This window comes from Gambusia affinis, linkage group LG03, assembly GCF_019740435.1.
Source record: "Gambusia affinis linkage group LG03, SWU_Gaff_1.0, whole genome shotgun sequence".
Lineage (NCBI taxonomy): Eukaryota > Metazoa > Chordata > Actinopteri > Cyprinodontiformes > Poeciliidae > Gambusia > Gambusia affinis.
The window spans coordinates 31,570,050-31,640,985 of record NC_057870.1 but is presented as its reverse complement, the minus strand read 5'-3'; the positions used below and the strand labels follow the sequence as shown (position 1 = coordinate 31,640,985).

The following is a 70,936-nucleotide window of genomic DNA, read 5'->3' as shown; positions in this document are numbered from 1 at the left end:
CACTCACCTGTTCCCAATGACTAGTGAGTCAGCAAAATCTCCCGTTACCATGACAACAGCACCCATCAGTACAACGAGGAGCAGCCAGAAACATGAGGCGGTCATTGAGCGCAGAGACGCTGCGTTAAAGGTGGACACACACAAACACACACGCACACACACATGCAGTAAGCACTGACTGTGTGTGTGTGTGTGTGTGTGTGTGTGCGCGCCAGGGGTTTGAGCAGCTGATCCACTCGGAGGTGTCGCGTTCTGAAGCCGACAGACGGAACCAGCTGAGCGAGCAGCAGAACTGGACCTCCTACTGGGCCCAGCAGGTCTTCGCTCTGAGACAGACCCAGATGAAGCAGCGCTGAGCTGCAGCAGCTGATTGGCTGCTGAGCTCCTGTAGTTACAGTTTCCATCCAGCAGGTGGACGACAATCCTCTGAACCCTCACATGGTTTGGTTGCCATGGCGTCGAGCTGATGTAATAAAACATTTGATGTTGCAGTGGTTGGTTCTGGTTCTGTAGGTTCAGACCTTCACAAAACCCTGTTGGAGCTTAGCCCCGCCCTCTGACACATTTAGACCAATTCCACCAAAGTGGGCGGAGCCAAGAGACACAGGGGCGTGGCCACAGGATGAGGATGAGTGGACTTATGGACTTTGTTGCCATAGTTACAGAGTTTTTCTGTGTTATTGGAGCCTTTTATGAGGAAACTGTTCCACTGAATGAATCACATGAGTAACGCTGAGGAACTGCAGGTGTGAATTAGCTGCTTTGATCTGTTTATGATTGAGCTTCACTTTGTCTCTTTTTAAATAAAGTTTATTGTTATTCCCATTGATCAATACTCGCTATTCTACCTCCTGACTCGCCACCAGGGGGCGTGTTTGAGTGAGACGGTTTTATACCTGAACCGGGGCTGAGTGACATGAACCAAGCTGGACCGCTGGAACCAACAGAAATCCACCTGCAGTACCACCGTTCAGCCCAGAGGGCAGCACTGAGAGTCCAGGACAAATTTACACAAAATGTCACAATTAGCACAAAAAACAAAGATGGCTGCTTTAAAGATCAATTTAAGTTTATCTGTAAAACAATCGTTAAACATCTGCTTGTTTTTCTAACTGATTTAGTTTTATTAAGACAGAAACTAAAACTGCAAACCAGGTGAAAACCTGAAGGTTCTGGTCTGGAGGTCGGGTCCAATACTTAAATAAATCGGTTCTTCTCAGAAATAAAACATTTATTTAATCTGAAGAGAAACAGAAAATGTTTCAGAAGTTGTAAAAGAAGCGGCACAACAGAAGTTTATTTTGGTGAATCGTCGTCAGAACCGAACCGGACCCTCATCAGAACTGAGTCTGCTGCTGGGTCAGAACCAGCGGACCGTCCTCAGTCCGACTCGCTGCCGGTGCTGTCCCCCACGTTACAGGCCACCGACTCTCCGCTGGGGAACTTTGACCTCAGGGCTCGCTTCCTGTTGTCATGGAAACCAGACGTGCGTCAGAGGTTCTGCGGGTCGGGTGAGCGTGGAGAACAAGGCGGCGCTCACCTGAAGTTGGGTCGACTCAACGTGAAGAAACTGCCGTCCTGCTGCTCGTCCTGCACAGAGGAGGCAAGAGTTCGGCTGAGACCCGGTCCGTTTCCACCGCACTCCGGTTCCGGTGTTACAGCAACGTTACCCATGATGCAACATTGTTGGGCCTGCGCTCCGACTCTCTGGGGCCCCCTGCTGGGGAGCCGGGTTCCTGCGGCGGAGCGGCCGGCTCCTCGTTCTCCCCCGACGTCCCGCTGGGAACCTCCTCACTGCTGCCTGGACCACCAGAACCAGAACCGGACAGTTAGAACAGCAGAATGGATCATTTCTCTTAACCTAAAATAGCTAAAAATGTACGGTAATTTATACCAGGTGAGTCTTTCTCCCCTAAGAATATGGACCGGTACCGGTACCGGACTGATTCTGAGCCTTCAAATGATTTTAACAGAAGTTTCTCATAAATTAGAAGTTGATGTAAAAATAATGTTTGTTTTATCCACTAAATGATTTTGTTCAGCAGCAAACAAGAAATCCCAACTGCAGCCTAGAGCAGCTAATCATGTAGCAGCTCGTCATGTAGCAGCTAATTATGTAGCAGCTCGTCATGTAGCAGCTAATCATGTAGCAGCTAATTATGTAGCAGCTAATCATGTAGCAGCTAATTATGTAGCAGCTCGTCATGTAGCAGCTAATCATGTAGCAGCTAATTATGTAGCAGCTCGTCATGTAGCAGCTAATCATGTAGCAGCTAATCATGTAGCAGCTAATTATGTAGCAGCTAATCATGTAGCAGCTAATCATGTAGCAGCTAATTATGTAGCAGCTAATCATGTAGCAGCTAATTATGTAGCAGCTCGTCATGTAGCATAGGATGACCAGACGTCCTCTTTTTCCCGGACATGTCCTACTTTACTATAAAATACCCCCCCCAAAAAAAAAAAAAGTGTCCTCCTTTTCAGAAACCCAAATCTGGTCACCCTAATGTAGCAGCTCGTCATGTAGCAACTCGTCATGTAGCAGCTAGTCATGTAGCAGCTAGTCATGTAGCAGCTCGTCATGTAGCAACTCGTCATGTAGCAGCTAGTCATGTAGCAGCTCGTCATGTAGCAGCTAGTCATGTAGCAACTCGTCATGTAGCAACTCATCATGTAGCAACTCGTCATGTAGCAGCTAGTCATGTAGCAGCTCGTCATGTAGCAACTCGTCATGTAGCAGCTAGTCATGTAGCAGCTAGTCATGTAGCAGCTCGTCATGTAGCAACTCGTCATGTAGCAGCTAGTCATGTAGCAGCTCGTCATGTAGCAGCTCATCATGTAGCAACTCGTCATGTAGCAGCATGTAGCAGCTAGTCATGTAGCAGCTCATCATGTAGCAACTCGTCATGTAGCAGCTCGTCATGTAGCAACTCGTCATGTAGCAGCTAGTCATGTAGCAGCTGGTCATGTAGCAGCTCGTCATGTAGCAGCTAGTCATGTAGCAGCTCGTCATGTAGCAACTCGTTATGTAGCAGCTAGTCATGTAGCAGCTCGTCATGTAGCAACTCGTTATGTAGCAGCTAGTCATGTAGCAGCTAGTCATGTAGCAGCTCGGTGTCCTGACGGAAAATCATTTTACTAGACGATGTCAAACATCGACAGGTTTTAATTATTCTTATTAAACATGGTTTGAAGCCAAAATACTTCAGAAATATCCAGAAAATCAACTCATTTAAAGTTTAAACTCAGCCCTTTAGTGGCCCTGGGGCCCATGAGCGGCTGCTTAGTTTGCTTTGCCTCGGGCCGGCCCTGCCAGGAATAAACGATCACCGATGTTATACGGCCATGATGGCGCCTCAACGTGTGACATGGACATGTGACATCACATCAGACAAAATGAAACATCGTTAAAAGTTTCTGACCTTTAGCGGCGCTCTCGTCTTCCTCGCTGCTCACGTTCCTCTCAAACTGTTGAAGAAAGCGCCGTCATTGTGTCATCATTACATCATCATTACATCATCAACCTGCCCCCGCCCCCACCTGCTGGGAGTTGAAGGTCATCTTGCGGAGGCGTGTCCTCAGCTGGAGCTCCTCCCCCTGTGACCTCAGCAGCAGCAGCTCCAGCTTGTCCGTTTTCTCGGCCAGCTGCCGGACGCGCTCCCTGTACCGGTCCTTCTCCTGCAGGTGGAGCCGCGCCTCCTCCTGCTGCTGCGCCTGCGCCACCAGAGCCTGGACACCACCCACAGTCAGTGACATCACCGTCCTACTCTTCGTCTTCCTCCCCTCCTCCTCCTCACCTTGTCCCGCTCTCGGATCACCTCCTCCAGCTGCCGGACCGTCTGCTTGGTCTGCTGCCGGTACATCTTGGTGTCTCCTTTCAGCTGAGCGCAGCGGAGGCTCAGCTCCTCCTTCTCCTCCACGCTCTGAAACAAACACAGGCTTCTGTCTGGGCCCTGAATGCATCACAGCTGGAAAAAACTGAACTTGCATGTGTCCATGAATGCACCATGCACAAACACCTCATTGTTCAACATGAACCATTTTAGGATTAATCCTGGAGAGAAATGCACCTGAACGCATCACCAAAGCTTCCCTGAATGCATCAGATGTTTCCCAGGTTCAGTAAATCTTTACTTTACTAATTATTATTATTATTATTATTCTGATGAGAAAATGATCACATTCTGCATTTAAACCTCTTTATACCAGTTTAGAAATACATTAAAAACTGAATAAACAATCTGAACATCAACATGTGAAAAGTTCACTGAACATCCGAACTTCCAGCTCTGACCTGATCAGGTCACATCAGGACAGGAAAAGTTTCTCCATCTTTACAGAAGCTGAAGCTAAACAGCTTTTTAAACTAATTTTATCTGAAATACAAAATTTAATATAAAAAAAGAGCCTATCAGTTAATTAATCAATTGATAATTTGTCAATAATGATTTCAATAATTGCTTCAGTTGTAAACTGAACAGATTTAATATGAAGGAAATTAATTTAAATGCATCAAAGTTAAAGTAACGATGAACCTGAATGCATCAAAGCTGATCCTTCCTACAGCAGCTCATGTCCCTGAACACATCGCTGCCTGCAGAAACAACCCGGTCCGGTCCAGGCCAGTCCAGTGCAGTCCACTCTGGTCCGGTCCGGTCCAGTCCAGTGCAGTCCGGTTCGGTCCAGTCCATTCTGGTCCGGTCCGGTCTAGTCCAGTCCGCTCTGGTCCGGTCCGGTCAAGTCCAGTCCAGGCCAGTCCAGTCCAGTCCAGTCCGCTCCGGTCCAGTCCGCTCTGATCTGGTCCACTCCACTCTGGTCCAGTCCAGTCCAGTCCAGTCCACTCCAGTCCAGTCCGCTCTGATCTGGTCCACTCCACTCTGGTCCACTCCAGTCCAGTCCGCTCTGATCCGGTCCAGTCCACTCCAGTCCAGTCCAGTCCAGTCTAGTCCGGTCCGGTCCTGCCTCTCACCTTTGCCCTCTGCTCCTCGACCTTGTGCAGTTCCCTCCTCAGCCTGAACACGGTGGTCAGGAGGTTCATCTGTGGAGACGCGCGGCCGATCCGCTGGCCCTCCTTCAGCTCCTCCCTCCTGTCCGGCTTCTTCTCCTCCTGCAGCTCCTCCTGCTGCTTCCCCTGAGGCGGCGCCTCCTGCTGCGCCTCCTGCTGCGCCTCCTGCTGCGCCTCCTGCTGCTCCTCCTGGTCGTTGAGTTGAAGAAAGGCGTCAGAGGGCGGAGTCAGGATTCTGCTCTGGAAGATCAACTCACAGTTAATCTGAGCTGCAGCTTGAGGGGAAAATCAGCAAAATGAAAACAGAAACAGTGACGTCATCAAACCAAAATTAGTCACATGTTTTCTGTTATCTGTGAACTCTGACCCTCAACGCATCACACTATGGCCCAGCACGGTGGCGGCAGCATCATGGGACGCTGGACGGAGCGAAGTCAGGAGGAAACGAGTTGGAGGGAAAAACTGAAGGAGTTCACGACCCGCCGGGAAATGATGAAATATTTCAATATCTATGAGAGAAATATTTCTAAACTGCCTCATTCTGACCCGTTACCTGAGGACAGGTGACGGGTCAGAACAGCTTCTTCTTCATTTTCTTCTTCTATGGTGAAGGACGGAGTCCGGCTGCGTCTGGTCCAGTCAAAGTAACAGGTTCAGAGGTGGATGTACGGTTAGTGTCCTACAGACTGAACTTCATTATTTAACCATAAAAATGTAACTGAGAACATTTGGTGGAAAATTAGAAATTATTTAAACACAAACAGGAAGTGAGCAGCTGCTGGTCACATGACCAAACTTCCTGTTTGGTGTGGAAACAGAAACAGACAAGACTCGTCTGGAGACGGACCGAACCGGACCATATGTACCGAACCGGGTCAGACGGACCGAACCGGACCATATGGTCCGAACCGGGTCAGACAGATGGATCTGGGCCAGACGGACCAAACCGGGTCAAACGGACCGAACCGGGTCAGACGGACCGAACCGGACCATATGAACCGAACCGGGTCAGACGGACCGAACCGGACCATATGGACCAAACCGGACCATATGGACCGAACCGGGTCAGACAGATGGATCTGGGCCAGACGGACCGAACCGGACCATATGAACCAAACCGGGTCAAACGGACCGAACCGGACCATATGTACCGAACCGGGTCAGACAGATGGATCTGGGCCAGACGGACCGAACCGGACCATATGTACCGAACCGGGTCAGACGGACCGAACCGGACCATATGTACCGAACCGGGTCAGACGGACCGAACCGGGTCAGACGAACCGAACCGGGTCAGACGAACCGAACCGGGTCAGATGGACCGAACCGGGTCAGACGGACCGAACCGGGTCAGACAGATGGATCTGGGTCAGACGGACCGAACCGGGCCATTGCCGTCCAGGATTTATACATCCAGAGTTTCTCTGATTGCGGGGAGGAAAACGTTTCCTTCCATCAGAACCAGATTTTTCCAGAACCGAACCGGTCCGGCTGATGGAGCTGTGAGTTTGGACCCTCCAGCAGCGGGTCGGTACCTGCTGCAGCGGCCTCACGGTCCTCCGTTTCAGCAGCCGTGTCTCGCTCTCCGCCCGCAGCACCGTGTGCTTCAGACGCTCCACCTGCACACAGAGGTCAGAGGTCAGCGGGGCGCGTGTGGGCCGGGGTTAGAGGGTCAAAGGTCAGCCGACCTCTATCTGCAGGTCCCTGTTGGCCAGCAGGGCGTTGCTCTTGTCCTTCGTCAGGCTGGTGACGTCGGCCATCAGGTTGTAGTTGTGGAGGCGGAGCCTCTTCAGCTCCTCGGTCAGCTGCTCGCGCTCCTCACGCAGCTTCTGCACGCGCTCAGTCAGCTTCTTCAGCTCCCGCTCCTTCAGCTTCTGCTGCCGGGACCACGCCTCCTGCACCGCACACACCCGGTTCAGCCACACGCACACACACACCTGGCCGCGGGCCAGCGGTCGCCATGCCAACCTGTTCCTGGGCCACGGAGCAGGCCTCCTGGCGCCGCCTCCGCTCGTCCTGCAGCACCCTCTGCAGGCGGCTCAGCTCCGACATCAGGAACTGGGTCAGGCCCGATTCTCCCGCCGTGTCTGGACCAACAGAACAGAAGGGGTCAGAGCAGGCGGGTCCAAACGGGCCGGCTCAGGAACCGGACCGACCGATCAGGATGCTGAAGGTCTTGTTGGGCTCCTTCCCCGTGATCCGGCTGTACAGCTGCGGGTAGTCCAGCTCCAGGCTCTCCAGGAACGCCGTGTAGCCCTTCATCCCGGTCCGCTGCAGCATGTCCAGCAGCGCTCCTGCACACACCGGTCAGACCAGTCAGAGCTACTGGAAACACACCGGTCAGACCAGTCAGAGCTACTGGAAACACACCAGTCAGACCAGTCAGAGCTACTGGAAACACACCAGTCAGACCAGTCAGAGCTACTGGAAACACACCAGTCAGACCAGTCAGCCAAATTTACTAATTAAAACATATTTTAATGAATCAAAGTAGAAAATCTAATTTCTGCCTGAATCACAGATCCAGAGTTTCTAGATGTTTACAGTTGAATGTTTTCTATTAACAGTTTTCTATGAATTCATTTTTCAATCTAAATAGGATTTCCATCTTTTTTAGTTCGGTCCTGTAGTTCAGTATAATTCATTTGATATCTGATGATATATAATATAATATGAGTAATAAACATCATATCGGTAAATATCGGTTCAATATCGGCTCACATTTTCATATTGGTGCATCTCTAATCTGTTCTGTTCCTGAACTGCACTAGCAGCCACACAAAGATCATTTCCAGAGTCGCAAATGTCCACCGCAACATTAATTAATGAAACTTAATTAGTTAAGCTGAACCAAGTTCCAGAATACAATTTAATCTGAATACATTATTCTAGGAACATGCTGTAGGTAACTGCAGTAGTTGATCAGAGTCTGGTAGTTTGTCTGAATGAGAAAAGTCTCGTTTCTTCAGGCTGGACGGCGGCCGGTCCGACTCTTCTGTCACTGTAACGACAAGAAGAAACAAACCAGATCCTGGAGCTCTGGATCCGTTTCTGTTTGAAACGAGAAACTAAGGAAAAGAAGTGAAAGTGAAGCAGGAAGCAGCTTCTGCAGCGTTTCACCAGATCGGTAAATTATATTCCAACAACTTCCACATTCATGATCACCTGATGTGATGCTTCAGTATGACCGACTCACAGGACCATCCTGAAACCCAAACTGTTCCCCTCCATAATAATCCCACAGATTATTCATTCTGCTCAGCATAATCTGCCTCAGACTGTCGGGTTTCAGGGGTTCTGCTGCAGATTAGATTTGATAAAACATATAATCACTGATCAATAAGGTGAAACATCTTTTCACCCAGTTAACATCTGAACTAAATCTTTAAAAGTCCAAACGATGAATCATGAGGAATCGATTACTGGAAAATAGTTACCTAATTTAGTAATCGATTATTAGTTATAGAGTGGCTGAAAGAACAGAGCAGGAATGAAACCAAACCTGAACAAAACAAATCTACGTTTTTAAGATAATAAAATCTTTTCTGTAAATCTGTTCAAAACTCCTCGATGTTTTTAACATTAAATAATCAAAAATAAAAGAATCTGCAGAATCCACCAAGACTCTAATTCGACTGATTAATAATCAGATCAATAGATTCATTGATAGCTTTGATAACTGTAGCTGCAGCCATGTTTGAAAAGTTCTGACTCAGGTTCTGGTCTTACTGGACCTGGACTGTGAGAACGTACCGACTTTCCTCCGGCGGATGACCAGGGCGGGGTCGTTGAAGAGCTGCTCCTCATCCTCAGCGCTGATCACCTGCCAGCAACCAGAACAACGTCCAATCAGGACCGAGGACCGCAAGGAGCCCAGAGCAGCTCAGGAGGAAGAGGAGGAGGAGGAAGAGTACCTGGCACTGGCGGAGGTAAGGAGTGATTCTGGACGGGTCGATGGTTTTAATCAGCAGCATCCTGAAGTCATCCAGCTGCAGCCAGCAGAGGTCATCCTCACTCACTCCCTCCATCCTGCTGTCCTAGTCAAAGTATTAAGATCATGATCAGAGTACAGAGAGGAGGAGGAGGAGGAGGAAGGCCACCGGTTACCCGCTGAGCTCCAGCGCTGCTCTCCGTCTCTGTGATGCTTTGGGCTTCTGGGAAGATGTTGGTGGAACTTCTTGTTTCTTTGAAAGGCTCCGCCCATTTCTGACTGAGAGCGATGTGATTGGTTCAAGTTCCTCCAATCACATCACAGAGAAGCCTGAAGCTGTAGAGACTCTGAGAGTCACTGCTGATAATTTGAGTCCTTTACAAGATTCATATTTACTGTTTGGGAAACTTTACAGCGAATTAAAACATATAATCTGACTTTATTAATCTGTTTGTTTCTTTGTTTGTAGACTATGAGTTAGTTGGTTTTGTTCAGTTCATTCAAACACAAAGAGGCCAATAGAGGAACCAGGGCTGGAATAGAGAAGTTAGAACAGGAATACGCTGCAGGCAACAGGAAGCGCCAGCTGACAGATTCAGGAAGTCCTTTCACAGCTCATTCCTGAAAGTTATGACAAAATATATAGATGCAATCATAAAAATCACCAAGTGGCTCTTTCCTGAAATAAACCGCAGCGTATGGCAAGCCGACTGGGCCACAAGTCACTGCTTCCTGCTATACATAAAACGTATGGGGAGGAATGTCGCTGTCATGAAAATATATGAGAAGAAAACAAAATAAAAGTGTCATCAAAGTTTGTGCAGCTAAAAATAAATCTGATGAGTTCAAGGACATTAAGTAATTTATGGAGAAGGCAATGTGATTTTCTCATTTTTAAAGGACATTTAACTTATGTTACATTATCGGTGATTTTGATTTAAAACCTTCCTGGTTGGGTTTAAACTGGTGCAGTGGAACCAGATGGAGAGCCAGGAACTTCTACTTATTAGACAAAATTAAAGAAAAATAAACTATAACTCCTATTTCCACCGAAATGTCCGTACACAGAAAATACATACATGTGAGAAAATATTCCTAATACTTCATATGTCTTCAAATTCATGTACATGATCTTGTATGTTAGTCATGAATAAAATAATAAAATAATGCTTTGAACTCTGGAACAAAGGAAATTATTACCCTGTAAATATTATTTCATACAGGAATGAAACAAAAAGTCATCCTCCTGTTACTCACATAAAACAAAAACTGCTGATTTCATGGACATAATCCAAGTTTTATCATTATAACAAAGGAATGTTTATAAAATGAACAGATCATGTTGTTTTTAACAGCTGACAACACAAAACCTGACTGACTCTTTCTAAATGCATTTCTCTGCTTATGAACAGAAGAAACAGGGTACTCCTACAGTGAAACACGGATGTTTGGCTTTCATGTTGACATCATGTCCAGGATTTTTCCACTCCTCTATTTTGACATCAAATTCTGTAAAACCTTCAATAACTTGACAACAAATCAATAAACTAATCAGTTATTGAACAAACCTTAAAGACGTAAATTATATCACCTTTTCAGGATGCTAAATACTGACAGGATTGGCAATTTGTACAGATGTTCCTGATGTGTTTGTACCTGAAGTTGCAATTCAACAATTCCAAGTCAGATAATTCCCTGTTTTGATTCTGACTGGGAATGTCAGTTACCCAAAGTTCGAAATCCAATATGGCTGCAAAGGTTACCATAGTAAATTCTGTTTGGATCTAATGATCATTCACACACACACACACACACACACCCATACACACATCCTTGTTAACATTCCATAGGAGACCTGAAAGTAGCTTACCGTTTTGTGGGGTCCACCCTTTCTAGAGGTCCTAGAACTGTGAAAAAAACATGTTAGTCCACACTCACTCACTCACTCACTCACTCACTCACTCACTCACTCACACACACACACACACACACACCTCTGCTTCTATTAGTCAGCATGTTCCTTTAGTGTTTGAATAGATTATCATCATTATTACCATGCTGCATTGCTAATAGTAGCTAAATGGTCTGTGGTGATGTTGAGTTCTTGCAATGTGTGACTTGAAATGACCTTTGACCTGCTAAGTTTTGGGTGTGTGGTCATTTCTCTGAGTTTCACACTCTAACCTTGGGAAGAATGAAGGACTTCAGATAAGATGAAAGATGAAATGACTCTTGTAACCAAAAATAACTACTGCTGGCATCTTTCTGCCTTATAACACAATTTTCTGCTTTTATAGAGGATGAAATTCTTTTTTATGCAAAAATAATATCAAAATAGAATCAAGAATGAACAATTTCCATCTTTATTTTGAGCTGAAGAAAATTACACCCACTCTTTCAGTAATTTATAACAATAGGTTCCAGTGGTTTTGATCTACAGTAGAAGAATTTTAGTTAGATGTTAAGTTGATCAGAATATTTGCAAAAGAGCTAAAACATTAAGTGAATGTGATCAGATATTCTGGATATGCCTGAATGTCATGGAAAACAATAAACATGGTTGGATTATTAGCTCTGTCAGTGACGGTGTCATACAGGTCTGCAGCATTGCCAGATTTGGCGGGGGGTGCAATCATGCCAGATGTTCCCCGGGTGTAGTCTCCAACCAGAACCCGGGCCTGGTACATGCGCTTGTGACCTTTACGGTCTGGTTTAGCGTAACCCCCGGCTGAATACGCAGGGTCCACAGCAAAGTATGAGCCATTACCGTACGCAGCACCTGCAGGAAATAAGAGTATGAGTCATGGATGGTCAAGTGTTAAGATCTTTAGAGTTTAAAATATATTAATTGATCTCTGAAAGGCAACAAATAAAAGATAACACTTGAGAACAGTGATGGTTAGAGAAGTTAAAGCTAAACAACTCAGATAGCACAAATAAAGCAAACTATACTAACAGAGACAAGAGAGTTACACGATGGTGTAAAGAAAAGGGTCACAAATACAGAACCCTGAGGTACAACTTACAGAAAGGATGCGATGTTGACACTTTTGTTTTGAGTGTGACGATGTTTACCATGCATTCCTGCGTAGCTCCGGTTGAAGCCCTTAGAGTTGATGAGGTCGATGGAGTTGGCCCCGGTGCCGTGATACAGCAGCTTTTCATTGTTGGTGTGCTTGTTCTTTACCTCCATCTGCTTCTTCAGGAGCTGGTAGCTCTGCCACAGCGTCGTATTTTGGATCCGCTCGATCTGCCGACAGTTTAAACCATATGATCATGATTCTGATCAAATCCTAGATCAGTTGGTATTAATCTCTCATTAGGGTGAGTGTTATGTTCACGTTCAGCCACGAGGGGCTGAACTACACAGAAAACTCTGAAATCTAGATATTAAAACTCTGAAACCCAGAATGCACCACATTCGGTTCTAGGAGAAATTAGTTTCACCACATCATGCTTTTAACAAAAACCCTGTTCTTAAAGAAAGTTGCTCTCTTTCCATGGTTGTTGCTGCATTGGCAGGACATCATCACAATAAACTGAAGTCAAAGTATATATTCAGTCCATCCATGAGCCTCTTCACTGACCTATTTATAATTCTGTTAAAAAAACTGCAGCTCCACACCAGTGCAACCGCGTTGTAAAATCAAATGCTACCGTGGCCACACCATCACATCTTCCTTTGTTCTCCACCACACAACCCACTGAGTCCCGGAGATCTGCCTCGTTCTCAATAACTTCAGTAGAGCTTTATGGCAGAGACAAACTAATTTAGGAGAAAACTACTGAAACATTGTTTCTGATTGTCTAGTTCACTGTCAATTTAGTCAAGTTTGGCATCTCATAAGAGAGCAGAGGAGTGGATTGATGGCACTTGACAAAATGTAATGATTTCTGGTTTTCTCCATTGTTGAGTGTCTGGTGTCTTCTATGACTTTGTATTTTTTGCTTTTATAATGTAAAGTACTTTGAACTGCCTTGTTGCTGAAATGTGATGTAGAAATAAATCTGACTGATTGACTGTTTAGGGACAGAAGGAGATATGACATCATCTGGCATTATTTAGAGTGACTCATAAAACTAATGATGTTAACTGTGAACACCTACAGCTACTATACTGTGTGATGTTCTTGGAGGCTGGCTGACCTTGTTGGTGTTACTAAATCCTGATATTACTACTCATCATTCTATGAGTTATCTCATGTTGTTCGTGAGCCCAGACTTGGTACTGTTGATCTTAATTACTAATGTTGTAAATAACTTCCTTTTCCTATTTATTAAGAGTTATTCAAAGTCTGACCTATTGTTAAGTAAGGTGTTGTTAACAACAGTAAATGCTAAAGGTATTTAGAAAGTTTTAATTTGTTATCACTAAATTGTGAGATAAACAATAATATCTGTATTATGTGTGTGTTTTGTTCATTGATCCTCATGATTTCCTGTTTTCTTCTCATTTGATTTTATTGGTTTGTTTGAGCTGCATTTTGCCTTTTCTTATTCTGCTTTCAGGGCTGCATTCTGGAGGTCCAGAAGGTCAAAGGTCATTGTCTGCATGTTCTGAAGATGAACTTACCTGGATGATGTTCAGAAAAAGTCCATTTTTTGTAACGTCTGCCAACACGTCGTTGTATTCCTGGGACCCAGCGGTCAGGAGAACCTGCTTCAAGATGCTGCCCTTCATGTCCTCCCAGTGTTGAGGCAGAGGATTGTCAGGGGCTACGAGGAGAAGAGGTTTTAACTCATGTGGGAAAGCTTTGGGAGAAATGTTTGAATGTTTTAGAGCCTTGTAGCTTTCTGAAACCCGTCTGATCATGGTTTTATGAACAGATTCACTCACTTCTCAAATCATTTCTCATCAGCTCTATCTGCTTCCGTCCGCTAGTGGAAACGGCCCGTCTAAGAACTGGATCAGCGCTGAAGGTTTCATTTTTGATTTTGATCTTCACAGTTTGACTTTTCTCCAGAGCTTCTTCAAGCTGGAGGTTGGTGAGGATGTCAGTGGACACCATCGATCCGTCCTGGTGCTGGAACTTCCACTCCACCTGTTTGCTCACCATCCTGGCTTTGTCCTTCAGATTCTCACTTTTCTCCACTTTCCGGATGATGTTCCTAAGAAGCATCAAAAAGATGAAAGAACACTTCAGAGTAGTTTAATGAGTGTGTACCTTTAAGGAGGATATCGTCTGTTGCTGACCTGATGTCTGACTCGGCCGTCAGGACGTCCCTGGTCAGACCTTCCAGGTGGATCCGGGGCTCCTGGTCTTCCTGTCCTCTGTCCAGACGGATGCTCACCGTCAGATTCCTCTGCAGGGCCTTCAGCTCGTCCATGTCAGCCTGAGTGAACTGGTTGATGTACTGGTCCCTGATGGTTCTCTGGGCCTGCTCGGTCAGAATGAGCTCACTGATCCTCTTCTTAGCCGTGTTCAGATTCTGTGGTGGAAAGAAAAACCAGAAAACCCGAGAAGATCAAGAGTGGAGGATTGGTTTTGGTCTCCTTCTGGGTGATAGGTAATGTAACTCATTTGTTGTTCTCAGCACAGCACATGATGATGATAATGTCATGAACTGCTGCAGGGATTAAATAACTTCCTGTTAGTCACAGATTCTCATACAAACCCTTTGGTTGTCGGCACACAGCTGAAACACAGCGGGATCAAACTCCTGCCGCTCCAGATAAAAGTCAGTAGTGCTTTGCTGCTCCGCTCCAAGTCCAAGGAATGAAGAAACTGAATCTGAAATCAGGTCAAGAAATATTTTCATCATGTGAAATGACTGCACTAAATTTGACTGTTTCTGCTTAACAGCCAAAGTGCTAAAAGTTTGGACATTATTTCAAATGTTTCTGCAGATTTATCATCTTTACGCTTTCCTCCACCTTGTGTTGTATATTTGTAGAAGTCTAAAGATTAAGGGACATTTTATGGTTGGCTATTATTATTCCTCATCCACAAAAGCAAAATTATTTTCCTCACATGATGTTCAGATATTTAATTAGATTAATGGAAGTACATGAACTCATTTAACACCAACCTGCTAGTCTGTAAGCTCAAAAGCATTTAGAAGAATGCTGTAACTAGTTTAGATCCCAACAGAACAGAAACCTTCTCTCTATTCACAGATTTCACAGAATTATAATCTCTAGATAATGTAAATATGTTTCCACAGAAAACAAAGCAGGATGATACCTATAAATTTGTTGAAGACGCTCTTCTCCGCCAAATCTTGTCCTTGCCTCTTTTTCATGCTGTTGTGAAATTCAGCAATCATGGCTGTCTGAAAAATTAGGATCTTCACGCTGCAAACAAACTTTGGGTGTTTCTTCCTCACGAAGTCCACCACTGCACCGACCATGGCGTCGGCCACCGCCGATGGACTGACACCGCCCTGACCTGGAGAGGATGTGAGGACCAACCAAACAATGAAGATGAGGATGAAAACTGAAACAAGTCTGCTCAACAATGTGCAAAGGAGGAAGAGACAAGCATGATGTAGCAAAACTTGCACCGTTTGAATGTATCTGTTCAAATTGTTTATTGCTTTATATCCACACCTTAACAGCTGTACCCGGTTTAGAAAATAAAACCCGTTTGAGTCTTTGTTTTAGAGCCAAAAACAAATATTTAATATAATTCAATACAGTGCATGTAATTATTGAATTTGTGTGAGGAATTCAGTGAGTGTGCCTTAATTGAATTATGAAGTCAAATGTTATGAAATAAAGCATTTATTAAATACATGTTTATTGTAATAGTTACAAACAATTTAAGCTAGAGATAATTTAACTGATTTAGATGTGTAATTAATGAATGTTTTTGGCCTTTTAGGTCAACAACCTTTTCAACTGATTGCAATCTACCTACAAATCACACTGTGGGGCATCAATGACTGTTTGTTTCTAAATCTCATAGATAGTCAAAGAAGAATACCAGTTTTCCCATTTGCACATTTTGGAATGGTTTCTAGTAAGAGCCTTATTGGAGCTTAAATTACAGACTTGAATTCTGAACTTGTTCAAAATTAGTATTGAATGCTATATTTTGTTTATCTCATATGTTGATATCTAAAATATATTTAAATACAGTGTATATAATTATTGAATATTATTTCTAGATATAATTATCTATCTATATTATGATGCTATTATCTTCTATATAATATTTAATGTAAGTGTAAGCTTATTTTTCTATCTGCTTCAGTCATTACCAAACACTCCTACACCTGGTTGCTGCAGAGCTGATCTGGAACCCGTAAAGTTTCTCCGTTTTTAATTCAACCATGCTGAATTAAAAGTGGCGAGCTAGCCAGGAGCATCAGCGTTTGCAAATGACTTTGGTGATTTTGTTTCCTCTGTGATGTTATATTAACTTAAAAAAGTAAGATGTAGTGTAATGGGTTACACTTCACTCTAAAACATCAACCTCAGCTGGATTTTTGGGGGCTCGTCCAGGAGAACAAGACTGAGTTAATTTATGTGTTTCTATATATAAGACTCTGACTTTTTTATTTTTACAGTTTTTATGGTTCAACAAAAACAACACAGGTTGTGTGCTAAAATCTCTGGTTTGCCAAACTCTACCACTTAAAGAGTTGATGCAGTATATGGTTTACACCAAGCTAATTTTTATGCAGCTAAGATGAAAAAATGGCAGCAAAATAATCCAAATCTGGTGGTGAAAAGCCAAAGACAATGAGAAGAAAAAAAATATTAATCAAAAATGCTTAAATATATAGACACGTATCACCAGTTTTGTATTTTTATTGTCTTTTGCTCCCAGCACAGACCTGTTCCCAGAGCTGGGAAGGCGACCGATCTGAACTTCTTCTCCTCGCAGACCTGCAGGACTCCCTGAACCATTTCCTTGATCTTAGCAGCGTCGTTCTGGCCGACGATGTGGATGATGTTGCTGGAGGGAAGCTGACCGCCTGAGGTCATGATCATGGAACGAGGCATGTAGCCTGGAGAAGTCACTGCAGAGAGGAAACATGTTCATTCACACAGTTTGGAAAGTTTTTACATGCATTTCTGACAGCTAATACGTGGCTACTTTTAATTTTTTTTAAATAAATAGTTAAAATAAGCTAAGCGTTTGCCAAACCATCTTCGCACACAGATAAATGAAAGTTTTAAAAAAAGAGCTGAGGTAAAATCCACTTTTCATCAGTGACCTAAATATTTTTTCTTTACTTTTAAAATTTGGGCCAACATAAATAAATACATTGAGGGCAATTTTTTATGCATTTTAAGTAAATCTTATTTACAGAAAGTTTAATTTATTTCAGAATATTAAATCTTAACCTTCTAGCTTCTAATTTTGAAAACATAATTTGTGTTAAATTATGTTGAGTAAATGAATTAAATAAACATAAATAAATACAACTTCGGTAATCTGAAATGGAAAATGAAACCTAAAAAAGTTGATTTTACCACTTTTTTAAACACTAAAAGATTTAATCTTTAGGTACTGCTACAGATGTGCAGGTTGTTCTCAAAATGACACAAAACAATAAAAATGTTTTTAAAACAACTAAAAATGAGAAACACACCGATCTGTGCACACTCCGACAGAACGCTTGGACCGGCGTTGTCCAAGATCGCCTTGGAAACGCCTGAAAAATGAAGAAAACAGAATCAGTAAAAGTTTCATCCTGGTTTTATTTCAATCAGTTTCATTTTTTCATCACTTCCCGTTTTCCGGATCTTTCCTTTATTCCTCGTGACGGAATTCTTACATTTTCAGTTTTTCTCAGTTGGAGTTGAGCTGAAAGGAAGCGACCAACCTGAACTAAACCCGATCTATTAGAACCCGATCTATCAGAACCAGATCTATCAGAACCAGATCTATCAGAACCAGGTCTATCAGAACCAGATCTATCAGAACCAGGTCTATCAGAACCAGATCTATCAGAACCAGGTCTATCAGAACCCGGTCTATCAGAACCCGGTCTATCAGAACCCGGTCTATCAGAACCCGGTCTATCAGAACCAGGTCTATCAGAACCCGATCCATCTGAACCAGATCTATCAGAACCCGGTCTATCAGAACCCGGTCTATCAGAACCAGGTCTATCAGAACCAGATCTATCAGAACCAGATCTATCAGAACCAGGTCTATCAGAACCCGGTCTATCAGAACCAGGTCTATCAGAACCAGATCTATCAGAACCAGATCTATCTGAACCCGGTCTATCAGAACCAGGTCTATCAGAACCAGATCTATCAGAACCAGGTCTATCAGAACCCGGTCTATCAGAACCCGGTCTATCAGAACCCGGTCTATCAGAACCCGGTCTATCAGAACTAGATCTATCAGAACCAGATCCATCAGAACCAGATCTATCAGAACCAGGTCTATCAGAACCCAGTCTATCAGAACCAGATCTATCAGAACCCGGTCTATCAGAACCAGATCTATCAGAACCAGATCCATCAGAACCAGATCTATCAGAACCCGGTCTATCAGAACCAGATCTATCAGAACCAGGTCTATCAGAACCAGATCTATCAGAACCAGGTCTATCAGAACCAGGTCTATCAGAACCAGATCTATCAGAACCAGGTCTATCAGAACTAGATCTATCAGAACCAGGTCTATCAGAACCAGGTCTATCAGAACCAGATCTATCAGAACCCGGTCTATCAGAACCAGATCTATCAGAACCCGGTCTATCAGAACTGGGATAATAAAGATAATCTGAACTTCAACCAGATAAGAACAGAGCAGAGAAGTTTCAGCAGAAATGAAACCAGAAACCAGAACTGGACCCATAAACCTTCATCCACTAAAAGAACTGGATCTGGGTTCATGTTCAGAGTTCATGTTCAGAGTTCACCACTTCACCGTCTCCAAACAGGAACTAGTTCCTACACACAGATTCTTTTTATGTAAATAAAGTTTGTAATGTGTTCCTGCCTGCATGTCCTCTTTGTTCCTCTTTATGTTTTAATAACATAATCACAAAGAATTCATCCATTTATATTTATGCTACATTAAAAACAAATCTGAAAATCAGGTTAAAAACTTTCACTTTCTCATTAAAGGTCAAGTTGAGGTCAACTAATGAGAGGGAACCTGAGTGTCGCTTTGCCTGTAAACATTTTGCTGCCACCGAATGTCGGATTGACAGAATCATCAAGTGAGTGAAACGGATGGAAAATTAATGAACTGATCATAAACCGTTCAGCCTTTTCCTCCAGTTGTTACAACAGACGTGTTTTTATCACTAGATCAACCTTAATGATCATTTTTATATCAGAACTCAGTCAATTTAAAGCTCTCAATAAAACCTCTGGATACGGAGCAACTTATTTCTGCAATATGTTGCCTTCTGCATCACACTGATTCTCAATCATGTAACTTTTAAAAAGAACCTTTAAAAATGTAATTCTAATTAAATCATCCTCAAATTAACAAACAAACATTGATGTTCTGCTTTAAACAGAGGAAGACGACCAGCGACCATCACCTGCTTGAAGGTTGAAGTTCTGATTGGATGAGTTGACGATGACATCACAGGTCTCCTTGGTGATGTCTCCTGACGACACCTCCAGGGCGAGTTGACCCATCTGCATCCGGTAGACGCCGAGGGACGGGGACGAGACCGAGCTGAAGGACGCTGGGACCAACGGAGACACAAAGACCCGATTCACTGATTGATGATCAGTGGAACATCCTCAGTTCTAGCATCGTGAGCTTTCCAATGTGACACAGCGTTTTAGTTTATTGTTTTATGTTTATTGTTTTATGTTTATTGTTTACTGTTTTATGTTTATTGTTTTATGTTTATTGTTTTATGTTTATTGTTTTATGTTTCTTGTTTATTGTTCTCATCATGTAGAACACGTTCTGGTAAACTGTGCTTTCCTTCATTCTTCCCCATCTGTGTGCAGCTGCAGTCCAGCCCATAATAAGCAAAGTATGAATATGATCTGCAGACAAAAAGCAGTGATGTTCTTCCTACTGGAGGTCTGCTGTGTCCGGCTGGGCAGCGTCTGAGCGGCAGACCCGTTCCGGTCAGAACCGTCTCCTCCATGCTGGACGTTCCCCGTCTGACCGCTGAACTCTCTGGTGAAACACTGAAGAAAAGCACATGTTGAGTTTTTGCAGCAGCACCGTTTCCTGAAGCAGCGCGGCAGAAAGGTCGCCTGACCTCGGTGGTTTGCCGGTCGCTGTGGTGAACCACGATGACCACGTCCTTCAGGTGGCGGGGAGAAACCCGCCGGCTGAACAGCTGGATCTGCCTCAGCAGAACTCTGGCCACCACCTGCCTGGGGAACCTCAGGTTCCCGGTTCCGATGGCCGGGAAGGACAGGGAGGTCAGCCGCAGCTTCTCAGCCTCCTTCAGACAGGAAGTGATGACGTCTGCCAACCCCTGATCAAAGCAGCCGACAGACAGACAGATTTTACTTTCACTAAGGAGACAGAAAGACCTGATGTTCATTCAGCACATTCTGCTGTGGGGACAAAAATCCAGACTTGATGAAATGTTCAACTAAACAAACTCTGCATGGACGTTCTGTGGCCTGGAAATAAAAGGACCTGAATGACCTCTGACCTTCTCCGCCTCACCGCCGCCGTTGTCCCAGTTTGGGCAAACAGCATGGAGGACTTTCTGACAGCTGAGGTTGTAAGCGTCAGTGACGACCACGTCTCCGGCCTGCAGCGCCGACACGCCGGCCTCAGCCAGGACGGCCAGCTGCAGGTTCTCACCCGCCGCCTCCAAGATGGCCGACGACACGGCGCCCTGGCTCAGGTTCATGTTCTCTGCCACCGTGTTCACGATGCCGTCCGTCTGCAGACAGAGATCAGAACAGCTCTAACAGCCGAGCAACTTCCACCAACCCAAAGCCTCCAGCACCAAACTGAAATAAAGTCAGTAAAAACAGCTGAAAACTGGTTTGAGCAGGAATCTAACCAGCAACCTTCAGCTCAGCTTTGAAACGAGAAGAGAAGAAAGATCCAACTTGTAAAGAAGAGTTTCTGCATTTAAGAACAGCACATTTAAATGCTGATGTCTGAGCTGCAGGGGGCGCTGCTGCACAGAAAACGAGAAGCAGAAGAAAAACTGAGGATCAAATTTCTACCATTTATGTTCTGAAACATTTTTTCTCTGTTTTAAACTTACGCAGGATAATTAGTATTTCCTCCTCCGTGTTTCTGATACTTTATGTAAAATATTTATTGAGGCATAAATAAATCTGTCTGAAATCTGAACACTGTAAAAACACAAAGTCTCACCAAGGATTTTTGATCCAGTTCCTAGTGCGTTGACCACAGTGTCGACCTTAAAGCTGCAGATATCCGCCCTGCTGACGGAAACCAGAACTCCGCTGGCCGTGCGCACCTTGCAGTAACACTGGTCTTCAACGCTGCCTTCCTCCTCCTCCTCTTCATTATCCTGAATCTCTGGCTGAAGCATCACCACACAGCTGAACTCTGACATCACTGGAGGCAGGAATATGCTTCCTTGGGACAGGAAGTACTTCTTCGCTCCAGGTTTATCCACAGTTAAGGTGTCAGCAAAGAGATCAGCGGCCAGTTGTTGAAGGACGGATTTCGCTTTGTGGGCATGAAGACGAGCCCCACTGATGACGATCTTTGGTCTTTCTGGGTCAAAGGTCACAGACACGTTGTTGTCGCTGGCGATTCTTGACCAAACTTGGTGTCTGTTCTTCTGAATGAACTGAGCGACGGCACAGGACTCGACCCGAAGGGCCTCCTGAACCCGTGAGTAGTTCTGGATGAAGTCCCTCAGACTGGCGCTCACCTCTTTGACAGGATTGGTGAAACCGGCTACCGTTACTTTGTCTCTCCTCTCCGGGTGGATCAGGATGATGACCGTTTGGTTGTTGGAGGAGTTGTAGGTGTCCAACAGTTCTCCTGTCAGGTCTTTCCAGTTCTGACGGTTCAAAACTTCCTGATCTTTCACATCCAGACTCTGCACCAACAAATCTTTCTTCATCTTACTCTCAGCGTCGGCCAGGGCTCGGTCAGAGCTCCCCAGTAAGAAGACGCCTCTGGTTTCGGTGCAGTAGATGGCGCTGATGCCTTGCAACGTGAACAAGCTCTTTGACATGACCATGGGATCCACCTGCTGGAGGTACTCCAGGAGGCCTGCAGGGACATTCAGATGTTTCTTCTTCATGTTCAGATTTTTCTCTAAGATCCAGGATTTGATCTGGTAAACTTCAGCAGGGAGTCCCGTGATGGTCAACCTCCCAGTGGCTTCGTTGAACGACAGCTCCAGCTCAGGAGAAACGTCAGAGGCAGCTTTCTGCAGCCCTTCCTCCGTCAGGATGTGGAAATACGCAGGAGAAAAGTCCAGGCCCTCAGTGACGCCTTTGGTCTGCCGTTCAATGCGACTCATTAATTTCAGAAGGATGTTTTCTACAGGAGCTCGGATTCTCTTTATATCGTCGGCTCTGCCGGCGACCGTCACAACCTCTCTGGAAGGATCGAACTCCACTAAGGCGTCTTCCTTCACCACTGAGAGGACTTCCTTCTCGGCAGCTTTCCACGCCTCTGTGTTCGCGTCGCATTCGAAGGCCGAGTACTGGGCCAGGAGTTTGCAGAAGGCGTCCTTTGCTGCCTCCGCCCAGTTGTCTACGTCTTTCGCAGTCAGACCTTTCTGCCTCAGAAAACTGGGCAGGGGGCGGAGCTTCACCTCGGGCTGGTCCAAATCTACGCTGCAGAAATGCGGCTGCATCTGATTGTTGATGCTTTTCAGCATTTTCTTGAATAGGAGGAATTTCCAGATCACTCGCAGAACCTTCTGGGTGACGGGCTCCGGCATCTTCCAGGCCGGCCGGGCCGGGCCGTACAGGGCGGTTCCCAGAGACTCGTGGTACGAATACAGCTTGACAGGGATGGAGCGCATCACATGGTCTTCTTTAACGCAGATGCTTTGAACAACTGCAGCAAGACACCAAGAACAGAGAGAGGCGGTGAAAGGCTGAATGTAGCAGATAATTATGGTGCAACTAAATCTGGGAAGCTTTTCAAAATAAAAGCTGCTTTGATGCAACCAGAGGAAGTCAGTTGATCCTGGCTAAACGTTGGGTCTGACTGCAGAAGGTGAGGAAACCTTTTGGGTCCCTGAAGGTGACGATGGCCGCCTGCTCCTCTGGGATCATCACCACGTCCTCAGGAAGTTCCCAGTTCCTCTCAAACCACAACTCAATCATGTCTGGAAACCAGTCAGGGACAAGTCAACCAACAATCTGACACTAAACATGTAAAACAGTGAAAATGATCATTTTAATAAAACTAATAATAATTTAGATTAATTTATTCCATTGATAAAAATGAGACCAGAGTTTCTCTCTTTGTTCCAAAAATCAAAATGAAGAAACTTGAGAGATAAAACAAAAATGCATAAATATTAAAATTGTAAGAGTGTTTAATAAAATCAAAGATGTTTGTTTACCTTTGAGGACAGACGGAGGAAGACTCTCCATGCGGACGCTCTTTGCTGCCCCTAGTGGCCGCGCCGTCAGTCCGTGTTTCTTCATCTTGGAGTTTTTCTGACTCACTGATATGAACTTTTCCACATCTGAACAGTTTACAGGTTAGAGACGGAGACAGGAAGAAGGATCATCAGAAGAGCTGCAGATTTATTCTTTATAATAAATAACCAGGATTCTTTATTATAACAGTTTAACAGGAAAATGAAGAAATTAAACTTTAAAATATCTGAACTCTGATATTTGTGCTTAAAACATCATTTTTTTTGATCTAATGTGATTTATAATTTTCTTACATATTGAATTTTGGATTTTCTTTTTCTGACATTAAAATTGCAAAACATAAAACCTTTAAATATTTAATTCTACATCTAAAGAATCTATAAAATGATTGTTTAACTTCCTGACTGAACATTCAACAGATTCTTTAGATGAACTATAATAAGAACAGCGTGTTTCCACCGGTTCCCCTCTGGTCCCGGTCCTGGTCCTGGTTCTGGTCCCGGTTCCCCCTCTGGTCCCGGTCCCGGTCCCGGTTCCGGTTCCTACCTGTGGGAACGCTGAAGTTCACCACGGCCAGGTTGGATTCCCAGATCATCTCCAGACTGAAGTTGCTCTCCTCCAGACCAGAGATGGTTTCCACCAGCATCTGTAGATAATCTTTGTTCAGGTTCTCCGAGACGTTCTCCAGAACCACGGCACCGACCGGCTCCGACTCAGAACCTGACAGGAAAACAAACTTTGTAGGTTTTATGAAAACATTTGTTTTTCGTGAAGGAGTGATGAAATGTAACATTTTTCAGAAACGTCTTAATTTAAAAACCTCTGAAGGTTTAAATCATTTTCATATGAAGGTTCTGATCCGTTTTCACCTCTTGCTGCAGCAGCTCCTTCCTCTGGTTCTGGTTCTTTGTTCTTGGAATCTGCAGCTGGATCTGAATCAAATATAACTCATATAATTATTTAGATAATAAAATCTGATCCTTATTTTCTCTTTTTGAACAGAAAGTATTTATTTCTGTTAAAACTCCTTTACTTCAGCATTTCTGAGTCAAACTGAAGATTTTCTCAAAGTAACCGAGTCCAGACAGTTTTCAGACAGAAACTTGGTTCTGATCCGTCTGGTTCTGGTTCTGGTTCCTTCCTGTTCCTCTCCACTGTCGCTCATGTTGAAGGAAACGTTTCAGTCTCTGGTTATTCGTTTTGTTTTTTCTAAATCTTAATGTATTTTAAAGAGTTTCTCTCACTGAGTTAAAACGGGTTCAACAGAACCGGGTCAAACCCAGAGTTCAGCAGCAGAACCCGGACCCGGACCCAGAACCGAGACGTTTACCTGAGCCGTTGCTGCTGCTGTTGTTCTGGATCTGTGGAGAAAACAGAGAGAATCATCTGAAAGATTCACTGGTTCTGATGTTCAACTGCATCGGATCAGGACTGATAAACGGTACCGAGGCCTGGAGGGTAAAGGTCAAAGGTCAGCAGCAGGTGATGCTGAGAGTTAAACAGAAATTTAAACTAAAGTTTTAACTGGACCCTTTTTAACCGACTAACAACTAAATGATCTCAGGAAACAGATTCATAATCCTGAGGGTCAAAATGAAACAAAAAACAATAAATAAAAAATAAAAAATAAAAAATTATCTGTGAAACGTTGAGAAGAAAATCTGTTACTTTTCAGAAGTTTTCTTGGCTGGACTTTGACCCCTGACCTGAATGAACCCATTAAAAACCAAACATCCCCATGACTCTGTGCAGAAGGTTTATGCAGATCTTTTACCTGAGCGGGTCCAGAACCGAGCCGGAGCCGAACACGTCGACCCTCCACCGTGATTTCATGGTCCGTCTTCGCCAGAACCTGATCTCTGACTGCAGACAAAGAAACAAACGGTCAATCTGACCGTTTGTGGTTTCCAGCTTCAATCTGAATTCAGTCAGAATGACCTTTAACCCCGGCCTCAGGTCATGTCAGTCTGACCTTTAACCCCAGCCTCAGGTCATGACGTCAGTCTGACCTTTAACCCCGGCCTCAGGTCATGACGTCAGTCTGACCTTTAACCCCGGCCTCAGGTCATGACGTCAGTCTGACCTTTAACCCCGGCCTCAGGTCATGACGTCAGTCTGACCTTTAACCCCGGCCTCAGGTCATGACGTCAGTCTGACCTTTAACCCCGGCCTCAGGTCATGACGTCAGTCTGACCTTTAACCCCGGCCTCAGGTCATGACGTCAGTCTGACCTTTAACCCCAGCCTCAGGTCATGACGTCAGTCTGACCTTTAACCCCGGCCTCAGGTCATGACGTCAGACCTGATCAGCTGACTGTGACTCCTGTGGCTCCAGGATGAAGGAGCAGCCCAGGTGCATGCTGGGAGCTCGGCGGCCATGTCAGTTTGTTTATTAACCAGCCGGATGTTTATGATCAAAATTAATAACTTCAAACATTCAGACGCCATTTTTGAAGGAAAGTTTCAGACTTTTCAGTCAGAAAGTCAAACAGCTCCTGGTTTTCCTTCAGAAGTTTCACATTTCCTCCCTGGCTAAACCGGACCTTTAAGTCCCGGTTCGGAGCAGAACCAGAACCTGCGGAGCCGCAGGAACTCACCCTCCTCCGCTCGGAAGAAGACGGAGGCTCTGGCGGCCTCCTCCTCCACCTCCACCCGGCAGTCTCCTCCGCTGGACTTCTTCTTGCTCTGGAAGTAGAGCTGCAGTTTGTTCCGGACGGTTTTACTCTGGGCCGGGCTCCAGTCGCCTTCCACGGTCACGGCCGGACACTCGGAGTCCTCCATGGTTCAGGTCCAGAGTCAGACTGACGGAACCAGCCCAGCAGCAGGAGGAGGAGGAGGAGGTTCGGCTTCAGGTTCCTTTCACTTTCGTTTCGTCATAAACGGTGAAAACAAAACTAGAACCAGCGGCTGGAAATCAACTCAAACATGAAGTTTAATCAGGAAAAGTATTTTTACAGGCGTTAAAAAATCTGAGAAAAATCTGAGAATCAACAGAAGAATCAGAATAAAACTAAACAGATTTTTCTTCACATATAAACATAAAATGTTAGTTTCATGTTTAGTTAAAGTAAGTTTTATTAGTTAGTTTTTATTCGTCTTGTAAACAGTTTATTCTGAACTCTTTGGGCTCAAATCGCGTTTTAAACATCCGTATCAAAAGCACCGCAGGCGAACAGCGCCCTCTGGCGGACACTCAACGGTTTGTTGTTTCCCACATAGCAGACCGAACCGAACCAGTGGTGACTAAATTAACTAGTGGCGGCATCTGGGAGACGTAGATGTTTCTGTGGGCGTGGCTTTTTAGGACCCCTTCACCGAACCAGGAAGTAAACAATGAAATAAACTTAATAAACTAAACATGTTTGCAAAAATACTATAATAACTAATTAGAAACACTTTTATTGGTCTAACATGGTATGTTGCCTCCCCCTTTTTTAAAAAAAAATTATAATTTTTTTTACATTAACCTGCAAAATCACCAAAACAGGTAAATTACTCAGAACTTGTCCTGATTTCTGTGTCGCTTCAGAGGTTGAAACTCGTCAAAGGAAGATTTAAAGACGCCGTAAGCAGATCTCAAAGCAAAGATTAATCCCTGAAATCGACATAAATGTTGAAGAGTCATGGGATTAAAAATAAAATGTTTAGAAAGATCAACTGGCTATATTGTTCTTCATATCTCCCTCATATTGTAGATATTTCAATTAGATATCCACAGAAACTATAGAGAAATATTTTTAGTCAATGTTTTTGTAACATGTTATAATTTATCTATAATTATAGAGATGAGAGTTGAGATCCTCACTTTCAGAAGACATGGCAGATCTATGTGAAAGTATCATTTCGTCTTTATTGTGGATATTTTTTCTCATAATTTAACTAAAGATCTTTATTCTTTGTTCTGGTTTGTTCTGGTTTGTTCTGGTTCTGACGGCCGGGTTAACCCTAACCCTGCCAGAGGTCAGAGGTCACATCCGTCTGGTCTGGTGGAGCAGCTTCTGTTGGTCAGATTATTCTGTAATATTTCATCTGATTTAGTCCAAGAATAAATCAGAGCAGATTTAAAGTTTGTTGCCAGGAAACCGCAGAGATCATAAAACCAGATGCAAAGAAGTCAAATATTTAAAAATAATTCAGAGTTGGTGGTGAAATTAAAAATTAATTTATCTTCATATTTTAGTTTCACATCTTGGTTGTAATTATTACATATTGTATTTATTTCATTCTACAAGAGAAGATTTATTAATATTAATACTTTTAATTTTATATCTTGGCTTTAATTTTCTTTCATGTGAAACTTTCAGATCAGTGATTTTTCTGGTCTGTTCTTCACATTTACATCATAATTCATATCTACAGGAAATAATTTCATTTTCTAAATTTGGTTTTTATTGTTTTCCAATCAGAGCTTCATGTGTTTATTGATTTATTATTGATTCTTACCACCTGCCAGGTGAACCGTGTTGTTGACCCAGGCGTACACGACCTCGCCGTCTGTGGAGACACACACAGGTCAAAGGTCATACAGGTCAAAGGTCACACAGGGAAAGGCTTCGTCTTCAGAACCAGGCTGGTCCAGGTTCTGAAGGCGCTTTGGACCTTCAACATCTCATTAACTGGTTAAAAGTGATTTTTACTCATAGATATTAATCATTTTAGGATAAATAATGTTTAAGTAGAATAAAGTATCACTGCACTCAAAGCTCCACAGAAACATAAAATATTAAACATTTTAAAAGCATCTTTAGGATATAAAACTATGAACTAAATTAAGAACTGCATTTTATCATATTTTAATTTCTTCATATTTATTGAAGTTCTTATGAACCAAAGGTAGAAAAATAATAAATCTGACCTTCAGCCTGTTTTGGGGTTTTTAAACATCGTTGTTTGTGATTTATTATTGTTACAATAAATTTAAAAATGATGAGAAATGTTTCATGATTATAATAAACCTCAACAAAAGTTTATTCCTCACAGATTTAATAACTGATTTTAGATGTTTTAAGTTTACTGAAGATTATTATATTTAATTAGCTCAACAGACATTAAAAATCTGTATTTATGTTTTTATATGTATTTAGAAAAATACATCTAAAAATAAATGATCAGGTTGGAAACTTTTTCCTTTTTCTAAATCGTTTTTCATAAATAATAAATAATAAAATCCCACAGCAGAAAAGTTCTCCATCTTTTTCTACGTCTTTATTTTCTAAATGATTTTCATCATTTTAAGGTTTATTAATATAAATAAGATGCTGGTTCTTAATAAATTTAATTTGGTAGATATTTATCAGAAGTTCTGAAATAACTGCTTTTTAAAGATTTGATTTGATATTTGTTTATTTCTCTTTGGGTTATAAAAGATCCTTAAATTAACAACAACAACAACAACAACAAACAACCTAAAGTCAAACTAATAAATATAAACAAGTTTATCTGCAATGAATTATTATAAAAATCCCTTTAAATAAGAAGGAAACAACAAATAACGTTAAGCAATATTTTTTCTGAATATTTCCATAAACCCGAAATAAAACTGATGTTTATATTTACTGTATCATGAGAGAACCGGAAATAAGATGTAAAAATATCAAAGAAGAAGAAAAGAGGAGCGTCCGACATGCTGCTGTACCCAAATACACCACTAGATGGCAACACTTCAATACGAGACGAGATTGAAAACCTGAAATAAAAGAGAATAAAATAATTTCTGGTTCTGAGGTGATTATTATTATTATTATTATTATTATTATTATTATTATTATTATTATTATTATTATTATTATTATTATTATTATTATTATTATTATTATTATTATTATTATTATTATTATTATTATTATTATTATTATTATTATTATTATTATTATTATTATTATTATTATTATTATTTTATTTTCATGAATCAGGATCATATAAATATTTTTCAGTCTGTTTGAGTTTTCAGTTTTTCAGCCTCATCATGTTTTCATCAAAACAATAAAAAATAATAATAAATGAATTTCCTATAATTGTTAATACAAACATTGTATTTTTCATGCAGGAGAGGCCTGAATTTGGCATTTTGTTACATTTCTCACATTTGATTAACTAATGACATAATGGAATTAAAATTTATGATTAAATTGAGCCCCCCTGAGCCCACCGGGCCCCCCTGACCTCCCTGGACCCGCCGGGCCCCTGGTTGTGTGAGAGCCTGCAGCGCTGCAGGAGAGGCCTCCATAAAGCCACAGGCTGAACGACCGTCTGCTCCTCGTTTGGAGCTGAAACATCTGGACTGCAGCCAACCAGCTCAGAATCAAGATGGCGGCTTGTGGAAACATGCAGCCATGTTTTCTCTTCTAATCAGCTGCAGAACTTTTCCAGGACCAGACGACTGAAGTCTCAGATCAGAGAAACTCATCCAGGCGTTTCTCTTTAGAGGCTTTGATACCTGCAGCAGCGTCTCCACCAGAACCAGAACCAGAACCAGAACCAGAACCAGAACCTGGTTCTACATCAGAACCAGAACCAAACAAGGAAAAGCAGCTTTCAGCTTTGATCAACATGTTTGACGTGTAAAGATAATTTTCATGATGACTCAACAAAATACTAGTTTCTAAACTGGTGACTGTTTGATGTTTATGACATTTTTCTTTAGTTTTTATGATGTTTTTATGATGTTTGTTCAGTTATAAACCCATCATCATCCTGAATCTTAACTCCGACCCGGTTCAGGTTCTGAAGACGTCAGAGTGAAATCTCAGGGTTTTGTAAACAGTGGCGGAGCTAGACTTTTATTTCTGGGGGGGCCAATGGGGGGCCAGGGCTATCTGTAAGGGGTCCACTGACTATGACAATGACAATACAGTAAAAGTACTTTCATTCACATACTATATATAAATAAAGACTCATGAAATGAGATTTGCTCATGTAATTTGCAGTTTATTATCAATGCATGCCACACAAAGCATAAGTGGACATTAACCTCTAAATGACACCATTGTAACAAGACAAGACTTACAATGAGAATGCAGTGTCACACAGTTCACAATTACAATATCTCAAAAAAGAAGGTTGTATGTTATGGAAACTGTTATTTAATAGATGCTACATGTGCATTTTATTTTCGAACTTAATGCAGCTATGACCAAATGTACTGACTCCTAAACTATCATTGGTACAAGTACCAGTCGGTGAAGACCCAAATCATGACGAGAAACACAAGACTTCTTCATGCACTCATAAAAGTAAAATCCTTCGGTTGTTGTGAGATGAAGCAAAATATGTTACAAAGTCATCCATGTTGAGGCCCCGTGCCCTCCTTGACTCTATGCTAAGTGTTCCAATGTGACTTAGCCTGGCATCACCAAGAATAGTCTTTGTACCAGGAGCTGTGAAAAGTTCTCTTTCTCTCTTCTTGTTCCATGCTGAGTTCTGGGGAAGTTTGTCAAACTTGGCTGAACAGGGCCCTGTTCTTTTGACTTTGAAATATCTGGAATACAAACACAATGGTTATGTACACATAATTTACATGATCATTATGTCATGTAAATTGTGCAGCTACTAAGCAGGTCTTAGTGTAAGTAAAATTACCACTGGGTCCTTTTGGAAAAGCAAAAGGAGTGCTGGACACTGCTGAGAAGAGATCAGTGGTATCTCCTGCAATTGCCCCTTCTGGCTCATCATCATCCTGGTCAGGCGCAGAGCTTTCTGTGTTTTCAGACTCCTCCTTTGATGGAACTACGTTGTAAAAACAGTACATTAACATAATTGAACCAACAATTAAAGAAACACATTAGCAGAAGCCAGCAAGTAAAAATAACCTAAAACGGGGCAGGAATTTGACTGTTTCTGTAGATACTCTGACCTGGTGATGGTGGATTGGTGTTTGCCAGACTTTCTTTCTCGTGACTGTTCTCAGGACATGAGCTACCAGGACTGCTGATGTCAGAGCTGAACCCTGTTTGATCTGTGCCTGATTTGCTTTTTTTTATAAAGAAGCTGTCTATCCTGCCTCCCTGTCTTTTCATTCTCAACTGACCCTAGGAAAAAAAACAAGCCAGTCATGTTATGCCAAGTATCACTTCCTATTACTTAGTGTTAATAGATCCCCACTTCCAGTGTGTAGGTCAGGGGAAACAGACTGTGGCTGTATGTTCAGCATTCAAACTTCTCAGCTACTGGACCGACTAACCTGTTTTTGTTCATGATCATTATCGACTTTATTTATAAAGCACTTTAACAGCAGCCAGAGCTGAAATAAAGTGCTAAACATCAGCGATAAGATAAAAGAAAACATAAAAGAAAATGACAAAGCTAAACACATAAGAATTTAAATAAATTAAACATTTCATGGAAAACATAATAAAGCAAAAAGAGTAACAGATTAAATTGTCACAAGTTCATGCCCTTTCCTAGGGGAAACGGAACCTCTAACAAAGTGTTGCCGTTTCATAGAAAATGTTTAGAAAAGAATTAGTAAAAATAGCAAATGTCAGTGGGGAACTTGTGTGGAGTTTTTTCACTCATTTTATAGTACAAGCTGGCTCCATTAGCATTACCTTTCACAGGTAAGAAAGAAAGAACACAATTTTATGAACAGAATTTCTTGACTTTGTGGCCAAACGACAGCTTCTGAGCCAATAAATATTTCCCATGTAATTATATTGGCCAGAAGTAACTACTCTGATTTTTATTTTCTTAGTATAGCTAACATTTTTCATTCTGTATAGTTTTATTTAATGCGAGAGCTGATGATCCATTCTGTCTGATAACACATGCACCACGTTGGATACTTTTTTTTTTACTTCCCGTATTTATCCTCCCGACATTGTTCAGGCAGACGTGAGTGGTAAACACACTGAAACACGTCAGCGTCTTTACAATACTTTTTGCTTCTGCGTGCATTACGAGTCTGACTGGCAGACGTGACGTATCATAGGAACTGGCCGACTCGCTCACTAAGTCGGCGTCTACGTATGTCTATAGCTGTAGCATTGTTAGCTTGATGCTCGCAACTTATAGTAGTAACTCAACTACCAGAAACTATTTCCTGGCTGAGCACAAAATGTTTTTAACGGGGTTTTTTTATTGGTAGTAGTAAACCATTGTAAAACTTACCTTTGAAGTCAGATTATCCGTCTTGGAGTCAAATCGACTGTATTCCTCTTAGCTGTACAATATTTCTCTATCGTCTCTTCGCGGTTCTCCTTCTCTTCTTCTGTTGGGTCAACTCTGTTGTGTCCAAATGGTGTATCACAATAAACGTAAATGGTGCATATCGCCCCCTGCTGCTTTTGAGCAGTCACAACAGTCACAAGTGTCACAACCCATTGTGGTACATAGTGCTACCTACTGTGAAGGAATGACTGGGTGTCGTGACATGTCGATCATTTGGGGGGGCCGCTGGGGGGGCCAATCAGATGGCTGGGGGGGCACTGGCCCCCCCCGCCCCCCCTCTAGCTCCGCCTCTGTTTGTAAATGAATGATTTTGACCGGAGTTTCTGGGTCCAGTCCGGTACCAGCAGCAGGTCAGTGTTTGCTCTTTTCTCCGTCAGTAAACTCTGCAGCTCAGAGGAAACGAAGCTCCGCCTCCCAGCAGGAAACCAGACAGAAATATAAAAAATATCAACCAGGATGTTTATCTTAAAGGGAGGATGAGAAAATAAAATAATTTAACTGTCGAGTTCACTGAGCTCCATGGAGAAAAAACTTTTCATTCTGAAACAATGAGAATAAAAATGAAAACTGGGAGGATTTATGAAATATCTAAACTGATTTAAATTGGCAGCATGCAGAACATTAACGGTTCATTAGAAACGTTGAGTCAGGAAATGTCCCAGGATGCATCACTGTGAAAAAAAAGATTTCTGTAACTTCTGAACTTCCTCTGCTGGCCACGCTGTGACGGCATTCAGGGGCCGCACACAATCCTCCTGAGGGCCACAAACGGCCCCCGAGCCACACTTTAAAAACGCTGCTGATTTTTTTTTATGTTATAAAGTTTAATAATCTGGGATCATATTCCTGTTCAGTGTTTCCCATCAGCTGCAGGTCACATTATTATAAATAAATATAAGTAATATTTTTTAAATCATGAAAAATAAAACCTTCCTCAGACGCCGGCCTCTGATTGGTCGGTTTCACTGCGTCTGTGTCTGCTTGGCCCCGCCTCCTGTGACCTTTGACCTTCTGTCAGGCAGATCTTTGGTGAAGCTGAACGTGGATTAAAAACATTTTACAACAATTTCTGGTGAGTTTATTCAAATTAAATGTTAATAATTAAAATATTAAATGAAAACATCTAAAATCTTTTCTAACTTCTCCAGTTTTGTTTTCTGTTAGTTTGATTTTGTGTCTTGATTTTTAATTTTATCCAATATCCTGATCATCTCCATAACTTTATTCTTTGTCTAAGAATCAGATGGAAAATGGAAACATGAAGAATAAATGAACATAAATCGACTGGTTTCCATTTTCAGAGAAGGAAATAAAACGAACCAAAGTTCAAACAGAAACTGAATCACTATAAAGCAGCAAAACACGTTCAGGTTCTGATAGCATCAATAAAGTCAGATAAATGGGCCATAAACAGAACCAGAGGGTGAAGGTCACTGAGCAGAGTTCAGTCCGTCAGCAGAGAGAACCATGAATTTGTCTGAAATTATGATTTAAACGATGGATTATTGATTCGGCTCTCGGTTTAATTCATTCTCTGGAATCACCAGGTGAGTCTGCTAGCGCTGCTCCTGCAGCTCCTCCAGAGTTCAGTCAGCAGGTTTTATGATTTTTATGATTTTTCTATGTTCAGACTTTGACTAATGAAAATCTGAAATTATCTAAAATTCTGATTTATAGAGTTTTGATCCAGAACCAAATCTCACCTTTCAGATCCTGATAAATATTAAATGAATGGGAATCCTTTCAAAATAAAGGCATAATTCAGGAGAGTTATGAAGTCTTTCTTCTCCAGGATGTTTTAATGTTTTTCGAACGGATCTGAGATGCTGACAGGTTAAACATTTAAATAATTACTTCATAGAAGCTCATTTTATCAGTTCATGTTCTAAATATTTCTGTTTGCTCAGTTTCTCCTCGTTTCCTCATGATGGATGAAGCAGCTGGTGAGTTCAGACTGTCTCTCTATTTAAACAGATCTACGTACATTCTGTTTCTCATATATCTACTCTGATCAGGCAAAACATTATGACCACCTGCCTAAAATCTGTTATCCACCTCACCTGTCAGCGGTCATAATGTTATGCCTGATATCACAGCTTCTGTTTTTTTAAACAGAACTTAATACAAATTGTTAAAACATAGAATTCCTGAACTATTTTTTACCTGCAGAGTTAAAGAAAATCAGATTTTCTGACTTATTTAAAGTTTTTACACTTTTTAAAAAAATGTTTGTGATTCTAAATTCTCCAAAAATGTTTTTTAAATTATCTTTTATTTCTGTGAATATTTGAGCACAACAATTTCTGTTTCCAAAAGCATCAAGATTTATTCAGGTTTGCTGCTGGTAAAAAAATCCACCTGCATTTGGAAAAATATGATTTCTGAATGTAAAGAATGAAAATAACGGAGAAAACTGTGATGTTTACGGTTCTTTATGCTCTGAATAAACTGCAGGAAAGGATTGAATTTAAAGTTTTGGACTAAAATACACAAACAGAGTAAAGCTGCTGTGATTGGACAGTAACCTGGTCCAGATGCAGAGCAGGACGTAACGAGTCGATCTGTTAATAAATAAACTGATATTTATGAAAACTGGTTAATATTTGAACAGTTAAACTTATTCAGTTATGTTGTTGATTTGGTGAAACATGATTGATTTAATGCCTGCAGTATGATTATATATTTAATAAAGCATCAGGTGTGACGTGGAGCCAAACGTCACACATCGTGTTACTGCGCCCTCTGGTGTTGAAAAGTCTCAACAGCAACAAAAACCTTAAAATGATCGACTTCACAGTCAGAGTCCAGCTCTATTGGCTTTTTATGACATCACATAAACTTCCCATAATGCATCTGAATGACCTCTCTCTCTCTCTCTCTCTCTCTCTCAGTTTTTTATGACGTGCCTTGCTTGACCCGTAAAACCAGCAAAGATCTCCTTCTGACCTGTAAGTCGTCCTGATCTGAAAGTTTCTGCCGCTGATTGTTCATCTGCATGTTTGGTGTTTATCTGCTTTTCTGAAGCTTTTACTGAACTTGAGTGAAAACAGGAAGTGAATGCAGGTGTGTGTGTCTAAGGTGTGTTAATGTTGGGTTGTGGGACTGAGAGACCTCACTGCTGCTGGACTCCTCAACCACAAAGCTGTTAGTTTCTCTACTGAATATAAACTGAGTTAAAGGGCCAGGTGTAGCGTTGGGGAGGATATGAGTCTCTTTGGGGTTCAATTCCCCAGACGAGCGCCGCTTGTCCAGCCAGGGATCCATAGATCACCTACAGATCCATCAGATCCTGGAAACCTCCTGGAGCGGATCCTGGAATCCTCCTGGAGTGGCTGCAGGACACAGACGTCCAGTCCACCAGCAGTCAGCACCACCCCATCCTCCGCCCCCAGGCTGAAGGGTGACTCACTGAGCACCAATAAATGATCAATTTAAATATTTAAGACCAATTCAAATTTCTTCCTGTATTTGGGGAGACGATGGCTGGAAGAATTCATCCTGCAGTTTGATGCTTCATCCTGTTGTTGGCTGGTGGTCAGAGGGTCCAGTGGGTCCAATGGTTCCAGTGGGTCCAGTGGGTCCAATGGGTCTACTGGGTCCAATGGGTCCAATGGGTCTAGTGGGTCCAATGGTTCCAGTGGGTCCAATGGGTCCGGTGGGTCCAATGGGTCCAGTGGGTCCAATGGGTCCAATGGGTCCAGTGGGTCCAATGGTTCCAGTGGGTCCAATGGGTCCAGTGGGTCCAATGGGTCCAGTGGGTCCAGTGGGTCCAATGGGTCCAGTGGGTCCAATGGGTCCAATGGGTCCAGTGGGTCCAATGGTTCCAGTGGGTCCAATGGGTCCAATGGTTCCAGTGGGTCCAATGGGTCCAGTGGGTCCAATGGTTCCAGTGGGTCCAATGGGTCCAATGGGTCCGCTGGGTCCAATGGGTCCAGTGGGTCCAGTGGGTTCAGCAGTTTGATGCTTCATCCTGTTGATGGCTGGTGGTCAGAGGGTCCAATGGGTCCAGTGGGTCCAATGGGTCCAATGGGTCCGGTGAGTCCAGACGGTCCGGTGAGTCCAGTGGCGCAGAAGTTCTGTACTGTTAACTGTTCTCATGTCCTCAGTTTCATGTTCTAAGCAGTTCATTCATTTTATTTGCCAAGCAGTGAATCTTTGTCAGGTGGACAAAAATCACTGTATCATCACAGCAAAGTACAGAAAATTCACAAATCCCCAAAAGAATGAAACATACAAAAATTATTATAAACATTTACATATGAAACATAAATAAAACAGTGACAGGATGTTGGCTGCTCAGCCTCATGTGGATCCTAAGAATAATATTAAGACAACTTGAGCAACATTTATGTCATTAGGCTGTTAGCCTCTATTGAAACCAATAGTCTTTAATCTATATTCAAATTTCTATAATTTTCCTAAACTCACATGTGGCAATGGCAGCCATTTTGGACAGTTTGAGTGGAACATCCGGAACTGTTGATGTAAATGAACTGAACTGAACTGAACTGAACTGAACTGAACTGGCTTGTTGTTGGACTCCTCTGCTCGTTACTCCATTTGAAGTGCACTTCCACTAATTGGCCAGTGGGTGGCACTACATGCACACAATCTCCATTCAGAATCTGTGCAGATGCAAACAAAGCTTCTGAAAAGTTGCCAACATGACTGAAGGAGCAGAGGCACAACCTGGACAATGTTTTTACAGTTTCCTGTCTTTTTCTACTCCAGTCTCCCCACTGAGGATCATTCTAATGGGGAACAGTTGGTCTTCAAGAAGCGAGGTTGGGAACGCCCTACTGGGACAATCCCAGTTCAACACCGAGGTAGAACCAGAAACCTGCCTGAGTTTCACAGGACAGCTGATGGGGAACGGCTTGGTCATCATCAACACTCCAAACCTGCTGCTGCCCAGCATCTCCCAGTTCCACCTGATCGAGCACATCGAATGCTGCATGAGACTTTCTTCTCCTGGACCTCATCTGTTCCTGCTGGTTCTGCAACCTGAAAGCTTCACAGAAGACCACAAAGACAGGCTCTGCAGAATCCTGGAACATATCAGTGACCAATCCTTTGCTCACTCGCTGGTTCTGAAAACACCCAGAGAGACTCCTGGACAAAACTCGGTCGGTCCGGGGGCCCTAGAGGCCATGGTGAGGAACTGCAGAGGAGAGTTTCTGTGGAAGAGGACCACCAAACTCTCTGAGATCTGGCAGTTTTTGGAAAAAACTCTGACAGAGAACAGAGGACGACGAGTCAGCTCAGAGAAGTTTGAGGAGCAGACATCCATGAACAGCCAGGTTTCCAGTGAGTATGGCCTGGCTTTCCTTTGTTTCCACAAAACCAGCTTCACTCCTTCATTAAATGCTCAACCATAATTGGCCATTATTGATTCAATATAGGCACCATGTTTGGTTTTTATCTTTAGACCAGAACGTAAAACTGAAACTAACTCCAGAGTTTCAAACGGGTTAAAGTAATTTCAAATGTCACGTTTAAAACAGCAGTAGACCAAAGTGCTTCACAATTTACACCAACCATCACGACACAAGACAAAGATTAAAACAATAAAATGCAGATATTAAATAGCAAACAGGAAACAAGTTGAGTAAAAGTATCAGAAGAACAGCAATTCAAGTTGCACTAAGAGCCAATAAAAATGTTTTTGATAGATATTGAAGTGAAGATGCCTGTTTACTGTTATGCTAGCAGGTGATGCTAGCAGGTGATGCTAACAGGTGATGCTAACAGGTGATGCTAGCAGGTGATGCTAGCAGGTGATGCTAGCAGGTGATGCTAAGTTCTGGTCCAATGAAAGCATATCTGTTTGCTAATTGAACTTTGTTCAACAAGTTTATAGTCTAGATCCATTCTCCATACCTTATTGATAAGCTGATTGGATGTGGAACCGCATGCAGTTTTGATTGTTATTATTGTTTTTCAGGTTCGGCCTTCAGAATAGTTCTGTTTGGGAAAAGTGAAGAGATGAAGACCAAACTGGGGAACTTTATTCTTGGTAAAGGCCGAGAGGATTTCCATAAAACATCTTCTCCTAAATGTGCAGCTGCTAACGGAGAGTGGAGAGGATATTCACTGACGGTGGTTAAAACTCCAAACTTCTTCCACATGTCTGAGAAAAAACTCAAAGCAGAAATGAAGGAGTGTGTGAGACTCTGTGAGCCTGGACCAAATGTCCTTCTGCTGCTGGTCAAACCTTCCTCATTCTCCCAGAGGAAGAGGCAAAGCCTCTCATCCACCCTCGGTTTGCTCGGACCGGACGCTGTGAAACACTCGCTGGTGGTTAAGACACATGAACAGATCGAATCTGGGCCGATCAAGCAGCTGATCAGAGACTGTGATGAACGACAGTACAACATGTATGAAAATGACCAGAGGGCATTAATGAGGAAGGTAAAGGCCACCGTGCACCTCAACAAGGGACTCTACCTCACCTTGGCTGAAGAGAACATGGACCCAGAACCTGGACTTCACAGGAGAACCTTAAACCTGGTTCTGTGTGGGACAAGAAACGCAGAGAAAACCTCACTAGCGAAGGTCATTTTGGGTCAGACAGAACTTCATTTGGACTCCAACCCTTCAGACATCGTCAGGAACGAAGGAGAGGTGTGCGGCCGTTGGGTTTCTATTCTGGAGATGCCTTCACTGTACGGAAAAGCTCAGCAGGAAGTGATGGAGGAATCCTTCAGGTGTGTCTCCCTCTGTGATCCTGAGGGTGTCCACGCCTTCATCCTGGTCCTACCTGTGGGTCCCCTCACTGATGAAGACAAGGGAGAGTTACACACCATCCAGGACACATTCAGCTCTAGAGTCCATGACTTCACCATCATCCTCTTCACCACAGAGACTGATGCTGCAGCTCCTGCTGTCACTGACTTCATCAGGGAAAGCAGAGGCGTCCAGGATCTCTGCCGGAGCTGTGGAGGAAGATATTTAGTTCTGAACATCAAGGACAGGCAGCAGATCCCAGAGCTGCTGCGAGTCGTAGAAAAAACAATCATGTCTGAAGATGAGCAACTTGGATACACAGCCAAAATACACGCCAACGCTCAGGCAGAAAAAATCTGGGAAAAAGATAAAAACATTGTACATCTGGAGGAAGAAGTTCAGAACCTCAAATGGAAAGCCAACATCAGCAGTAAGTGAGATACAGTCATTAAAAAGAACCACAAATAATCTGATCTTTGACATGTTTTAGAACTACTTCATTCCAACCTCATATAGAAAAACTAATTAAAGAAAATCAAAGTCCAGTCCAGGAAGCTCCTTCAGCAGCTTTTAGATCCTCCTCCATCTGCAGTCAAGTCCAGTTCATTAGTATCTCACATTTCAGCAACAAGGCAGTTCAAAGGGCTCTAAATGATTAATACATAGCATAATAAATAAGCAACAAAATCCCCATTACGTTACTTTGCACTGGCACTCCTGGAAGATTTAGCAAATGGGAGAATCAGGAAGGAAATCCAAACTATTCAAGCCTGAATGCAGTATTCCCATGACCTCCAGGGGGCAGCAGAGGCTGGTTTTCCAAGCCCACTGAGGTCACAGGAAGTGTGTTTTAATCTGCTCACACCTGTTTGTACTCAGCTGTGGACAGTCGACCTCCTACAACACCACTGATGTGGCTAAACCAGACAAACCGAGCTACACAGTTAGCTGTGCTAACCCTAAAGCATGAACATTAGTACTGCTGCAGCTAAACATGGTGTTTAGCGGAAGCTAATGCTAAAGTGTTTTAATTGTCCAGCAACCTGAGAAGGTGAAGATCTATCGTATCAGTTTCTTCCTCTGGTTAAATCAGTTTGGTTTTTAGAGGCCTGAACAAATACAAGAGCTCACCAAACTCGACGGACGTCAGAACTGGATGAAAATTAAATATTTTAAGAGTTTCACAAAGTCAGAACAGGAGTGGCTCAACAGCGCCCCCTGGCAACTTTCAAAACACCTTACTTTATTGTACAGCTATGAAATTTGGTACACTTGTAAAAGTCCTCAAGTCCTGCACAAAACTCTCCTGCTCTCCACTGAACAAGAAGTCGGCCATCTTGGATTGAAAGCTCCAAACCCATTTTGGCAGTTTATAGTTTAATCAAACTTCTACAGATTTCAATCAATCAGTTTGAGACTTGATCAATTTGCTAATAAGGCCTGGCAGATTAAAAGTTATCAAAACTCCAAGTTTCAAAATCTTTTTTGTTTGGTGTCACAGAGACACCAAAACTTTCAGGGGTTGATCCACATCCGGTTCCTGCAACATGCAGCAGTCAATACACTTAATCAACATCCCTCGGCAACAGGAAGTGTAATTTATTACTTTGGCATTAAACAATTGACCCTCTTGACCTAATTGACATGATCTTGTAACAGAACATGGTTAACAATTTGCTTTAAAGCATAAAGATTTTCCATTGTTTATTAATGCCCAGATTTGCCTTTGAAATGAAACCCAAGTTGCATTTTTGTTTTCATAAACGTACATCAGAAGTTCACATCCTTTTTACTAACCTACACTCATGACCTATATTCCACTGACTCTTAAGCTTCTATTAAAAACTTAAATAACTTCTTTTCCTTCCAGGAGTCGATGGACCGCCGGCCCCAGACTCTCTTAGGATCGTCCTGATCGGTAAGACCGGCTGTGGGAAGAGCTCCTCTGGAAACACCATCCTGGGAAGAGAGGAATTCAAAGCTCAGGCTCTCCAGAAATCTGTCACCAAGTATTGCCAGAAAGCTCAGAGTGAAGTCGCCGGCCACTCAGTCACTGTGGTCGACACTCCTGGACTGTTTGACACCAGCCTGTCCAACGATGAAGTCAACCAGGAGATGACCAAGTGCATCAGCCTCCTGGCTCCTGGTCCACACGTCTTCCTTCTGGTGCTGCAGATCAGCAGGTTCACTGCAGAGGAGAAGGACACATTAAAACTGGTCAAGAGAGTCTTTGGAAAAACGTCTGAGAAGTTCACCATCATCCTGTTCACAAAAGGAGATTCATTAGAACATCATTCAATGTCTTTAGAGGAATACATCGAGACAGGAGACGATCAGATCAAGAATCTCATCGATGACTGTGGAGGACGGTACCACATGTTCAACAACTACAACAAAGAAAACAAAGCACAGCAGGTCTCTGGGCTGATAGAGAAGATCAAGCAGATGGTGAAGAAAAACGGCAGCGGCTGCTTCACCAATGAGATGCTGAGGGAAGCCGAGGCGGCGATCCAGAAAGAAGTGGAGAAAATCCTGGAACAGAAGAACGAGGAGATGCAGAAAGAGCTGCAAACGATTGAGAAACAACGAGACAAAGAAATGAAAGAGCTGCAGGAGAGGATGGAGGAAGAAGAAGCAGCTCTAGCAAGTCACAGAGAAGATACATTAAAACAACTGGAGCAGGCCAGAGTTAAAATTACCAATGAGACTGAGAGGATAAAGAAAGAGAAGGAAAAGAGGGATGAAGAAGACAGGAAGAAGAAGAGAGAGGAGGAGAAGGAAAATCAGGAGTCTGAAGCAAAACTGATAAATTTGCAGGAAAAAATTGATTCTACGACAGATCTGGAGAAGAAAAGTTTACTGGGACAACTTAAAGAAAGTACGAGGAAAGAGCAAGAGAACAGGAAGAAGGAGCAGAAGGAATACTGGGAACGTCGAAGGAGAGAGAACGAGAGCAGACGGAAAAAGGCTGAAACAAAACTCAAACAGCTCCAAATGTATTACGATCAGAACAAAAAGACGTCCGAACAGCAGACTGAACAGGAGAGCAAAAAACTGGGAGAGTTGGACGAAAAATATGAGAAGAAAGCAGCGGACATCAAGAAGAAGTTCCAAGAGGAGGCGAGAGCACAAGCTGAAGAGCACAACAACTTCAGGGAGAAATACACAGAAAACTTTGCTGGTCTGATGGAGGAACACCGGGAGGAAATCCAGAACCTGGAGCGGAAACACCAGAGGGAGATGCAGGAGAAAGAGGAGAAACGGCAGAAAGAGTACAAACTGCTGGACAACCTGCTGGTTCACAAAGAGGAACGACTGAAAGAAGAACTGGAGCACAAAGACCAGCAGCTGAAAGAAATGGAGGAATTAAAGATCGCCCAGGAGAGAGAGCTGAAGACCATGAAGGAGAAATACAAGAACAGATGTTTGATCTCCTGAGAGGTTCTGGTCCAGGGATCGACCCACTTCATCGACTGGCCTGTGGATTTACATCAACAACATCTCAACATGTAGCAGTTAGCAATCAGCTAATTTATGACTCCAGATCCAAACCTCCAGGTCCAAACCTCCAAGTCCAAACCTCCAAGTCCAAACCTCCAGGTCCAAACCTCCAGGTCCAAACGTCCAGGTCCAAACGTCCAGGTCCAAACGTCCAGGTCCAAACCTCCAAGTCCAAACCTCCAGGTCCAAACCTCCAGGTCCAAACCTCCAAGTCCAAACCTCCGGGTCAAAACCTCCGGGTCCAAACCTCCAGGTCCAAACATCCAAGTCCAAACCTCCAGGTCCAAACCTCCAGGTCCAAACCTCCAAGTCCAAACCTCCAAACCTGCAAGTCCAAACCTCCAGGTCCAAACCTCCAAACCTCCAAGTCCAAACCTCCAGGTCCAAACCTCCAGGTCCAAATCTCCAAGTCCAAACCTCCAAGTCCAAACCTCCAGGTCCAAACCTCCAGGTCCAAACCTCCAAGTCCAAACCTCCAGGTCCAAACCTCCAGGTCCAAACCTCCAAGTCCAAACCTCCAAGTCCAAACCTCCAGGTCCAAACCTCCAGGTCCAAACCTCCAAACCTTCAAGTCCAAACCTCCAGGTCCAAACCTCCAGGTCCAAACCTCCAAACCTCCAGGTCCAAACCTCCAAACCTCCAGGTCCAAACCTCCAAACCTCCAAGTCCAAACCTCCAGGTCCAAACCTTTCATCCACCTGCAGAGAGCAAAGACTCCAACAGATTTCAGAGAAAATGTCCCAGAGGACAAATGGAGCTCAGATCCTGCTGATCTCTCAGCCTGTCCACATTAACGCCCACATAGTGAGGAAGACGTTGCCAATGGAGTCGCCCCAACTGGGTCAGAACCAGAGCAGACATCGACCGGCTGGAGGAAGACCTGACGATGAAGGAGCTTCTCTTCCAGCAGCAACGAGCCACAATACTCACTCTGACGATGTTAAAATATTCTTCCTCATGTCTTCCTCAGTATACGACTCGGATTTATTCTGGTCTCTTAGCAACAAGCCTGGCACAATCTGGAGGTGTGTGCTCTCCTGACAGTTTTCAGTAAATCCAAACTGATCTGGAGGTTTAAGTTTCTCTGTTTTTGGTCAAATATATTTTATAACTTATTATCAGTGATGGCATCGTTACTGTGAAAAGTAACTTTAATCTGATTAATTATTACTTGATTTGAAAAGTAACTAAGTTACATTTAAAGTAACTTTTTGTTACTTTCAGGAGCTGCTGACAACAACACTGTGAAGATTACATTAATGTTTGCCAATATTTAATCTCAAGTGATTTTATAATAATAACATCAACAATATTTCTCCATTTATAAGGTTGAACTGAAGGGAGATTGTTTAAAGGTAACAACAGTACGAAAAAAACTTTAGTAACAGAAACGGTGGTGACTGGACGAGACGTAGAGGAAATGAAATTAAACTACAAAAGAAAATAGTAATTTTCTATTGTAGTAATTGTAACAATAAGTAACTGTAGTCTGACTACTGGATTTGAAAAAGCAACGCGTTAGATTACTGGTTACTGAAAAAGTAACATATTAATATATTACATATTAATATATTACATATAAATATGTAAGGCGTTACTGACATCACTGCTCATTATGAACATCAGGCTGTAATCCGGTTCAAACTGAGCAGAACTTTTCCTAACATGAATCAGAAGAGAGAGAACCCAGAAAGAGTTTTCAGTACCAGAACCAAAACAACCTCCTGGTCCTGGATGGAGGTTCATTCATGATCTTCATTTAGTGACGTCACTAGATGAGGATCTGAAACGTTTATCGATAAAAAGTCGTGATAAATATTCATATTATTACTCCATTAGATGAAAAATTACACTTTATTACATTCACTCCTAAATGGAAACAGTTTTTCCAAAAGGTTAGTTGAGTAAATGTAACTGAGTTAACATAACTAGTTACTACCAACTGTGGATGGTTTTACCAGGAAACTGTTTCCACCAAGACAAGATCCAAAATGGATTCCAGGATCGTTTCATAACTTTGAACCTGCAGCAGGTTAAACATGTTTGGACAGAAACTTCTGGATGTTTTCTGTGTTTTTCTGTTTCTTCAGTCTGAAAATCAGCCGAGTCCAGATCAGAGTTCTGGACGTGAAGCTTGTCAAGAAATCTGGGGTGTGTGAGATCTGTCCAGGCCCAAGCAGAACAAACGATCATAAGATGCCTAGGAGACTGCCACAGACTACTGTGTTGAGTAATAATGATTTCTTAAGGTGTAATCCCTGTGTTTAGTATGTTCTTTGTAACGATGAACCAAAATCAAATAATCTATGGTTGGTAAAATGTAAGGAATTGAAGTTTTACACAGGAGAAGAAATAGGGCTGTGTTGCAGCGACAGGAAGTGGTTAGAATGTCAGAGCTGCCGATGAGAGCTGAGAGCTGCTTGCAGCTGCAGACTCGGAAAGTTTTTAAAATAGTTACAAACTGTCATGAGTCAAGGAAATGTCAAGAAGAGGTGGAGGTTTTAGTTATTTTAGTAAATAAAGTTATCTTTAAAATGAATTACTTAAGAGAAATCTAGACCCAACAGTAGACTTAAAGGTTAATAAATAAATATTCTGTTTCCAGCCTACAGATAGGAAAGACTATTATTTCCAAACATGAAAGTTACAAAGAATGAAATCTAAAAACATTGTGAATAATTGGATAAGATTCAAAGTGAAATGCTTTCATTAATATTGGTTTGCTTGCAGTAAACATTTACTCTTGTATTGAAACAAGTAACTGTAACTTTGATGTCAAGTAATTAGAATTATGGATTATTCCTAGTTTCTTTTCAGAAAACTTGTAGTAAGCTCACGTTAAGTTACAACTGATGAATTATGGATATTATAATGAATTGGTAGATGATAAATTAGGAAAGTAAAATAAGTTAAATGTGACTTTTATGGTGGAAGGATGCAGCTGCCTGTGAAAGATCAGAGGAAGGGCGTGAGGTGTGAATGGAGCAGATCTCGGGTTGCAGGTGTCACAAGTGCATTAGTTCAACCGCCCACGTGGAAAAAGAGACACGTGGAGAGTTGGGGCCTGGATGGGACCGTGGGTTGCGTGCGCAGATGTTTTTTGTCTTGGAGAGAGAGAAAAGAAAGGTATAAAGCCACGAGACTGAAGGAACACGAGGCTCTTCGTCCTCCGGCTGAGACTCGACAAGTGCAGCACCGGCAGAAGACCACATCCTGGAACCAAGTAAATTACCTCTTAAGGAGTACTACGGAGCACCTCACGCCGGATTAACAGGACGAAGATCCACCGACCCACTGCCTTGGTTCCTCATTGGATTTCCCTACTCTGCACTCGACCCAACGATCTCAAAATACATCGCACAGACTTGGGGAATTGAACAAAAGTCACAGGATCGATCAAGAGCTGTTCGGTTGGATATAACAGACAGTTCACCTTATTTCAATTCCGAGGAAGGATTTACTTTTTTAAAGATAAAGATTCCGATCAAGAGCTGTTCGGTTGGATATAACAGACAGTTCACCTTATTTCAATTCCGAGGAAGGATTTACTTTTTTAAAGATAAAGATTCCGATCAAGAGCTGTTCGGTTGGATATAACAGACAGTTCATTTTGTTTCATTTCCAAAAGAGGATTCCTTTTCCACGGAGAAGGATTCTGACCAAGGACTTCTGTTGCCGAGATCCAATTTCATCTGGGTAGGAGTCTGCTGCATCTCAAAGCCTTATTTGATAGAAAGATGACAGTGTAGGGAGGTTATTAGGAAATAGTTAAATTGATCTAAATTTTATTGATTTTCTTTGTATGTTAATCTCAAGTGAATTCTGTATGCCTGTCATTTACCCTGCTAAAGCTTGCTTAATAAATGCATATAATATAAAATTCTAATCAGGTTGTGGACCTTGAAATTAATTGAGTCATTTGAATCAAAGTTCTTCTATTTATAGTAAAACCAGTATACAAGATTCTAGTAATGTGGTGGCTTCAGACTTTCCTTTGGTGAGTTTAAAATAATGGCCTTGGGACTTGATTTTTTTTAATCCTAGTCACTAAAGATTATCCAGCCGTTAACAAGTACTCGTTACATTTTAGAAAGAATACTGCCGTTAACAGAAGTGGTTATTTAAATTATGCAGTTGTCTGGGCTACTCAGCTGATTATTTATTAACTTAAGAAGGCCATAACTTCTGGACGAAGGTAGTGAGAGCTGGACGAATTTCTTTCGCCACCAGTTTAAACAGATTATCTCTTATAGATCTTGATCAGGGTAAGACCCAGGTCATAGAGATTTTCCGGACCTGTTAGACAGAGAACTGGTCAGTAGTCAGCCCCGAGGAGTTGAGAGGAGATGGCGAGGCTGGCTATTGCGTAGTAACAAACAAGCTGAACAGTCGGACTCGGATCGTCTCTGATTCCAGTTATTTAACAAACCAGCAGGTTTGGTCAGCGATCGGCTGCCATAGAGACATAGAGAGAAATTATTATCTGATGGATTTTAGTTTATGTGGAAGGAAAACATGAATCAGAGATTTCCTGAGCAGAACAACCCACTAACAGAGAGCTGATTATTGATTTGATATTTAATCACTATTTAATAGGTTGATGTCCATCTGGATCTAACTGGCCTAGTCAAAGACTTTTTCCATTTTGTGATTAAAATAAAATCTGCATCAATCAGATCAACTGAAACCCAGGTTCTGTTGACCCAACAGACCCAACAGAACCAACAGACCCGGACTCTGCTCAGAACTTCTCTGGTTCCTCGGAGGTTCCTGATGGTGGAACAAACTGGACACTGGAGTTATTACTGGACACACTGGACGCTCTACCAACATGTTTACCAGATTTACTTCTTGTTCTTTCAGATCAGGAAAAAGTTTTGATAAAGATTAAAATCTATTTTCAAATCATGACTCCATTTATTCATTTAAAAACCTTTTCAGATCAAACTGAGCTTTTAGTTTCTGGTCCTTCAGTGCAGCTTCAACTTTAAGGCGTCGTGTGAATCTCTGAGTTTTTCTAAAATAATAATAATAATAATAATAATTAATAATAATAATAATAATAATAGCATCTCCACACCTGGAGAACTGAAGTCATAAGATCCACCAGGCTGGTTGCAGTTAAACCAAATTAAATGTATATTAATATCTGAAACTAACATTATTTTTATATGATAACTGGCTTTTAAAGTTTAAAATGAAATGATATGACAAGTCGTCATGATATTTTTAAATTAATAATGATGTTTTGTTTCTGGCTTCATAAGTTCTTCATTAGTAAATTATAAACAGTTTTCTAGTTTTATAGCAACAAGTCTTATTAACTCCACTGACTCTAATCTGACAGAAGCTACTGAGCCACCCCGACCTCTGACCCCCACCTGCAGTGAGGTGAGTGAAGAGTCACACAGACAGAGGAATTGAACCAACAACCGTTTAATTCACTGTAAAAATTCATAATGCTGTTTAGTTTTAGGTTTATTTAGAACAAATCTCAGTCATAAATATGTTATAAACTTATAAAAACTAGTTTAGTGCATCAATAAGAATCTATATGTGTAGAAAAATGTATTTGTAAAGAATATTTACAAACGTTACAATATTTTATGTCAGATCTTTCAATCAATCAACTTTATTTCTGTCAGGTTCTATGTTTTTTGGTGTATTTATTTCTAGTTTCCTGTGTGTCTGAGTCTCCATGTTGTCCTGTCTCCCTTTGATTAGTTCCCAGGTGTGTCTCGTTCCCTGATTACCTTATGTGTATTTAGTGTCACCTGTGTCTCTGTGTCTTGTCGGATCCTCGTCTACGTCTCGTCACTCCGTCGTCCTGTTCCCTGTGTTCTGGTTTGTTCCATTAAATTCATTATTTTACAATTATTCCGGTCCATCTGCGTTTCTGCCTCACCTCCACCACCGCAAAACATGACAATTTCTACTATGAAGTAGATTCAGTGACAGTGAGGTGAAACTAACGTTAACGTTTCTTTCCAAACAGGAAACTAAATTCACTAATAAACATTTTGATTTACAGCGACATGATATTTGACTGGAGTTTGTTCTATTACAGCTCTACTCTATTCACTTTTGTTTTAATTTAAATATTTCCATCTGAACATCTATTATTTATTCAGAGGGAAAATAATTGATACAGATTCATAAAAGGAGAATAAAACCTGCACCAAAAGTTGGATTAAAAAGAAAAAATAAATCTGCATTTTAGAGCATTCTAAACATTTTAATACTAAAATAAACTAAAACAGCTAAACATGCTGCTGAAACATATCTAATAATCTGCTTAAGTTTTTTGTTGGCTCTGCCTGATTTTCTTCAGCAGTAAAACAGGAACAGCAACTTCTGAGTTTTTACTTTCTTTTTCATTTGTGACTCCATGAAGCAGCAGCAGCTCTGATCCAGACTGAGACTAAAACCAGTTGAACTCCTGGACTCCTCAGCAGATTTTCTCTCCTGAACCTTCAGGACGGATCGATACCAACAGACTGAAGGTGAGCAGACGGTCAGCTGGTCTCTGTTTGGTTCTTTTGGATCATTTCACATTCAGAAACATGATCACCAGGTTTTCAGCTCAGATTGGATCATGTTGGTGAAGCAGCAGGAAGAAATCCAGACATTTTATTCTCTGCAGTTCGTCACTCAGCCGCCTCCATTTTGAATCGGCTCCAACTGTTTTGGACCCAGAACCTTCTGAACACCGACCCGTTACTTTGTTTGAGCCTTTTGTTAGATATTTATACAGCAGACATACAGATGATAACTTTACACCTAAATATAGTTTTGTTTAAAACTCAGATGTTACCTGACAACAACAAGCTGTCAGACCAGGAAATAGAGAAACAGTCATATTTCCTGGAGTTGGTTGGAGTCACTAGATTTTATTTATTTATTTTATTTATTTATTTTTTTACATTAAATAATAATTATTTTTTTTATTTTGCAGATGATTTAAGATCAGAAAAACCAGAGCCTGTAGAGTTTCTGCTCACTGACATCATGGCGACATCAGGTGAGTAACATTTCCTGTAGACAGGAAGTGGGATCATTCAGCCGCTGCTGCCCTCTAGTGGTTGAACTCAGTGGGTTCAGATATTGTGATGAAATGAGTTCATTTCTGCTAGTTTTGTTTCTTTATTGTTGTTTTGTGAATCTGGTTTTGTTAAATGTTTTGTTTGATGTTTTTATGACACACAAAGTCAGTCTCTATTAATATAATTTGCATTTTGCAGCATTATCTGGCAGTTTTCCTTCTCAATGCTATAAATTACATGTATGAAAAATATTATATGACTATTTATTAAATAAAATGTTGAAACGTTTTAACTACTACTAATACTATTCTTTCTGAGTCAGTATCCAGATCCAGTCTTGTTTATTATCTGGCTGAGGAAGTTCAGTGTACATAGAGGATCTTCTTGGTATGATCCATAATTTGATGGAGATTTGTGGCTTCAAATATGGTTTTCCACAGACTTATGGAGCAATAAAGACTCTCAGAGTTGCTGACCTGGTACAGATTCAGGTTTTCCAGGATCCATGTGTGTCTTTGACTCATTGGCTCATAACCTGACCAGGCAGTGGACAGGTTGTTCTGTCAAACAGCAGCTGGTGTTTGGATCCTCTGGTATTTATACCAACCTTTCTGTGCCTCTGTCATGTGATCTGTGTGTCTAATGATAGTTGGGATTGTTGCTGTACAAAAGTAGGATTCAGAAATCCAGGATCACAGATAAAGCCAGGCTTTACATAGTGCCATCAGTTCATCAGTTCATCCTGGCTTTATCTGCTTCACAAAGACCAAACCAGGATCAGGAGCTGCAGCAATGTCAGGTCAGGCTGATGTAACTCAGGGGAAAACATACCACAGATTTCTTTGCTCATTCACATCAGAATGTGAATGAAAGACAGAATGAAGTGTTTTCTGGACCTAAACAACTGCTATAGAAGTCTATAAAAATGCATTGCTGCAGAGGTTGAAGAGGTCAGAGGTCAGCCTGTCAGTGCTCAGACCAAACGCCACACACTACATCAACTTGGTCTGATGGCTGTCACCCCAGAAGGAAGCCTCTCCTGAAGTCTATAGACAAGAAAACCTGCAAACAGTTTGCTGAAGACATGTCAATAAAGGACAAGGATTACTGGAACCAGGTCTGATGGTCTGATGAGACCAAGATCAATTAGTTTGGTCAATTAGCAGGTGTGGCAGTTGTCAGGTGAGAAGAACAAAGAGAAGTGTGAGATGCCTACAGTGATGCAGCATGGTGGTGGGAGTGTCATGATCTGGGGCTGCAGGAGTGCAGCAGATGATGGGGAGTTACATTTCATAAACTCCAATATTCACTGTATCACAGAGCATGTTCCAGCAAGATAACGACCCCAAACACACCTCTAAGGCGACCACCGCTTAGAGTGGTCATCTGAGACCACTCAAGTCCAGGTGGACTGGCCAAGTCCAAGTCCATCACCTGGACTTGGATGGTGATGGACTGACCAAGCATGTCTGCAGACCTAAACCCAATAGAACATCTTTGGGGCGTCCTCAAGCAGAAAGTGGAGGAGTGCCAAGTCTTGAATATCCACCAGCTTTGTGATGTTGTAATGGTTTAGTGGAAAACCATTCAGTGGCAACCAGTGAAGCTCTGGTGACTTCAGGCCCAGGAGAGTTAAGGCAGTTTAGGTAAATAATGGTGGCAACACTATTGAACCTGTTGTACTTTTATCAGCTCTGTGTGGTCACAGAGATCGGCCGACAATTCTTAAATGAATTGCCGTGTGAACCAGACTTAAGGCCCCCACATACTCAGATGAACTGTCCGCAGAAGGTTGGGTCTTCAAACTCGAGCGTGATTACCTTAAATTCTCTTGTGACAAATTCCTTTATTTCACACAATCCTAATGAGAACTAGATAGTTTGATGAACTATTTGGGCGCCTAGCTCTGTTTCTTCTCCATCTACAAAGCCTTAACTCACCTCTCAGTGCGGGACAGAGAATGGCAGTAACATGTCGGTTCACCCGGCAAAGACAGAGAACCGCTGCCTGGAGCAGCGCAGCGTCCTACTGCTTTAATCCTTTGATTAAATTCATTTCTCCTAAGCGTTACTCCAATAGCTAAAATGTAATTTAAACCAGGTGAGTCTTTCTCCCCTGAGAATGTGGACCGGTACCGGTACCGGACTGATTCTGAGCCTTCAAATGATTTTAACAGAAGTTTCTCATAAATTAGAAGTTGATGTAAAAATAATGTTTGTTTTATCCACTAAATGATTTTGTTCAGCAGCAAACAAGAAATCCCAACTGCAGCCTAGAGCAGCTAATCATGTAGCAGCTAATAATGTAGCAGCTAATCATGTAGCAGCTAATCTTGTAGCAGCTAATCTTGTAGCAGCTCATCATGTAGCAACTCATCATGTAGCAGCTAATCATGTAGCAGCTAATCATGTAGCAACTCATCATGTAGCAGCTAATCCTGTAGCAGCTAATCATGTAGCAGCTCATCATGTAGCAGCTAATCATGTAGCAGCTCATCATGTAGCAGCTCATCATGTAGCAGCTAATCATGTAGCAGCTAATCATGTAGCAGCTAATCATGTAGCAGCTCATCATGTAGCAACTCATCATGTAGCAGCTAATCATGTAGCAGCTAATCATGTAGCAGCTAATCATGTAGCAGCTAATCATGTAGCAGCTAATCATGTAGCAACTCATCATGTAGCAGCTAATCATGTAGCAGCTAATCATGTAGCAACTCATCATGTAGCAGCTAATCCTGTAGCAGCTAATCATGTAGCAGCTCATCATGTAGCAGCTCATCATGTAGCAGCTCATCATGTAGCAGCTAATCATGTAGCAGCTCATCATGTAGCAGCTCATCATGTAGCAGCTAATCATGTAGCAGCTCCCCAGTACTTGAATTAATCAGCCAGTCTCGACGGGTTAATTTCTCTTTTATTTTCCTTTATGTAGGTGATTCAGGTCCAACGTGATCATCACAGTCTTCAATTATCACATGCTTCCAAACGTTCCTTTGGAAGCTCAACCATAAGCTGTTCTTCCACTGGTCGTCTTAACTTCCTGCACTGCACACATTTATGAATCATCTGAGCCACCAACCTACTGCAGCCAATTATCCAAAACCCATTTATCCTGATCTGCATCTGGGTTTGACCTCTGCCTTGATGACCTACCTGAATGTGACAGTAGGACAAAATAAGATGAGTGATATGGCTATTTTTTGGTAAAATCAGTGGATATCTAAAATCTTCACTCAGAGATGAATGTTTTAATCGTCCACCAACCCGTAGCCAGTGACGTCAATAACGCGTTAATGTGTAACGCGTTACTGACATCACTGGTCGTTACACTATGAACTCATATAATCCTTATTCTCAACTTTATCAGTCACATGAAAACCAGTTTGATGTGAACACTGTTTCCACCGGGCATTTTATTGTGCGACACCGAGTACTTGGGGACTGTTGGGGCCTTTAAGATTCACAGCTCTATAATAGATAGCTAAGTTTGTCTGTCAGTGCTAAGCATCCAAAACTGCTTATGAACTCTCTGACTTTGGTCTTGTGTTTTTCTTTATTTTTGGTTTTGTAAGTCTTTTGCTTTTCATGTTGAATTCATTCTGTGGGTTTTAGATTAGTTGTAGGACTTTAATGTTGCGTTTCTTTGTTCAGCTCTAGTTGTTGTTCTCTATTCTGCTTGTCCTTCTGTTTTCTCTCATCTCCATTTTTAAGTGAATTTGATAATTTCTCCTGTTTTGCTTTGTTTTTGTCTCATTTACATTTTTCTTTGTTTCCCATAATCCCAGTGGATTTTCCCTTTTCCACAGATTAGATTCAGTTACTTGTCATTTCTTACAGTTGCATCCAGTTTCTAATCAACTACTTGTTTCTTGTTTATTAATCAACTGGTAAAAAAATATATATATTGAATTAATATGTCAGTCAGATTGTTCTGTCAGATCATCCTGTCTTGTGTTTTCAGTGTACTTTACTTTGAATAGACCCCTGGACTTCAGTTTTTGCCTTTTCTCCTTTTGTAAAGTAAAATGTTAATTTTCACTTGCCGGCCTCCTTCCTGCCCTTCAACATTAAATAATAGGAGGATATTAAAGATGATCCTCTGTGTTGAACCGTGAAGGAATTTTCCCAAACCAAAAAATATATAATAAAATAAAATATAAAGTTCAAACAACTTTTGTTCCCATTATGTTCAAACCTGAAATGCTGCTCAGTATGATCTAATATATTATGTTGTCTCTTGTTTTTTGTGTCTTGTCAGATGGGAGGCCTGTACAACGAAGAAGAAGTTATGACTTTCTACCACCTGACAGTGAGTTTAACTTCTCAAGTTTCTAATTTCTACCTTTCATCTAAAACCAGCCAGATTTGTCCATCAAATCTGAAATGTACAAATGTTTTAGTTTCCCTGATTAATGCTGAACTTGTCATTCATGTTGTGTAGAGGCAGATTTAAGCAGGCAGGTTTTAGTCTAGAAAACTGTTTTTCAGTTTTCTGGAAGTTTTCAGAACCAGAAAACCTGAGAGTCTGGAAGGTTGATACTAAGGATGCACAATATTGGATTTTTGGTCAATATCCAATATGCCGATATACTAAAACTCATTTGATCAATAACTGATACCAATAACAATATTTATCCAAAGCTTGTATGATGGACTGCTGGTGAGGGTTTTTCTCCACAGTTCTCTCTCTCACTTTCCCTTTTGGCCACCAGGAGCTCGTTGTCATGGTCGTAATGGTAGAGGCCACTCCAAAGTCTTCACTTTTCTTTTTCTTCAGTCATTCATTTGTGGACTTTCAGCTTGAGATCACCAAGCTGGTTGACAGCAGAATCCATAATTCATGATTCCATTTATCACAGCAAGTCTTCCTGGTCCTGAACCATCATCATGTTTTCTCCATGACCGGAGAAAACATGGACAATGATTGAACCACTGGAGCCCCAGAGCTTATAAAAATGTTCTTTAACCGTTTCCAGACCAATAGATCTGTTACTTTCTTTCTCATTTGTTCCTGAATTTCTTTCAATCATGAAAGATCTTTCAGTGTCTTTACATTGACAGGCAGGTCCTACTGAAGAGATAAAACCTCAGTTATATTAGGTTTTAATAGAGTTTACAATCACGCTTTCACACAGGGCCATGTAGATTATCTTCTCCCTTAATAATAAACAAATTAATATAAAAAATGCTTTGTGTGTTTACTGACTAATATTTAGATTGGTTTGATGATCTGGACTCAAAAGTGGAAATCAGGAAGTAGGTCAGTACTTTTTCTCACCATTATATCGGCATTTATAATCAAATATCTAAACTCACCCAGTCATTGATCCAGCAAGGTAGCATCACTTGCTTGTCTTCAAGCCAACATCTGCAGCTTCTTCTTCTAGCTGTTGTGTTGACTGTGATTTACAAGATCCTTTGTTGATTCAGTTGCAAAATCTAGAAGTCTACTCTAGAATAACTTTCATGTACAAAATCTCCTACTTCATCCATGTGTGGTGATTTGATTCACGACTGCCTTGAAGATTCAAAATGTTTCCCATATATATATATATATATATATATATATATATATATATATATATATATATATATATATATATATATATATATAATATATATATATATCCATGTTCTTCAGCTCATGTAGTCCATGTGGCAGCTGCTGCCTCCCATCTACGCTGTTCTCTTCAGTGAGAGCAGTGACATGAAATAACACCTTGGCTGTGATTTAAGGTGGAAATTTATCTGGCAACAGAGTTTGTAACAGAGGCAAAGCAGAATTATCTGCTAACTCAGCCAGGTTTTTATAAAATGTATTATTTGGATCTTTGATGTGAAAAGTGTATTATTGACCTGCAACATTGTGAACAATTGATTATTTACTTTCATCATCAGTGCTAGTTGTGGCAGAAATTAATATGGAGCGTTTTATGATTACTATGATTATTGTCTGACTGACATCTCTCTTTTGGTTCATTAAATTTGATATCTCTCAGGAACAAAGCCAGTCTAGCCCACCGATTGTAACACAGTTTGACTAGAGTGGAGCTGACTGCTGGTTTACCAGTAATGTAACTTTACAGTGACCTAATATAGGATCAATACAGAGTCACAAAGTGTGTAAACGTAAAAGTAAGTTTACACGACTTGTATTGCCTGTTTAAGATGGAAGGAAATGATATAATGCAATATAATGTAGATGATATTTAATAATAATTTTCAATAATCATATATATTTGTATATTTTTAATAGAAAAACAACATACAAACATAAACAACACATGAATAACATTCTGTATCAGTTTGGATATAAGTTCAATATTATACAGGAGAAAAGCTCCAAAATGTCCACATGGGAAAACTGTCCAGGGTCGGATCCTAATTTAATGTCTACGACATTTTTCTAATTCAGTGAACCGTCATTAACTTTCTGTTTCTATAATTTCAGTGTCTGAGCTCAGAGTGGTTCTACTGGGAAGCAACTGGTACCAGAGGAACTCAGTGGTAAACTTCATACTGGGAGTGGATGACTTGAACTATGAAGTTCAGTCCTGTGTGAGAATCAGTGGAAAAGTGGAAAACATGAAAATAGCTGTTATCAACACTCCAGATCTTCAGTTTTCCACAGCAGACAGTCTGACAGAGTTTATTATAGATTGTGCTGCAGCTTCAGCTCCTGGTCCTCATGTGTTCCTGTTGGTTCTTCAGCCTGAAAGTTTCACTGAAGAGGAGAAAAACAGGATCTACAGAGTCCTTGAAACCTTTAGTGATCGATCATTTGATCATTCATTTGTACTGATTCTGAAGCCCAAACCACAGAACCGCTTCAACCCTTTACCAGTTTCTATAAATGAGGCTCTAATTAAGGAACTGATCAGAAAATGTAGATACAGACGCAGTAAGATGGAGGACATCGACCTTCCAGAGCTGCTGACTCGGTTTGGTCAAATTGTAAAAAAGAACAACAGAGAACATGTGAGATATAAACAGTTTAAAGAAGCAAGAAGCAGCTTTGAAGATTCTCATCAGAACCAGAGAAAAAACCAGCAACAGGTTCTGATGATCCATCTGCTGGTAAGTGAAGAAATAATATCAATAAAACTTTGAGACAAATCATTTCTTGTATTGCAAACTGATATGCAATAACTTCCTGTTTCTAAAGGTCTCAGTGGAAAAACACCCAAAACTCATCTGTCATCTGAAGGTGAGTAAATTTACTGAAGAGGCCTGATTACACAGCAGCAAAGAGAAACAAAACACATTTATGTACAAACTCATCAGTAATTTATTTATTACCTAACATGCATGTTTTTAACAGTGGAGAGAAACCAGAACCAACAGAAAAACATCCATATATGAACTCTTACAACATGTCATCTTGTCACAGAAAGAATCTGTTTGGACTCAGTTTGCAAAGTCAAATTTATTTCTAAGGCTCATTTTCATTGATCACAGTTCTGTCCAATCAAAATAACAATAACAAGAAACATAAAATATTAAAAGCCTAAGAATAAACAACACCAGTAATGTATCAGAAATCAGTCTGGTTTAAAAGCCAAGAAATTAAAATGTGTTTTAGACATAATTTATAAATGTCTAAAGTCCTGATGTGAAGAAAAATCTGTTAAAAAGGTTTAGTACAACGACTGCAAAGGTCTGATCTCTGAGCTTTAATCTGAACCTGGGGATAGTTAGTAACTGCAGCATTTTGGACCAGCAAACGAAATAATAACAGACTGACACCTGAAAAAGATTATAACAGTCAAGTCAACAATAAGGGCATGTACAGGTTTCTCCAAGTTTATGAAGGAGAGGAATGGATTCTCCTGTGCAAGGAGCCAAAGATGGAAGAAATTAGATTTAATGACATTAACATGTTTGTCAAAACTCAAATGTTGAAAATCACAGCCAAGTTTTTCACAGAGGGTTTGTTATAAATCAGGATTGTGATCATAGAGATCAGTGGCAAAATGTTCACAGTCTAGGTCTTTACATCCTCTTGGCAGTCCAGAAAGGCCTTTAGAGGTTTTTTAAATGTTCATTTCAGCATTAGGTAGAGCTACAAGTCATCTGCATAGCAACAAAACTGAATCCCATAGTTTTTGAAAATTAAGTCCAAAAGGATATAAATCCAAAAAAGAAGTGATCCAAGGCTGAACTCCTGAGGGACCCAATAAGAGAGCATATATATTTCAGGAATATATATTTATCTCCCAGCCTGAATGTAAAACTTCTGTTCATTAGTTAGGAATAAAAAAATGGATTGAAGTCCCTTTGATCCCAACTAAGTTTTTCTATCTGACAGATAAAGATGCCAGAATCTACGGCAGGTTGCTCAAGTCTGTCCTGTAACTTTTAGAAGCATCTTTACTCCAACAGACCAGGATCGGCTCTGAACAGACCTGCTAACGAGCCGTTCATTTGATTCAGGTGTGTTGGAACAAAGAAACACCTGAAAGCTGCAGGATGGAGGTTCTGAGAACTGGACTAGATCTCCCTGATCTATGGTTTCTATGCATTGAGGTTGAAGAGAATGAAAATATCCAAATCCTTCTTATTCAGTATCAGTTAAAATGGTGTTTAAAACTTTTAAAAGAGCATTTTTACTACTGATTTGCTTATTAAACCCAGACTGAAATTCTTCAGTAATACCAAAGGTCCGGAGTTGAAGGACAACCTTCTCCAACACTTTCAGTCTGAAGTTGGAGAAAATGGTTGGATTGTTTTTGCTCTTTATAACAAAATATCACAGCACAAACCTGGAACAGCAGAGAAGAAACAAAATGACTGAGTAAACTCATAGAAAACCTGAGGTGTGGTGGTTCATGCTTCACTGTAAGAGAATGTTAAAGTGTTGTTGTCTGAAAAGAATGTGAATACAACCCGACAACAAGAAACAAAATATGATTTTATAAACATTTGTCATCTCAACTGTTCATCTTTGATGATTATGAGGTGATATGTGAATAATTGTGTTATTTCTTAATTTTCTCTGTGTTGCAGCTTCTGGTTTTAGGATTGTGATGTTGGGGAAAAATGAGGAAAAAAAGACCAAACTTGGTAACTTGATTATTGGAGTGGAAGAATTTCACCAACAAATGTTTTCCCAAACCAAACAAATTTTTTCCCAAACCAAACAAAAGGTTCCCCAAAGCAAACACAGTGTGGCCTCCAGTGGAGAGTGGAAAGGAAAACCAGTAACAGTGATAAAAACTCCTGACATGTTCAGTCTGACTGAGGAGAAAATCCAGAGAGAAGTGAAGAAATGTGTGAGTCTCTGTTATCCTGGACCAAATGTTCTGCTGCTGCTGGTGATGAAACCTTCAGACTTTAAAGAAAAAAACAGAGAAACTCTGAAGTTCATCCTGAGTTTGTTTGATCAAGATGCCTTCAGACACTCAATGGTCATTTTAACAAACAACAGTGAAAAAAGTTCCTCTGTCAGTGACCTGATCAGGATGGTTCAGGAAAGATGCTACAACATGAATACTAATGACCGAGTTTGATAATGAAGCAGATTGAGCGATCATAGAGGAGAACAGAGGAACATATCTGACCTTCAGAGAAGAAACCAGCAGGTCCAAACAGATGAAACCTCTGAACCTGGTTCTGTGTGGGACAAGAAGCAGAGAAACCTCGCTAGCGAAGGTCATTTTGGGTCAGACAGAACTTCATTTGGACTCAACCCTTCAGACATCGTCAGGAACGAAGGAGAGGTGTGCGGCCGTTGGGTTTCTATTCTGGAGATGTCTTCACTGTACAGAAAAGCTCAGCAGGAAGTGATGGAGGAATCCTTCAGGTGTGTCTCCCTCTGTGATCCTGAGGGTGTCCACGCCTTCATCCTGGTCCTACCTGTGGGTCCCCTCACTGATGAAGACAAGGGAGAGTTACACACCATCCAGGACACATTCAGCTCTAGAGTCCATGACTTCACCATCATCCTCTTCACCACAGAGACTGATGCTGCAGATAAAGATGTTGGTGACGTTATAAAGGAGAGCAGAGACATCCAGGATCTCCTCCAGATCTGTGGAGGAAGATATTTTGTTCTGGACATCAGAGACAGACGGTCAGAGAACTGATGGAGACGCTGGAGAAAAATGTTTCTGACAGGAAGAAAGGTTCATCTTATACAACTAAAACATTATTATGGGGCCAAATGGAGGAAAAACTGCAGCTGCAAGTAGAACTGAAGAAGTTTAACACAAACACTGCTCTCACAGGTAAATCAATTTTTAATGTTAACAAAACTTCAAATGTTTTGTTTAATAGAACAGTTTTATGAAATCAGTTTATAGTTTAAATTAGTGAAATTGTGTTACAGTTAAAGTAGTTTCACAACTCTTGCTTTTCAATAACAGACATTTTGTTAAGATCCTGAGTTTCTTTATGTTATATTTTGGATTTGATTTATTGATTCTGGTTTCATTGTTATTCTGTTCTTTCGTCTCTTTCTTTGATTAGGTCAACCTGTTTTTACTTTAGTTCAGATCTTTCTAAGTGATTCTAGTTTATCATGTTTATTTTCTGTGTGTAGTTACTCTAGTTCAATAATGTTTCTTATGTCTACCCATTCTTTAATGTTAGATTCATTTCCTGTTCCTTGTGCCACTTTCTCTCAGTCTGTCCTCAGTCCTACAGTCAGTAAATCAGTTGTTTCTTTGTTCCACATTCACTCTTTGCTGATTTGGTTTCCTGTTAAATCCTGTTATACCTCCATCAGTATCCTGACATCCCTTTTCCTTGGATTTCTAATTTTTATTCTGCTATGGGTGTCTTGGTTCTCTGTGATCTTTCTAAGTTTCTGGTTTATCGGGTTTTTTTTCCATTTTATCTGCAATACTACTCGTCATCTCAGTCTGCTGCATATGGGTTTCAAACACATCATGATGTATTTGAAATCAAGTTTACTTTTGCAGATCTTGTTAAAAGTTTTCAACATCATTGTAATTGATGATGTTTGTTAATTTTAATTTTTTTTTTTTGCCAAATCTAATAATAGGAAATTAAAAAAGTGTCTTTCAAATGACAATGTAAGAGATTTTGAAAAGAGTATATTCTAAAGAGAAAAAAGAGAAATGCTTTAAATATTATACTTATTCAGAGAATAAATAGAAAATATTTTGAAAACTCTTCTTATAATTACTGAGTAGATTTTTGTATCTGTCTATCTTTCATGAACTAAAAGGCTTAACATGTTAATCCAATATTAATTTTAATTGTAGGCACTAAAAAACCAACCGATTCAACACCATGCACCATTCTAGAGATTACAATACCATTAAGTTTTACAAATGTAATAAATTACATCAACAAAGCAGTTTTTTTTAAATAATGATTTGTGGCTGAATGAAATAATTGCTATATTGAAAAACAAAAGTCCAAAGCATATTCAGGCTTTTTTATTTTTAACATTAACTGGAGACATTCATAGGTTTTTAATTTCTTTTATCTGAATTTCTTACTATTGCAACAAAAACTATCTTAACAATAACTGTGAATATCATAATTATTGTAGCCTTTAAATATAATTCTTATTTTGAGTTTTCTTCTTCACAGACACTGAAGAACAGAACCCAGATTGTCTCCGGATCGTTCTGATCGGGAAAACTGGCTGTGGGAAGAGCTCATCAGGAAACACCATCCTGGGAAAACAGGAGTTCAAATTCAGTTTATTTCAAGACACAGTGACTAAAAGCTGTCAGAAAGCCTTTGGTCAGGTGGACGGTCGTCCTGTTGCTGTGGTCGACACTCCTGGTCTGTTTGACAGCAGTTTATCAAATGAAGAAGTTAGTGAAGAACTGATGAAATGTATGAGTCTCTTGGCTCCTGGTCCTCATGTCTTCCTGCTGGTTTTATCGATCAGTAGATTCACACAAGAGGAGAAAGAGACACTACAACTTATCAAGGAGGTTTTTGGGAAAGATTCTGAAAAATTCACCATCATCCTTTTTACTGGAAGAGACAAACTGGAACGTGATAAAACACCAGTTAGTGAGTTTATTGAACATTGTAGTGATTCCTGTAAGAAGCTGATTTCTGACTGTGGAAAAAGATTCCATGTGATCAATAACCATAATGATCAGAACCGATCTCAGGTCACAGATCTGATCAGAAAAATTGATGACATGGTGAAAGAAAATGGAGGAAGTTTCTACATCAATGAGGTGCTGCAGGCGGCCGAAGCTGCTATAAAGAAAGAAATGAAGAGAATCCTGAAGGAGAAAGAAGAAGAGATGGAGAGAATGAAGGAGGAGATGGAAAGAAAACATGAAGAGGAAAAAGAAGAAATGGAAAAAAGAATGGAGGAAGGAAGAGCAGAAATTGAAAGAGAGAGAAAAGAAAAAGCTGAACAACTAAAAGAAATGGAAGAAAGAATCAGCAAGGAGAGAAAGAAAGAAGAGGAAAGAAGAGAACAAGAAGAGAAGAAAAGAAAGAAGGAGGAAGAACGACAACAAGAAGAGTGGGAGAAAAAACTAAAGATATTAGAGGAAAAAATCAGATCAGAATCAGAAGAAAAAGAGAAAATAAACCAAAAACTGAATCAGAACCGAAAAGAGATGCAAGAAGAACGAGAAACCCGTGAGAAGGAAAGAAAAGAGTGGTGGGAAAAACGACAAAGAGAGGATGAAGAGAGAAAGGAGGAGGAGCAAAGAAAACTAAAAAATCTTCAAGAGAAATTTGATAAAGAAAAAGAAGAATATGAAAATAAACTGAAAGAGGATGAAGAACAAAGAAAAGAAAAAGAGGAGAAAATGAAAACTGAACTTAAAAAAATGGAAGAAAGAATCAATACAGAGAGAGAGCAAAGATGGAGAGAACAAGAAATTAGAAAAGAAGAAGAAAAGAAAAGAAAAGAGGAAGAAAAGAAACAACAGTTTGAGTGGGAGAAAAAACGAAAAGATTTAGAGGAAAAAATCAGATCAGAATCAGAAGAAAAAGAAAATATTGACAAAAAACTGGAAGCGATGAAAAAAGTGATGGAAGGAGAAAAAGAAAATATGGAGAGGGAAAGAAACGAGTGGTGGGAAAAAAGACGACAAGAGGATGAAGAAAAACAGGATAAAATGAAAAAGATTCAAGAAGAATTAGACAAAGAAAAACAGAAACTGGAAAACAAAATGAAAGATGATAAAATAAAACATGAAGAGATGGAAAAGGAGAGAAAACAGAGAGAAAGACAACTGAAAGAAATGGAGGAAAATATTAAAATGGAGAGAGAGCAGAGAAAACAAGAACAGAAAAAAAGAGAAGAAGAAGACAAGAAAAGAAAAGAGGAGGAAGAACGACAACGACAGCAGGAGTGGGAAAGAAAACAAAAAGATTTAGAGGAAAAAATCAAATTAGAATCAGAAGCAAAAGAGAAAATAAACCAAAAACTGGATCAGTACCGAAAAGAGATGGAAGAAAGACGAAAAGATTGGAACAAAGAAAGGAACAAACGACAAAGAGAGGATGAAGAGAGGCGAGAGGAAGAGCAACGAAAACTGAAAAAGCTTCAAGAGAAATTTGATAAAGAAAAGGAAGAATATGAAAATAAAATCAAAGAAGACAACAAAAAAAGAAGAGAACAGGAGGAGGAAGAGAGAAAACAACTGGAAGAAAAATATAAGAAAGAAATGCAGGAACTGAAGAGAAAGAAAGAAGAAGAGGCCAGAAAACAAGCTGAAGAGTTTAATGAGTTCAAGGAGAAACATGAAAAAGAGATTGAATCTCTGATAGAGCAACATAAAACAGAGTTACAGCAGATAGACAAACATTGTCCCTGTTTTATTTGTAAAATTTATAGTAAGATGTTTATGGGCCAGGAGGACGAATAGAAAAACGGAAAATAAAATAACTTGTGTTAAGAAATTGAAAACAATTAAATGATCAGCGATGATATCTAAAGAAATTGAGAAAAATGCAAAAATGACTAAAATGTGATGTTTCTTTCAGTTTCTAGTTTTATACATTTAAGAAGAATGAAAAGATTTGCATTTAATTCTACTTTATAAAATTAACATATGATGAATGATGTTTATGCATCAACTGTCATTTTTAGTTTATTGATTTAAAAAACATGAAAAATCTGAATTAGAAGAAGCAAGATGTTCCTCAGAATATCCGTTTCCTTTGAAGTCTAATCTGTTAATGTTGTGAAAACTGACAGAGTGGTGAGATCTTTCCAGGAATATACAGAAAACAGATCATAAAGGCCTGAGAGACATAAATAATCTTGCATTTTGATTTATTGTTGATTAAAAAAATATATTTTAATTACTGATTGATTATAAGAAATGTATTCTGGCATTTTGATTTGTTAATGATTATAAAAATTAGATTTTTGTGCTGTGATTTACTGATGATCATACAAAGAGTTGATGTAATAAAGAGCAGATCAAGAAATGAATAACACAATGAATGAATGGTGAATAGAATTAACCTCAGATTATTATTATAAGAAGTTTCATCCATCCATCCATTTTCTGAACACCTTCTTCCCTAATGGGGTCAGGAGGGTTGCTGGTTCCTCTCCAGCTGCGTCCCGGGCAAGAGGCGGGGTCACCCTGGACAGGTCGCCAGTCTGTCGCATTTATAAGAAGTTGTTTGAATTAAAATAGAAAGTTGATTATGTTTAATGATTTATGTTATTAAAGTTGTAATGGCTGCTTGTTTGTTTTGGTGTAAAGCCACTATATTGATCAATTAGGTTAAATTTTTTTTTCTTTGTTAGTGTTGGTTAGCTTAGCTCTTAATTGACGCGTTTCTGTTCGTTGATATGCTCTTGTGCATTAAATAATTAACAATACTTACTATTCCACACAGATTCTGATGAACAATGAACTTTACTTTTCTTTGACATTACATGAGAACTATTTAGTCTTGCACAGCATTCCAAAAGTTAACGGTCAAAAACTGTGTAGAGTTTAAGCGACCACACTACATCCAACTTTCTTTCTTTCTGCTGTAAGTGACACCGCACTTTCTATATATTTACAATTGTGTCCTTTAGGCGGCGCTTTTTTACAAAAAACATAGTAATAAAACTTTACTGTAAAGACAATATCTAAATATGCAAGCATACACAAAATAAACAATGTTCAAACTAACATTTTTGGCTCTTACAAAAGTTTTATTATTTTAGAACACACATGTTTACAACCCAAGTCGTGAGTAGGTTTGGTCTAAGTTTTGGTGGGACCTTACAACTTACTGACCAGTGGGGGAGGGGGGGGGGCAGTATGATACAGTCATACTCAGCAGATCAGTTCAAGAACACTTTACTTTTTCCTTTTCAAAATTCAGCAAACATTACAAGTAAGATCAAAAGAAATATCCTCTGGATCTACTGATTATACAACAAACGTGATAGATATCTAACTTATGGGTTCACTCACTGTACTTACAGCCGAGGTAGCAAATAACTTCTAATGTCTGTCGTCCCTTTTCTCTTTGGTCTCAGAGACTCATAATAAATGTCAAACTCAGAAGGAGACGCTCACTTTCATCTCCATGGACCAAGTTTCCGTTCAGCGTGTGTCCAGCTGGCCGCCTGTTGCAGCCAATCAAAGAACGAGATCCACGTTCTTTGAGCCAATAGCGGCATGGGTCGTCATAGTTCATAACAGCGAATTTTAAAATGAATGCTACCACTGCGTAGTATATTGAAATATTAAACTAATCAATGTACATTTTCATTTATTTATTTTGTTTTTGTTAAAAAAATACATATCTTTTTTTTTTAAATTAATATGGCAAAAATTGGTCGGGACTATTTTATATCCCTTGAATATCGGTCGTGACGTGTCACCACCGTCCATACCCAAACCTACGCCCGTGATACAACCTCTCCCGCCAAAAATAAAATAAAAAATAAAATAAAATAAAATAAACAACACAAATAGAACAGAGCAAAACAAAACAAAACCACCAGATCAGCGCATATCTACTCAATAAAAGTTTCACAAAAAAAAAAAAAAAAATTGGCATGTACAAATATCCTCGATGTTAGCAGAAACAACCACAGTAAACAGAAACTAGAAAATTCCTGAAGAAATTTAACTGGGGCCTGCCAAAGTGTGCCCATCGGTTTGGACCCAGCGTTCTGATGCTAAGAATTAGCATCGATGCTAAAGAAAGCTGCAATGTAATCAATAGCATGTGGAGAATCACAAGAATGTTAAGTAAGCTGGACATGCAACATTCAGTATGATAAAGCAAGTGTATTAGCTAAAATGTGCAAATATGCTAATGTAAGCATAAATACTTTCAGTAGCATGTGGGGTATTATTAGAATGTTCTCTGTCATTTACTTAATTCCTTCAGTATGCTAAACATGGCAGATAAGTAAGAAAAATAGGTAATAGCTTATTTAAGCTAAAAGGCTAATGCTAATGAACTGCCTTGCTGCGCAAGGCAGATCCCTAACCTGAGAGAACCAGATAATGCAGAATGATATCATTGCACCGCCTGCGGCGGTGCACTATTCAGAGGGGCATATTGAGGCTTTTATTTTGAAATTTGCAGTAAGCATCATAAGAAATGGTCAAACTAATCCCATGTGTAACAGTGAATGTGTTGAATCGTTTCTATAATGCTCAAAACACAAGTAGTTCTAAAGGCCAGCTCAGTCCTCCTCTGTAGTAACTGACAGTTCCACCATGTTGTAGTTCTAACCTTCAGTCTTTGTAGTTCTAAAGAGCAGCTCAACTGTCATGTGAGTGAAACACACAGGGAGAGATGGAATCCTAATAGTTTTAAGCAGTTACTTTTTCTGATCAAAGCAGGCCAAACATATCTTTACCTAAGTGTTGCCAATAGCATGTGGAGTATCATTTGAATGTTTTCTGTAATTGACTTACTCAATTCAGTATATTTAAAATGACTAATAAGTAAGAAAAATAGCTAATAGTTTATTTAAGGTAAAAGTATTATCTTAATGATCTGCCTTGCTGCGCAAGGCAGATCCCTAACCTGAGAGAAGAATATAAAGCATTCTAATATTATTGCATCGCCGTAAGGCGATGCATTAACCTGAGGGCAATATGAAGGCTTTTATTTTGAAATATAAACATAAGCTTCATATTAAATGCCCACACTAATCCAAAGCCTAACAGTGTTTGAGTTAAATCTCTTATTTACTGGCCTAAACAGGCAGTAGTTTTAAATGGAAGCTCTGTTTTAACTGAGTGTTAGTTAGAACTACAGATATGGTGTTCTGATAGTCCTATTTAATATCACTAGGTCAACGCCTAATGCCATTGCACTGGCTTGCTGCGCAAGCCAGTGCCATAACCTGAGAGGAAAAGATAATATAGGCTGATATTATTGCAGCGCCTTACGGCGCTGCACTCACCTGACAGAGATATTGGGGCTTTTATTGGGAAATTTCCATTAAGCTTTATTTAAAAATTGACACATTAATCCTGTGTGTAACAATGGTTTGTTAAAATCAGTTATAAAATGCCCAAAACACAAGTAGTTCTAAAGGCCAGCTCCTTCCAGAGAGTTCTCCCATGAATCAGCTGCTCTGACCTCATGTGTTCCGTTGCTATGGTAATGGATCAGCTGCTTACTGTCATGTGTGTGGAGGAACGTCAAAGGTTTAGAGAGTCTCCGGACCTGTTAGACGGCGAGCTGGTCAGTAGTCAGTCCTTGGGAGTTATGAGTTATGTTGTTACGCTGGCTATTGCGTAACAACATACAGATTTATTTTAATTTTTAATTTTCATTTATTTAAGGTTTTAGTGGCTCTAGTGGCCTTTATTTGATAGTTAATTGACAGGAAGGTGGGTAATGAGAGAAGGGGGAAGACATGTGGCAAAGGTCGCCAGGCCGGGAATCAAACCTGCGACGGCCGCGTCGAGGACTGAGGCCTCCTTATGTGGGTTGTGTTGAACCCCTGAGCCACCACAGCACATCCCAACATACAGATTTATTTTAATTTCATAAATATTTTGTTTTGTGAGAAGTGGTAATGTTCAACTATAATCTTTCAACTAAAGAATTTAACAAACATGGTGACTTGCTGATGTATTCATACGTCTTGAACATTTCAACAGACTTCAGTGTAAATGGTTGGGTCTTTATGTGACAGATCAGCACAAAGTGGTTGTGAGGAGGGAAAAGATACAGAAGAGCTGAAATGTGACGTGAATGTTTATTCAGACATCTTTACTCTCCTAAGCAAACAGTCCAACCAATTGACTTCAGAAGTTACCTAACTTGTTCAGATAGTTCAGATGTGTGTAATTTAAGCAGAGCTCAACTGCAGTTGTTTGGGTTTTGGTCCCAGAGGTTCTTTAGAGCAGCGTTTCCCAAACCCAGACCTCAAAGCATGTTTTAGATGTTTCCCTGCTTTACCTCAGTGTAGTACAGCAAACATCAATGGAAATCTCCTGGGCTGAAGCAAGGAAGCACTAAAACATGCAGGCAGCGTGGCTGGAGGACCAGGGTTGTCTTAGAGAACATCAGAGAACAAGCAGCATGAAGGAACCCAAGGAACCCAGCAACAGGTGGGGGAGGTCCAGGTAACAACGAACCAATCTTTGAAGATCTCCCAGAGTTCTGATCAATCCGTCATCTGGACACGGAGAGCAGAAGGACCAGCTGGAGACCTGGACATGGACGTCCACCATCACAGAAACAGCCAGGAGGACCGTGTTGACTCTGGAGGAGCTGCAGAACACTGATTAGTCAAACACTGCTCCAATCTGACCTTTAAGGAAGAGCAAGAAGAAGAAAGTCTTGGTTGAAAGAAAGTCCTAAGAAATCATTCATGCCCAGAAACCATCATGTGAACCATTGAAACAACGACGGACCTCACTGACCCCGACCTGCAGGTTTTAGTCTCTCCCTGGTTCAATGCACCTGGATCAAATGATGACTTGTTAGAAAGCGTAAGATGAACACTGACATGCTGAAAAGGTTGTTAGTACCACCAGGGAGAGAACTAAAATGTGCAGGATGCAATCGGCCCTCCAGGACCAACTTTGGGGACCCCTGCTGTAAAGCATTGAGACAACGCCCCTCATTGACCTCATCGACTCATTGGATGAGTTTCTCTAGATCTGGCTGAGACATTAGTCCTTTAATCCTGGAAATGTTCTTCAGGTGATAGAAGGCCGACTTTGTAACTGTCTTTGTGTGGCTCTGGAAGTTCAGGTCAGAGTCCATGAACTGAAGAACCAACAGAACCTCCAGCCTCAACACATTTCAGAAATTATCTACCAAACATAAACATCTGAAACAGATCCTAAATATTCTATTGGATTTTTAGAAACAGTTTTTAAAGTCAGAATCTAAAACAAACTATGAATTCAGACTCTCATTCTAGATGAACAATATTAACTTTGCCATCAGCAATAATCTATTCAGGAACCTTTTGTTGTTCATTTAGTATGAAGGTGACACTTTGAACTCATTATTAAAACTGATGTATGTTGTGTATTACATAACCATAACTTTACTTTTATAAAATAAATCAGTGTGGATATGATTAGCTCTAATATGACTTACTGACATTTGGTTATTAAATATCAATAGTTGAAAAATATGTTTTTGCTTTTTGGTTGTTTTGGTTCATTTGATCTGTTTTGTCTGAACAGCTTTTAAATAAAGATATTAAGTTATTATGAAAATGAGAACCAAACTCTGAATATGATGCTTCACATTTTTACTGAAGATACTTTTTGCTTTTCTAATTAATTCACAGAATTGATTAAAAGAAAAATATGAACTTATTTAGTCATTAAAAGCACCAAACTCTGAGCTTCTGCTCCCAACCAGCTGCTTTGTCTCACAGCATAAAACAGTTTTAGTGTCACATTTGAAGAATAATAAACAGATGATTCTTATTAGACCAGTATAATCTCTAGAAACTGGATTACTTACTCTCCATATATCTATGAGATTACATTTTGTATAAAGGAGGATAAGAAGTATTATTAACTCGGATCCATCGATCTGGGGAACTATTCAAACAGTGTTGAAATCTCCTCCCATTAAAACCATTTGGGTATTTTGATAACCAGTATAGAAAACTAGATTATAATCCATCAAGTAAAAAATCAAAATCATTTTCAGGGTTTGAATTATGTCCATATACATTGACAAGAAGTACAATGTTGTTGTTGCCATTCAGGATTAATATTCTGTCCATTAGGGTCACTTTCTGAGCAGTGACCCCTGCTGACCTTTCTGAACCATGAGAAAACCAGAAATCATTTCTCATTTCTCCACTGAGTTTTCCAAAAGGACGCATCATTTGCTCACTATGTGACTCTTGAAAAAAGCAAAAATCTGTGACATCACAAAAAATAAAGTTAACCACAGAGAATAAATTCAACCTGGAGAGACTCAGACACACCTACACACACCCACACGCACACACACACACACACACGCACACACACACACACACCCACACCTACACACACACGCACACACACAGAGACAGAGAAATGGATCATTTATTTTCAATAAATAATCAACATAGTATCACAAACTACGTGACAAAAAACAAACAAAAAAAAATACATCACAAAATAAATACATAGATTTCCATTCAGGCTTAATTCCAGGTGGTAAAGAAAAATGAGTCCTCCACACTGTGTCGCTGCGTCCATTCAGTTTGGTTTGATTCAGAGTTTTTACAATCATCCTATAGATTAGAACATTTTCCCAGAAGCTCCTTCTAGGGAGATTCATTTACAGTGTCTTCCAAATTATTCAACAGTAAAATTCTATCCGCCCCCTTAGTTGGAGCAGAAACATTAAGAAAAACTAAATTCACATTTTCATACTTGGCTTTAACTTTCAATAAACTACCTGCAATTATTTCCTCTGCTTCACAAGAAATAGGCAAAAAATTCTTATAAAACAAAATCCCCAAACCACCACTATAGTTGGACTTGTGACTAAAACAACCCTCCATCCTCCTTCTTCCAAACACTCTCATTATCAGCAGTGCTGTGTGTTTCCTGGACTAACATTATATCAATTTTCTTCAAAGTTATAAATTTAAACAACTCAGCCCTTTTCAATTCATCTCTAGCACCATTAAGATTTAATGTGTTTATTTTAAAATCACACATGAAAATGAAGAAACAAAAGA

General features: G+C 40.7%; 4 protein-coding genes, 1 long non-coding RNA gene and 1 pseudogene across 8 annotated transcripts in view; 4 read left to right on the top strand and 2 right to left on the bottom strand.

Annotated features, from left to right (window-relative positions):
- The window catches only part of ccdc180 (coiled-coil domain containing 180), a 15,423-nt gene extending 14,932 nt beyond the window's left edge, over positions 1–491 (top strand). Inside the window, exons 37-38 of the mRNA XM_044111093.1 lie at positions 1–130; positions 216–491. The exon at positions 1–130 is cut by the window's left edge and continues 15 nt beyond it. Coding sequence (XP_043967028.1) covers positions 1–130; positions 216–356 — 271 coding nt within the window. The 3' untranslated portion in view covers positions 357–491. The remainder of the gene's footprint in view (positions 131–215) is intronic.
- Positions 492–1,272: 781 nt separating this feature from the next.
- On the bottom strand, positions 1,273–9,259 carry card9 (caspase recruitment domain family, member 9). 4 transcript variants are annotated; one of them, XM_044112197.1, is made up of 14 exons: positions 9,113–9,259; positions 8,920–9,042; positions 8,759–8,828; positions 7,162–7,299; positions 6,974–7,092; positions 6,694–6,900; positions 6,541–6,624; positions 4,970–5,245; positions 3,798–3,923; positions 3,541–3,729; positions 3,423–3,468; positions 1,671–1,801; positions 1,541–1,590; positions 1,273–1,465 (listed from the first exon to the last, which is right to left on the bottom strand). In XM_044112197.1, the coding sequence occupies exons 2-14, from the start codon at positions 9,031–9,033 to the stop codon at positions 1,381–1,383; spliced, it is 1,635 nt and encodes a 544-aa protein (XP_043968132.1). In that variant the 5' UTR covers positions 9,034–9,042; positions 9,113–9,259; the 3' UTR covers positions 1,273–1,380. The 4 variants fall into 4 exon arrangements, with proteins under 4 accessions (XP_043968132.1, XP_043968134.1, XP_043968133.1 ...); XM_044112199.1 differs by having other exon boundaries at positions 4,970–5,194; XM_044112198.1 differs by having other exon boundaries at positions 8,920–9,037; positions 9,113–9,155.
- A 2,024-nt stretch (positions 9,260–11,283) lies between these two features.
- On the bottom strand, positions 11,284–26,310 carry LOC122827954 (protein mono-ADP-ribosyltransferase PARP14-like). The gene is made up of 22 exons (XM_044111092.1): positions 25,997–26,310; positions 25,175–25,263; positions 24,731–24,761; positions 24,270–24,332; positions 23,947–24,120; positions 23,361–23,486; positions 23,019–23,120; positions 21,173–22,846; positions 20,857–20,969; positions 20,490–20,750; positions 20,085–20,306; positions 19,896–20,010; positions 19,401–19,550; positions 17,481–17,543; positions 16,719–16,904; positions 15,122–15,325; positions 14,553–14,668; positions 14,131–14,366; positions 13,774–14,045; positions 13,510–13,652; positions 12,012–12,186; positions 11,284–11,715 (listed from the first exon to the last, which is right to left on the bottom strand). The coding sequence occupies exons 1-22, from the start codon at positions 26,178–26,180 to the stop codon at positions 11,435–11,437; spliced, it is 4,980 nt and encodes a 1,659-aa protein (XP_043967027.1). The 5' UTR covers positions 26,181–26,310; the 3' UTR covers positions 11,284–11,434.
- A 7,744-nt stretch (positions 26,311–34,054) lies between these two features.
- Positions 34,055–42,956, top strand: LOC122828558 (GTPase IMAP family member 8-like). The gene is made up of 6 exons (XM_044112196.1): positions 34,055–34,111; positions 34,472–34,507; positions 35,456–35,512; positions 37,296–37,871; positions 38,509–39,720; positions 41,161–42,956. The coding sequence occupies exons 2-6, from the start codon at positions 34,489–34,491 to the stop codon at positions 42,726–42,728; spliced, it is 3,432 nt and encodes a 1,143-aa protein (XP_043968131.1). The 5' UTR covers positions 34,055–34,111; positions 34,472–34,488; the 3' UTR covers positions 42,729–42,956.
- A 13,921-nt stretch (positions 42,957–56,877) lies between these two features.
- LOC122828559 lies at positions 56,878–59,327 on the top strand. The gene is made up of 3 exons (XR_006370248.1): positions 56,878–56,913; positions 57,002–57,043; positions 58,843–59,327. It is a non-coding gene; the product is annotated as an uncharacterized LOC122828559 (long non-coding RNA).
- A 40-nt stretch (positions 59,328–59,367) lies between these two features.
- LOC122827953 lies at positions 59,368–62,666 on the top strand (annotated as a pseudogene).
- Positions 62,667–70,936: the final 8,270 nt, after the last annotated feature.

Coding starts and splice junctions, on each gene's coding strand:
- LOC122827954 (XM_044111092.1), bottom strand. CDS start 26,180: ATGGAGGACTCCGAGTGTCCGGCCGTGACCGTGGAAGGCGACTGGAGC. Junction 24,762..25,174: donor TCGGTTCTGGACCCGCTCAG/GTAAAAGATCTG, acceptor TTTTCTCCACAG/ATCCAGAACAACAGCAGCAG. Junction 15,326..16,718: donor CTTCCCAGCTCTGGGAACAG/GTCTGTGCTGGG, acceptor CATCCTCTCCAG/GTCAGGGCGGTGTCAGTCCA.
- LOC122828558 (XM_044112196.1), top strand. Junction 35,513..37,295: donor CAAAGATCTCCTTCTGACCT/GTAAGTCGTCCT, acceptor TTTCTACTCCAG/TCTCCCCACTGAGGATCATT. Junction 37,872..38,508: donor CATGAACAGCCAGGTTTCCA/GTGAGTATGGCC, acceptor ATTGTTTTTCAG/GTTCGGCCTTCAGAATAGTT.
- card9 (XM_044112197.1), bottom strand. CDS start 9,033: ATGGAGGGAGTGAGTGAGGATGACCTCTGCTGGCTGCAGCTGGATGAC. Junction 7,093..7,161: donor GACCTTCAGCATCCTGATCG/GTCGGTCCGGTT, acceptor CTGTTGGTCCAG/ACACGGCGGGAGAATCGGGC. Junction 5,246..6,540: donor CCGTGAGGCCGCTGCAGCAG/GTACCGACCCGC, acceptor TTGATCTTCCAG/AGCAGAATCCTGACTCCGCC.